Source organism: Schistosoma haematobium, chromosome 3 (genome assembly GCF_000699445.3).
Source record: "Schistosoma haematobium chromosome 3, whole genome shotgun sequence".
Taxonomy (NCBI): Eukaryota; Metazoa; Platyhelminthes; class Trematoda; order Strigeidida; family Schistosomatidae; genus Schistosoma; species Schistosoma haematobium.
Genome location: NC_067198.1, coordinates 17228934 through 17300361, shown reverse-complemented (window position 1 = coordinate 17300361; position 71428 = coordinate 17228934). Strand labels below are relative to the sequence as shown.

The 71428-nt window shown below is 35.9% G+C and overlaps 2 protein-coding genes across 2 annotated transcripts; both read left to right on the top strand.

Moving 5' to 3' along the window:
* Positions 1 to 3737: 3737 nt before the first annotated feature.
* On the top strand, positions 3738 to 13290 carry MCM6 (MCM DNA helicase complex subunit mcm6). Its single transcript, XM_051213166.1, has 15 exons — positions 3738 to 3992; positions 4027 to 4170; positions 4201 to 4317; positions 4349 to 4511; positions 4541 to 4680; positions 5426 to 5538; positions 5738 to 5883; positions 6921 to 7133; positions 7397 to 7624; positions 8336 to 8599; positions 9186 to 9320; positions 9940 to 10101; positions 11135 to 11272; positions 11356 to 11625; positions 13139 to 13290. Exons 1-15 carry the CDS (start codon positions 3901 to 3903, stop codon positions 13232 to 13234), a joined length of 2421 nt encoding a protein of 806 aa, XP_051069116.1. The 5' UTR covers positions 3738 to 3900; the 3' UTR covers positions 13235 to 13290.
* Positions 13291 to 36099: 22809 nt separating this feature from the next.
* On the top strand, positions 36100 to 69261 carry MS3_00010589 (uncharacterized protein; the record flags this gene model as incomplete). Its single annotated transcript, XM_051218977.1, has 22 exons — positions 36100 to 36171; positions 36212 to 36309; positions 36346 to 36386; positions 36422 to 36552; positions 41324 to 41485; positions 42822 to 43028; positions 44205 to 44388; positions 46085 to 46253; positions 47005 to 47300; positions 49230 to 49597; positions 50903 to 50968; positions 53735 to 53965; positions 54230 to 54649; positions 56601 to 56732; positions 58799 to 58967; positions 60630 to 60890; positions 62600 to 62735; positions 64634 to 64815; positions 66417 to 66780; positions 67382 to 67464; positions 67887 to 67972; positions 68600 to 69261. The coding sequence occupies 22 exons, from the start codon at positions 36100 to 36102 to the stop codon at positions 68870 to 68872; spliced, it is 4131 nt and encodes a 1376-aa protein (XP_051069115.1). The 3' UTR covers positions 68873 to 69261.
* Positions 69262 to 71428: the final 2167 nt, after the last annotated feature.

Here is a 71428-nt window from a genome sequence, read left to right as displayed (position 1 = left end):
CATCCTGATTTCTTCCTCCGCTGGGATCTGGTTTGTTCTCTCCCACAGTAGGTTGTTGCTAATAGTGTCCGGCCAACGGATCTGAAGTATTTTACGTGGACAACTGTTAATAAACACCTGTATTTTCTGGATGATGGCTTTCGTAGTTCTCCAGGTTTCTGCCCCATATAGTAGAACTGTCTTGACATTTGTATTGAAAATCCTGACCTTGGTGTTGGTTGACAGTTGCTTTGAGTTCCAGATGTTCCTCAGTTGTAAATATACTGCTCTTGCTTTGCTGATCCGCGCCTTCACATCTGCATCAGATCCACCCTGTTCATCAATGATACTGTCCAAATATGTAAAGGTTTTTACATCTTCCAAATCTTCTCCGTCAATTGTGATTGCATTGGTGCACTCTGTGTTGTATCGGAGAATCTTGCTTTTCCCTTTGTGTATATTGAGACCTACTGCTGCTGAGGCTGCTGCTACACTGGTCGTTTTCTCCTGCATTTGTTGTTGCGTTTGGGATAGAATGGCCAGATCGTCTGCAAAGTCTAGATCGTCCAACTGCATCCTAGATGTCCATTGTATCCCGTGCTTCCCTTCAGACGTTGACGTCTTCATGATCCAGTCGATCACCAGGAGAAAGAGAAAGGGTGAGAGTAAGCAACCTTGCTTGACACCGGTCTTTATTTCGAACGAGTCTGTCAATTGTCCTCCATGCAAAATTTTGCAGTTTAACCCATCGTAGGATATCCGTATGATATTGACTATCTTCTGAGGCACGCCTTTGTATCGAAGAAGCTTCCATAATGTTGTTCTGTCCACGCTATCAAATGCCTTTTCGTAGTCAATGAAGTTGATGTAGAGTGATGAATTCCATTCAATTAACTGTTCCACAATGATCCGTAGAGTTGCGATTTGGTCTGTACACGATCTATCCTTACGGAATCCTGCCTGTTGGTCACGAAGTTGGGCGTCTACGCAGTCCTTCATCCTGTTTAACAATACCCTGTTGAAGACTTTTCCCGGTATTGAGAGAAGAGTGATGCCCCTGTAGTTATCACACTTGCTGAGATCGCCTTTCTTCGGTATTTTGATCAGAAGTCCTTCTTTCCAATCTTTTAGTACTTGTTCCTCATCCCAAATCTTATTGAAGGGAATGTGGAGTATCCTTGCAGTCGCCGCTACTTCTGCTTTTAGTGCCTCTGCTGGGATGTTGTCTGGTCCTGCTGCTTTGCCACTCTTGATTTGTCTGATGGCCATACTGATTTCTTCAATTGTTGGTGGGCTAGCATTGATTGGGAGGTCCGTGGGTGCTGCTTCGATGTTGGGTGGGTTCAGTGGAGCTGGTCGATTCAACAGTTCTTTGAAGTGTTCCACCCACCTGTTTTGTTGCTCTTCAATGTTGGTGATTACCTCTCCTTCCTTGCTTTTCACTGGTCGTTCTGGTTTGCGGCGATTTCCAGAGAGTTTCTTTGTCGTGTCATACAGTTGTCTCATGTTTCCTTCTCTTGCAGCCTTTTCCACTGTCATTGCTAAATCTTCCACATATTTACGTTTGTCGGTTCTGATGCTCCTCTTCACTTGTTTGTTTACTTCTGTGTATTCAACTTGTGCCTTGGCTTTTCTGCTCTTGTTCCACTGGTATTGATTGCTGCCTTCTTGTTCCTCTTTTCTTGAATCTTATCCAGTGTATCAACAGTGATCCATTCCTTGTGATGGTGCTTCTTGTGACCCAGAACCTCATGACATGTTGAAGTGATTGCCTCTTTGACCCCCTTCCAGTTGCTCTCCACAGTAGTTCCTTCTCCATTGAGTAGATCATGAAAGGCCTGGAACTTGTTGCTGAGGTCTATCTTGAATTTGTTGAGTTTGTTAGTATCCTGGAGAAAGGCCGTATTGAACTTTTGTGATACTGTCTGCCCCGTTGTCCAGTGCTTCTTGAGTTTCAATTTCATCTTGGCGACCAACAAGTGATGATCTGATGCTATATCAGCTCCTCTCTTGGTTCTCACGTCCTCTGTAGTCCTCCTGAACGTTTTGTTGTTGCAAATATGGTCGATTTGGTTTTGTGTAGTGATCCGGTGAAGTCCATGTGATTTTGTGTATGCGTTTATGTGGGAATATGGTGCCGCGAATGACCAGCTTATTGAAGGTACATAGATTTGCAAATCTCTCACCATTTTTATTTCTTTCTCCCAGTCCGTATCGTCCCATGATGTCTTCATATCCAGTGTTGTCCGTTCCAACCTTGGCGTTGAAATCTCCCATCAGAATGGTCAGGTCCTTTGTTGGGCACTTCTCGACGATTGACTGCAGCCTATTGTAGAATTGATCTTTAGCGTCTTCATTGTAGTCGTTGGTAGGCGCATAACATTGGATGATGTTCATTGAAATGCCCTCTTTTTTGTTTTGAACGAGGCTTTGATTATCCTTGGTCCATGAGATTCCCATCCTATAAGTGCACTTTGCGCTTGTTTGGACAGTGTCAATGCAACTCCTTGTGTATGTGAGGCATTTTCTTCTTCATGGCCGGAGTATAACAGGAGCTCTCCTGTAGTTAGTCGTTGTTGTCCAACTTGTGTCCAATGTGTTTCACTGATCCCAAGTACCTCTAGGTTGTATCTTCTCATTTCTGCAGCAATTTGGAAGGCTCTCCCGGTGTCCCACATTATACGAACATTCCATGTACCTAAATAAATGGTTGCTCTGGTTGTCAGAAGGGGTATCGGCCTCGTAACTTCCGAAGGAATTCGGCTTTCATCATGAGGCGTCATAGTTCTTCTAAATGAAGACCTTCTGACTCCCAGGGCAGAGTTTAAAGGGTTTGAATAATTTTTTCTGGTTAGCGTTCTTTTAGCGAGTTAGTTTTCTACGGGATGGGGACGCCAACCCCATGCCCAACCCTACTCCTTTATCCGGGCTTGGGACCGGCAGTAGCCCCCGGAGGGACTCCAGGCGGAGTTACATGTGGAGTAGACTTCACTAAAATCGTTTGAAAAGGTCTCAGCTTTTGCTCGATTTGATTCAGCCGTTAAATCTGAATTATCGTGTAACATTAACGAGGGAATACCATCACTAAGATTTTCGCCATTTAACATGTGAAAACAAACGTTTCGGACAAGTACGGCTATCATATGCCGACTGTCTTTTGTAAATAGTACGGTATTTAGCTAGAGTCTTTTTACATATATTCTGGATTCTTTGGTATTCCCGTCGGCAAGAATAGGTTTCAGAAGTATTTCCTACGCTTCAACAGTTTCCGGGTTTCCTTATCAATCCATGGAGGGAATTGTGATAGCTTACGTGTTGAACATGGGATAAACGGTGATTTTGCGGACTTGAATGTAGCCTTAAACCTATTCCATTAGTCTTCGATCGATCCATCCACGTCGACTGACCAGCCAGTTGAGATAGCACAGTCTCTGATTGCTGGAATATCAGCTCGCCAGATATCTTTTTCTATATCATACGACAACTTGTACAGGGAAAAGTTGCCAGCGTGTTTGAATATAAAGGGCAGATTATTTACTTTTTTAAGTTCTGTCCACCTTATTTAGTTGCAAGTTGCTACTACCCAAGCCCCCAACTTTGGGAAAATTTTTGGGAAGCCGCTATAGTAAACTTTGGGGAAATGGCACAAAAACTTCAAAATTTCCCCAAACTTTTAGGAAGGATATTTCACTATGGGGATTTCCCCAAAGTTGGGAGCTTGGGTACGTGTAGTGTCAACACCTCTTGAAAAACTGGAAGGAAGATTAAACATTGTGAATAGTAATACAGATCGCCTGACATAAACATTCTCACGTATGAGCACTGAGGTCTAATTGTACATTAAGAAATCGGACTGGGACTTGGTTTTGTTGTACCATTTAGTGTTGAGGCTGTATTCCCCGCGTATCTTGAATCTCGGTGATGGATGTTGCTCAAACTCAAGTGCGAACTATACGAGTGGTCGATGTAGTTGCAGATGAGTGTCAGAGGCTTTTCCACCATTTTTTGGAAACGTAACTGCAATTCACACTTGACTTTTCTGTTAAGATTTAAGGAAAACGACGTTCTGAAATATGTAGAAGCTGCTAACGGGCTCAAACAACTTGAGAAAAATACACTGTCAGTGACCTTTACAGACATAATAGTATCTGATACGAGGTTATCTGGACTTATTCAGGACGAGTTTTATAGGTGAGTTTTATCGTAGCCTTATTTCAAAAGGCTGTATCCTGCGCTTTGCTCGGCCACAAAAAATTTCGTGAATGATCACGTACCAGATACGCAGAATTCAGGAAGGGACTTCTACGTCAGTTTTACAGACGTCCCTAGCTTACACAGGTATTGATGATTTCAAAATATTTTTTCTCAGGATGCGAGACCTCACAGCAAGTCAGTTAGGAAGGTTGATCAAAGTACGTGCTCAGGTCGTACGAGCACACCCTATTCACCCCGAACTTTTATTGGGTACTTTTCGATGTTCCGAATGTAAGATAGTGATAAGAAATGTGGAGCAGCCCTTCAAATATACCCAGGTACTACCACGTCTTACTAACCTCGTTAGCCAACGGTATGTTTTAATCCTCAATGCGGGAACCGACTTAAGTTTGAGTTGCTTACGAATGAGTCGAAGTTCGTCGATTTCCAGAAAGTCCGAGTTCAAGAAACTCAGTCTGAATTACCTCGAGGGAGCATTCCACGCAAGTAAGCTCATTCTACTAACTTTTGTCTTTTTTGTCTGCTTATTTACAAGTCCTAAGAAGTACAAACATTGTGGGTAATAAGAAATATGATTCGATCTGTTTATTCATGTAGTAAAGTCACAGTAAATAGGTGGTAGATGCTCTAGATCAAGCAAAGTAGTTTTCGACAACAAAGACTGCAAATGAGTTGATGTTTTGTTGGTCTGGAACGTCACGTAAATAAATAGTTGGTGTCAATTAGCAGACAGTATCAAAAGCAAGTAGTTTGGAGAGAGATGCTGTAAAATAATCCTGCGGATCAACAACAGGAAACCGTATGGATTGATCGCTACTAACCATTGATTGAGAAGTGGCTATTTGGTCTCCTAGATTGTAAGTAGTAAGTTTCACAATCCATGAAAATTTATTTTGACCAACCCAACAAACATATCTGACGAGGTATATGTGTATAAGGTGATGTTTTCTAGACATGATTTTATGGTTTTGAATTTGGCAATCAACAACCTGAAGTTTTTTACTTTCACTTGTTCATAATAGATAACTAAAAGTTTTTGGTATGCCAGGATTGCGTATAAAAGTCATGGATTCGAACTTCACTATATTTCTGTATATCTTTGAGCAGTAAAGTCAATTTTTTCCTCATTTACACAGCCCTAGGTTAAGTAGTGTAGTTCGACTCCTGATACGTCACCATTTGATTTGCCTTGGCTGCCAGTACATTTTACATGTTTTGTTAAACCTTTCAGCCTTGAAGTCATACTACGTGCAGATACAGTAGACCTTGCGCAACCTGGTGATCGGTGTGAATTTATTGGGACTCTTATCGTTATCCCTGATGTTGGACAACTAGCGACACCCGGTAAATTAAACATTTTAAGTTGTATTATTTATTTTACTCACCAAATGTTGGTAGCCATCTTAAATCCATCTGTGTCACTTGTCGCAACTGTTCCGTTTTGTTTGCGCTGATTGATTGGGTATTGTATGAGTATTGATAGTTAAAAAATTGAACAGTTTTGTTACCTAGGAAAGAAATCCTCTATTTTGGTTCTATTTAGGTGACAGGTCGTTAGAGGGTAAACCGTTACGAGGACGAGACAATCAAGAAATCGGCGGTGTAACTGGTCTAAAGGCTTTAGGAGTGCGTGAACTTTCTTATCGAACAGCGTTTTTGGCTTGTACTGTCATACCTTCAAATGGAAGAGTAAGTCTAATTTATAACTTTGGGTTGATGGCATGAACTTCATAACAAGTTTCTATAATTTTGCCATGGTACGCTCCAATATAAAGTTCTTGGTTACGGTAAATGTACGATAATGTCTTAGTAACTTATGCACTCGGTTAATTACAGTAAGGTACTCGGTTCAAATTTCACGTTCGATAACAATATTTTTTCCACCAATTTCATGAGTGGTAATTCTTTAGCCATAGCTTCAGATGTCGGCTAGTGTTGTAGTTATCGGCAGTAGTTTCCCAGATTTTAATCGAAGTGGTGGCTTAGTGGGTGAATCATTCGGCTTTCAGTCAATATTTCGCAGATCCGGATCACACTTTGCGTGTTTCGCTTTAGGCAACCGGGTAATATTACTAGTCTCCACTCAAATGTGGCTTAAGTGAGAGTACTTAGGCCTATACTTGGCAAATAATAATAACTCTAACCGAAATAAATAATCTAGCGGGGAAATTTACTAGGCCTTAGTACCTTTTATTAGTTTGTTCCATAATGCGAAATCGCCATTTAAATTTGATGGTACTTTTTCACACATTGAGTTTTGAAGCCGTACGATATTGTATTACTTAGGATCACTAACACACAATATTCGTGCTTGTTGCGCTTGTTTTAATGGACATATGATTCGGAGTCTGAAAATTTTAATTGCAAACTAGATTCCTACAGTAGACCTCATGTCACTGAATCATTTCCACTTAAAACTAAATCTTCTAAAAGGTTGTTTTATTTTAATCAGAACTTCAGGAAGTTGACCGAAATTCGATCTTTACAAAGATAAGATGAATGGTTTATGTACTTATAGACACGTATTTATTCACTTCCATTCGTTTCACTGTTTCCATTTTCTATTATTGTTTTGTAATCCCCTGAGTGTTATGCATTCTATTACTGTTCTCCACAACTTACAAGCAACTTATTTTTTTCTGATTTTAACTTTGCCTCACTTCAAATGGTTTCAAATCATCCTGTTTTTTACGTACTGTGTATAAATATTGGAATTTTGATCTTAGTACTTGCCATCAGATGAATTAGAAGAGTCAGATGCGATCTCTTACGAAGCATTGTCAAAAAGACTGACGCCATCTGAGCTCGATACAATTTGTCAAATGAGTCAGGATCGAAAACTTCTTACAAACATGTGCAGATCTCTTTTCCCGACTATTCACGGTGCTGATGAAGTTAAGAAAGGTATCCTGTTGATGCTTTGTGGTGGTGTACCCAAGGTTAGTACAATCAGTAGTTTTATACATCGTGAACTTAATTTGTGTTATTTTATTGACTCCTGGCTATATATTTTCATGTTGATATGCACAACTGAAGATATGTTGCATAGGATCTCAATTTGTCTTTCTTGCTAATATATTTAATGTTGAAAAACATAGTCGGCATCTTATTGTGAAGATTTGTTCTAGCTCTTATTTTACTTTAGTGCAACGTCGTCTCCTAATTTATTTCAGCCAAGTGTACTGTCTAATTCTTTTTATAGATTACTGAAGAGAAAACTCATCTCCGTGGAGATCTAAACGTATGTCTAGTTGGTGATCCAAGTACAGCGAAGTCTCAGTTCTTAAAACATGTTGAGAAGTTTTCTCCACGTGCCGTTTACACTAGTGGTAAAGCCAGCTCAGCAGCTGGTTTGACAGCTGCAGTAGTGAGGGATGAAGAGTCCTTCGAATTTGTCATTGAAGCTGGAGCACTAATGCTTGCAGACAATGTAAGTCACTGACTTTAAACATTTTATTTGAAGTAGTCATTTTCACAACTGTTTTTCAATGATTTTTGTTTTGTTAAACGTGTTCATAGTACATAGAAAACATATTGGTAATAAAAACATCTCGCCTTTCTAAAATAAATTTATTATGCAGTTGGAATCTTATTAGTCATTGTCAAAAATCCAAACTCATTCTTAAACAATAAGAGCTCACGGCTAGCAATTCGCCCTCTCTAAACATCTCTGAGTATATCCAATGTCGGATTGTTTCTTTAGGAACCAATTTCTATTTTCTAAATTACAATAAACGTCCCGGTGAAAAGCTCTCAATGGATTTCTTTGATATTTTTTCTACTATTCTCTTTATAATTTATTACCAACTGCAACTAGAAAACAACTCTTTTCCAAATATTATATGTATTGTGACCTCAGCACTGAGTCTTTTACACACAAATATCAGTCATTACCAAAGACTGATTACCGAAAACTACCATTATTACCAAAGGAATTACTCCGATTCTAACCATAACTTCATTCATGACCACATATTCTAATGAATATTTTAGTGATATCGCAGAACCTTTATTATGAGTTCACTAGACCATTACACTAAGTGAATCCAAACATGAATTTCTCTTTTGGTCTTGTTATCTAAATAATGTATTTAGTTTTTGTATACAATTTTTTCACTAGTTTTAAATTTCTTGCTTAAAGGGAGTTTGCTGCATAGATGAATTCGATAAGATGGATCTTAAAGACCAAGTCGCAATTCACGAGGCGATGGAACAACAAACAATTAGCATAACGAAGGCTGGTGTGAAAGCTACACTGAATGCTCGCACTTCTATTCTTGCAGCAGCTAACCCCATTGGTGGTCGCTACGACAGATCAAAATCTCTACGACATAATATTGGCTTGTCTGCTCCCATCATATCACGTTTTGACCTGTTTTTTGTGCTGATTGATGAATGCAACGACGTAAGTTCCTTAGTTTTTGTTCTACGTACCCGATTCACCTATAGGAGGCAAAGTAATCCCAATTAATAGTTGCTTCTGAACCTAGAAATTCTTTTACGGATAAAATCACACGTCAGATTATCGTGAGACCACGTATTTGTCAGATGCTTTAGGATCTTGGATGAGTTCTGTTTTGTTTTTTTGTTTATCGAAGTGATCTCACCCACAAGTTAACAATTCACAACATGACCTGAGAAGAACGATTGGGTTTCCATCTGCTTAGTAATTTTCTTACGTTCTCGTGATTGACGTAAAGTAAGTGATATCGCGTCACATTTTGTAAATGGTAATGAGCTATTTAACAACGACTTATTTACGAAAACCTGCTCCAGTAGTTCTCATAGTAATTTTGAACGACATTTCGGAGGAAATTCTAAAGACTTTAATTAATATAATACCGATCTCCTCATGCACTAATCTATTCAATACCCTAACTTCTCACAGGATACACTGAGATATATCTGACAAATTACCAAACGAACTATGCTAATTTTGTGCAATGTATTTGTTTGACTGTTACGTTCCTGCTCATTACTTTTTTTTCTAGATCGTCGATTATGCTATCGCTCGTTCAATTGTAGATTTGCATATGGGGAGACATGGCGCAGAAGATACTCACACCATCTATTCAGTTGACAACATTCGTCGCTACATCGCTTTTGCTCGTTGTTTTAAACCCAAAGTATGGAATAATTTTTTTCACATTACTTCATTATTTACTAAACTTTGCCATCAAGATAATTATTTCAATGGTGTTTATAGTTTGTTCCCTAGCTTTCTTCAAAGACCGACAGAAAGATCATAGGGATCTAATCATAATATTCAGTCTTACCGAGTATAAAGCTTGCCACAAATACACATCCTAAGTGTTTATATGTAGACAAATTATTCGGTATCAGCATCTCGAAATGAAAGTAACAAAAATACCAAAAGATTCGAAATAGTAGTGGTGTAGATGATGGTAAGGAATATTAAACAGTGAAGAACGCCTACTGGGCGCTTGAACATCCTAATAATACTTATAACCTTTACAGAGTAAGTGTAACTCACGGATGAACAGATACTTGATTACTGAGTTGCGTTTGTTTCCTGGTCAAATATTTATGTTTTTATCATAGCCAGCTTCATGTAGTATCAGTGTGTTCTGTGCTGTTTTGCAGAAGAATTATTATGGTATAAATATTAAACTATTTACTGGTCAATTTACCATATGCCGTAGGAAATATAGTTGTCTTGTTATTCATTTGAGATTACCTAGTGGTGTGGAATCATATTTTTCTAACTGCATTTTATACCATCAGATAAGCGGGGAAGCTATGGAATGCATGGTTGAAGAGTACAAAAAAATGCGTCAGAGAGATGCTTCCAGTGGGACAAAGTCTGCATGGCGCATCACTGTTAGACAGCTGGAAAGTCTTGTTCGTCTTTCAGAAGCAACAGCACGACTACACTGTGCAGATACCGTAAGATTTTTATTTCCTAAATTTTACGTATTCAACTCAAAATGACTTATCCAGTTCTTTATTGTTCGAGTTGTGGTGTATTAACGTAATGTCAACCTTAAATTTCGTTCCATGTGCACGCTCGTTTATGTGAACCCTTGATTCGAAATTTTAATCTTACCCTTAAAGGCGTAAATCAACCGATATCGCCAAATGACTGATTTTTATTGTATCGAACCTTACAGTATATTTTAGGTCACTCTTGCCGATTTACAACTAGTGACGTTACTTATGTTCCGAGTTCATCACTCCTATCAGACATTACTTGTTTAGGGCACACAGTTGTGTACGGTCCTCACATTCATGCCACATTTTAGCGCGTTCAACTGAATGTTTGTACCAACGTAATCGTCAGTGTGTTGTCTTAAGGGACTGGAAATTGTATAAGTTATGAAAAATCTGATATGTAAATACTCAATAGTCATCGTTGTCATACAAAATACTACTTGAAGTGGTCCATAATATATGGAAAGTTCTGATTGATAAGAGATTTTATTCAAAGCATCTAGTTCGGTTTACTTTCTTTTCGTGACTACTTGTGTCAATAGCAATTATTCCATGGATATAGTAGCTATGTTTGAAACAGTAGACAATCTTAAGCCGGAACTAATTTTTCAGCCCGCAAATCGGAACACTGGAGGAATGGTTATAAGTACGTTGTATTTTCTTGAATCATGCCATGTGATCGTATATTTAAAATAACAGGTTTTAACTAACAATATGTACATTACTAGGCGTTTTGGCGCAAAGCTAAACAAGGCAATTATAGTTAACTGATTTATCCACAGTAGGTTAGGGAAACTGTTATTAGATCAAGCAATAGCGCAAAATCAAGTCTATAAGAAAACATCCCAAACAGATCGTTTAATAACTCCAGGTTTCATGATCTTTCCTCGCGTCTTCCTAACACCAATGTATTAGTTGTCGCTACTAACATTTTTCTTTTATACAAGTAAACCGTACTCTATTAAGAGTCTTTTGTTCTTCATAACAGGTAACACAAGCTCATGTACGGGAAGCTTTTGCTCTCTTAAACAAATCCATAATACGAGTTGAACAGCCTGATATAAATCTAGAAGAGGAAGACCAACATCAACTGACAGATGCTTCGGAAACACCAGTTATTGATCAGGTATGTATTTTTGAAAAAAAATTGTTTTTCAAATCTTATCAAATTTCTCACTTATTTTTCCACTTTTTAATTGTTTTAACTAGCCAACTACCGAGACAAATACAACCGCTGGACATTTACGAGTAACATATGATGAGTATAGACGGATTGCTAGTCTTTTAATTTTGAGGGCCCGAAACTGGTGTGAGACCTTAGCAACAGATAGTGAATCTGATCAAACTCCTGGTGCTCCAAAAAGGAGTGAACTAGTCAACTGGTATCTAGAAGAAGTTGTTGATGAATTTGAAACCGAAGCGCAGTTAGCGGAAGTCAAGCTTCTTGTCGAACGCATAATCGATCGCCTAATAAAAAAGGTAAGCTTATAAACACATCACTTTTCGTTACATTTGGCATTTGTTTACTTTTCGAGTCATAGATTGGAAGTATTCATGGTGGTTCTTTTGAAACGAACTATGTAGGCCACTGAGAGCTACAAAGATAAAGATTTTCAGAATCTTAGGCTTCATTATTTAAAATTTCGGAACTAATTATCTCATTCCCATGATACTAACACATCCAAGCTATATAATATAAATGCACTGTTCTAGGTGGTCGCTTTTATTTTACTTGGTATTTTAGCGCTTTCGTAGTACCAGTACTTTTCAATAGAGTTGGTGAGTCTCAATCTCCCACAATTGATGTCGCTAATTTCACCGTTTATTTGATATGGTAATGTGCAACATTAATCAACGATTATTCGCTGAAGTAATGAATCAGTTACCGCGATGGGTAGTTAAGTGTATCAGGAATCCTACAACACATAGCGGAAGTAAAAGAATATTAAAAATACAAAAACACATATTCGTTATTATATTGGAAGCTCCTTTTGAGTTTATGGATTAAGAGAATGGTAAGCAGAACATTTATGGATGGTTTTGGAATCCTTGCTTATCTTACCGCTTTCGAGTACAAACAGGTTTGTTTTATTATCTGTACCGAAAGTAAAATGAATAGGAGACCTACATACTGCTATCTATGTGAAACTGTGCAAAAACAACTTACCGCTCAAAATATAGAATTTCGAAAGTTACTTTTTCTAAAACATTCAACAAGTGATATGTCGCGACTGTGTCTGACTTCTAAGAACCCTGATGAAACCAAGCATGTTGGATGAAGAGGAATAAGTCTTATTGGTTTTAGTCAAATCATTTCTGTCCTACTTTCATAGATTCGACCAGATATTGGCTTCATCGAATCCTTGCTACTTACAAAACATACAAATTATTCGAACTGTAAGATGTAATGTTTAGTAGTTGTGAGACATGAAGCACGCATCAAAATGTCTTTTTACTTATGAATAAGAAATTATGTAGCCTAGTCATGTAACATTCACCTCTGCATTTCGCCCATAGCTCGACTATCAAATAAGACTGAAACATTCACTTCAATATACGTTATTGACCAAGGCAACTACAGTATTCGTTTTGTAGTAAGTTTTGGTTGACATGGAACAAAAACAATGCAGAGCGTTAAATAGTAATAACAGTCGGTTAATTACAATTAAAAGGTTATATACTCACCAGAACACATGTGCTCTTCTGGTCACGTCTCTTCATGTAAGCAACGGGATTACGGAACTTAAGCGGAAGTGGCTAACGTACCGTGTTATTAGTTAACTTTACAATAATTTGTGCTGTTTGTATGTAGTTATGGATGTGGTTAAAAACAGTCTTATGTAAGGATATGCACTACTGGTTAATCCCACCAATGTTTTAGTGAGTTATGAGGAATTAGGTTCATTAGCAAATGTCTTTAACAATGAATCAACTGGCTTTATGCATACATTTAGTGTTAATGAAACAATGGAAACTTCCCTATTTCTTACAGGATAATATTCTCATAACTATTGGTGGTACAGGACTGGATGCATCTGCTGATACCGCTGATCCTTACATCGTCGTGCATCCTAATTACGTGGAGTAATTAGAACTGTTTTTCAGAAAGATGTATTTATAATCAAGATGTGCTTTTTATGTAATAAAATTTTTATTAATTATTATCCTTCCGTTGTCTACGTCTTGTGAATCGTACTATGGTTTCAGGAAACGTAAATATACAGGAGTAAGCACATTTATTTTGCGAATTAAGCACGCAATTTGTTCATATAAAAAAGGCCTGTACAAATTATATCCATCACCAACGCTTTTGTGTGCTAATGTAAAAAACTGCAACGGCTTAGAAATGCTGATGTGACTTACCGTTGTTTCCTCGGATGAACGTATCACCGTATTTGTTTTTCAGCTGACCATCAACGTATTCTTCGGTCTGTTCCAACACCACATTCATATAACCGTCTAGAGAAATTAGAACACCTGCAAACTATTTAAGCTGCATGGATATAAAATTACCTCTGTAATCAGCACCTGAGTTAAGCTTAACTACCACTGGTCTCCCGACTATGAGTTTCAAGAAGTCTCTTGGTGTCTGTTTATGTGCCATCCCTTCGATTTTCTAGAAAAGAACCCATCGTTAGTGATCTAAATCTGACAGATTAATATATATAACCAGTGTTTAAACCGCTGATGAGACTGTCCAGATTGTACACTTGTTCTGTCAATGTGGGTGTTAAATTTTCAACCAGTCTGGGACAAGTTGGGTATTGATCTCTCATCAAACTTACTGTTATATGTAATGGATTATTTATTTATTTCTATTCTTTGCTAGTTTTTAAATCAGAGTGAATCTGATTTCCAATGGCAAATATTTCGTTTAATTAGGTGCTGAAACAGCTAGTTTTGCTAATTTCTTTCACAATCTTATCGTTGGAGTTTGGTTGTAGCGCTTCTTGATGAAATACTACCGCTTAAAACTTGTGATCAAGTCATGAAATAGTGTGCACAGTATAAATAAACAAAAATAAGAGGACAACAAACAGACTTCCCAACTAGTGACCCAGGAATGAGATACAAGTTTGTGTGTTCGGCTTTAGGCTATACTCTTAGTGTAATACTGCTCTAGTCGGATTATGTATAATGGTGTTTGGATCCTCTAACTTGTGGCTCGAAGTCAACCGCTTTTGATAACTAAACAACTACTTTGGAAAAGAAATGGGCAGTGGCGTATTCAGCCACTTGAGATTTCTGTCAATCATGACTTTCATGGTTACACTGTATAAACGCTTCCGGAAGAGATAGTTGCGTACACGTGAATTTAAACTAAATTGGATCTAAATTAAATCAAATAACACGAGTTTGAAATTCGGGACTCAGGAGACGTGTATAGATCTCTAAACTAAACAGCTACAACTGTTGCATGAAATGAATAATGACACTTCATGAACAGGTAAACTTCGGTAGCTGGTGGTGGTTTACTAGTGGGTTGGTGTTTGTACGCTAAACCACTACTCTCCTGCGTACTTAAATGTCACTTTTTATCAAATGCCTGTCAATTCGAAATGGCCGGTGAAACGACTAGCCGTATGGAAGTTTTGAGCAGTTACGCAGCAGTCCCACATTCAACCACTATAATCTGATTGCAAGGTCTTCTTATTTTGGAAAGCTATAATGAACTTACAGATTTTGCAGACATGACCTGGGGATGAGAATGTAATTTCTACGTGCATCATAGTCTGCATTCAAAAGATCTCTATTGTATGACCGATGAGATACTAGTGTACGACTACCAAGTTCGGGATGTGCAGACACCGCAAGTCTGCTGTTTGAGTTGCTGCAAATGACGCAGGTTTAGCTCTTGACTTCGTGATTGAAAGCAAAATACATGCACTACGGATTTATTACTTTATCAACACTGAAAGGATCTTGTTATATAGCCGATATCATGTGCTAATAGGACAATGAAATAAAGTCCCAGATTTTGTCTGAAGAATTCGGGTGCCACGAATCCCAGTAAACCAATCACAGGGGAGGTCACTTTAAGGGGGGTGGTTTAACGAACTTAATATAACAATGAACCTAGGAGTCACATTTGCTTGATACATTAGGTAAGTTTATTCAGGGAGTAAACATCGTAGATGAATAATAAGATGTTAAACTAATTGAGTTGGGATTTATTTTGTAGTTTGATTCTCATCACATGTAGGAATACCTTATAAAGACATGAATCGTGGTATCAGGGTAGTTTTTAACAGCGAATTATTCATTTGGACAATACCTACTTGATTGGTCTACGCTGTTTTTAAAGACGCGCTGATCTCCTGCTAAATCAACCTATTTCAGTTCCATGTATTACTTTGAAGAAAAGAAGCGTAGTTACTCAGTTAATTACATCCTAGATTTTGGGGAAACCGACAAAGTCAAATGACCTTCACCAAGGTTAAAGGGAAATTTTGGGGTTTTGGTGCCATTTCCCTGAAGTTTATTATAGCGGCTTCCCCAAAATAGGGAGCTCGAGATAGATTGTCAAGCACAAATATTTCCGAGAAAGACGTATCGAACAAATAGAAATTTCACAGTTGTCACGCAGACATGTTAATAATCAAGGAAAAGAAATGTCTTTTTCTGCCAAGTTTAAAAAGTCTCATGCACTTCAAAAATTACCCAGGCTCCCAACTTTGGGGAAACGACATATGTAGATATATATTGTGGGAGTTGGTAATTTTTAGCTTACAATACAGCGCAAATGCAGTAAAAACGAACGATGGTGACCCCCACATATTAAGCAACTCCCATCACATTGAATTACCTGCACGACTGACCCAGAGAATGAATTTCCCACCTTAGTCGTAGGTATTAAATAGTATTGTACATAATTCAGATTCAGATTTGTGTAGTAAGGACAGAAGGCCTACGGCCTGTGTTATTCCTTTTCTAGTATGCTTCTGTGAGTGTCCAGTCTTCTCTTGAAAGAGTCAATTGAAGGTGCGGATACCACTGCTTCAGGCAGCAGGTTCCAAGTATTGATGACTCGGTGTGAAAACCTGTATGCCACGGGTATTTTGTTCGTCCTTGGCTTTTCTACTCGCCTGCTATGTCCTCTGAGGTGTCCCGATCTAGTGGGAAGGAAGAGAGAGAATAAGTTAGGTCCGAAATCATTTCTTAGTATTCTGTACATCAATATTAGATCTCCCCTTAGTCTGCGATAGGACAGAGTAAAGAGGTTCAGTTTTTCAAGCCGCTCTTTATATGATAAACCCCGGAGTTCCGGAATTGAACGCGTAGCTGCCCTCTGTACCTTTTCTAGTATGTCTGAGTCACCTTTTAAACAGAAGCTTGCAGCCTGAACACAGTTCTCTAACTTAGTTCTCACTAAGGATGTTTATACTGTGGTGAACATGGTAGTATCAAACTTAGTGAATGTCCTTTTTAAAGCCCAGAGGGTTCGAAACCCCTTAACTGCGACCTCCCAGCAATGGGCCGTCGTCTTAAGATCATTGCTCACTGTCACCCCTAGGTCCTTATGAGACCGGACTACGGGTAATGACACATCCCCTATGTTGTACGTACTAACCTTTGAATCCCCCAAGTGCATGTAGACACACTTTTCCGAGTTGATAGGCATTAGCCACTCTTTAGACCAGTTTATCACATTATTTAAGTCCGCCTGAAGAGTAAATGCGTCTTTGTCTCCAGTTATTACTCGCCAAATTTTTACATCGTCAGCGTATAATAACATTGGAGACTGTACTATACTTGTAAGATCATTAACGTACATTATAAAAAGTAAAGGACCTAGGACAGAACCTTGGGGTACTCCACTAAGTACTGGTCTCCGGATGGAGCACTTGGAATTTATTCTTACTTTTTGCCTACGACCTACTAGGGAAGCCTTAATCCATTTTAAAAGAGGTCCGGCAATACCAAGGTTTGCCAACTTCAATAGCAGTCTATTAGTTGGCACCTTGTCAAAAGCCTTACTGAAGTCTATGTAGACAACGTCCACTGAGTTTCCATTGTCTAGCGCATTAATCCAGAGCTCCCTAGCTATAAGGAGGTTCGTTGTACAGGATAGACCCTTTCTAAAACCATGTTGTGCCATGTTCAGCAAGTTATTGGTTTCCATAAATGCCGTTATGGTCCGTTTGATTATCCTTTCCAGTATTTTAATTACAACACTGGTGAGGCTTACGGGTCTGTAATTTGATGGAACTTGTCATAGACCAGTTTTATGTATGAGAGTGACGATTGCGTCCTTCCAGTCCATAGGTAACACACCTTGGTCAAGTGACATTTTGAATATCACAGTCAGTGGGGCTGCGATATATTCGGCAATATGTCTCAAGATTTTAGGGTGTAGTTCATCTGGTCCTGTTGACTTCTCCATGTTTAGGGTGCTAAGAGCCTTAAGCACATCGTTTTGGTCAAAGTCCACGGTGAGCAGCTGGTTTGTTGACTCTGTAATTGGGTCTGGTTCTTTCTCTAGAGGAGGTTCCTGAGTGAAAACTGCCCCAAAGTAGTCAGCCATAACCTCAGCTTTTTCCTGATCTTCCTCTATCATTTCAGATTCACTTCCTACTTTAATTAGGTTGGGAATCCAGTGATGAATCCTTGTTCTGTAGTTTATGTACGAGAATATCCTCTTGGGCTGCTTGAGTGCAGATTCTGCCAGCTGCATTTCATATTTTCTTTGCGCTTCCCGAATTTTAGTTATACACTCGTTTCTTATCGATCTGTAGTGTTCCATCGTACCTGCTGTGCCAAGGCGGATGGCAACATCCCAGCATTTCTTCTTTTGTCTTAGTAAGCGTCGAATATCCCGCCCTAACCAGGGATGTCCGTGCTTCTTTTTCTTTGGGACAGTCCAGGGTATATATGGTTGAGTTACCCGATTGTATAACTGCCTGAATAGAGTCCATGCCTCTTGTACTGATGCCTTTGAGTCAATTTCCCAGTTCTCAGCCGATGCTGCGGAGTTAATTGCCTGTATATCTGCCTTCCATATGTTAGGACGGGCCGGCGCAATTGTTTGAGAAGCAATTTCAGCCATGAATTTGAATAAGGTGACTGCATGGTCACTTCTCCCAAGCGGTGGGAGAAAAGCCGTTTGACCAACGTCATCACCGTGTGTGAAGACTAAATCTAAAAGAGAGGAAGAGTTTCTTAAGTCGTATCTTGTGGGATCTCTAATGTGTTGGAATAATGCTAGTTCAATCGAGGTTTCTAACAGTTTGGAGTCGAACGACGATATAGATGACTCTACTTCTAAGTTAACCCAGTTTATATATGGTGCATTAAAGTCGCCTACTACAAGGCTTTTACCGTTGTTACACCAGGACTTAAGTTTACTGAGGAGAAAATCATCTGCTACACATTCTGGACTGCGATAAACTACAACTACTTCAATATCTTGCCTTCGGCATTTCAACTTACATCTCACCAGTTCACATGTCCCTGAAACATGTGCTACTGTCTCAGCTAATCTTATGGTTAGGGTACTTTTCGTGTACACAATAACCCCGCCTCCCCTTCGGTTTAATCTATCAGCCCTACTGGTTATGAAACCGGTCAATTGGACTTCACTATCTAATACTTCTGACGTTAACCAAGTTTCTGAGACAGCGATAACGTCCGGTTTTTCTTTATCCACCACTGACTTGAGCTCCGCCATTTTATTTAGTAGGCTGCGAGCATTTGTGTAGCACACTTTTAAGTCTGTGGAGGGCTTTCCCTTGCCACCCAGAGTGGCTTGGGATCGTTTTGCTCCGAACTTTTACAATCTGAAAACCCTTAAGAACGAGGTTTCTTTCACCGTTTCGGCGACGCTCGTTTATTTCCGCTTCTGCAGCTCTTCTCTTAATACGATCAGCTAGGCTGAGGTCCTCAGGGACATATATTCCGGATCCAATCAGTTTACGTGAATTACTTAGAACCAGGTTCCTTTCTTCCACCGTGTTGAATGTAACCTTTAGGAGGCGGTTTTTCTGAGGACTTTCGGAATCCACCTTTTTTCCTATTCTATAAAGCTTACAAATACTAACTCCTGAAACTGTATCTTGGAGTAGTTTACTTAATGATGTCTTAATATGATTGAGATCATGTTCAAATCTTGCCTTTGGTTCAGTGTCTGAAGATTCTCTTATCTTATGAAAAACGACTGATCTCTCAGAGAGATCTGTCTTTTCACGCGGTGAGGATTTTTCTTCTGATAAAGTCCCTTCCAATGTCTTGCTGACCAGCTGCGTTTTGCCTACAGCCTTTTTCTTCTTATTTTTTTCTTCTTACCGAAGTCCATTTGTCACCACTCAGAACAGCCACACCTGGACTATGTGGAACAGTGACAGTTTTATCCGGATCTTCTATTTCGACTACAGGTGTATGACTGCCGATGTCAATATCAAGCGACACTTCATTTCTCGTTAATGTCAACGGAGATTTCACGTTCCCGTCAACCGGAGTCAGGTGTTTAATGGGTCCAGTAGCAGCACTTACTACACTGACACATTCTTCATCGTCAGTGCTCCTGTTATCAGTGCTTCCGCCATCGTTTTTCTTGCAGGCTAAAGCCAATAGGCCCATAGCCTCCTGTATTAGTACCTTTTTATCCGTACAGCAGAACACACAAAGCCAATGCGAGTTAGGCTTCGAGCATCTTCTGTAAGCCGTCGGACTTAGTCGTGTACACATTTTGTGATACCACTTTTTACAGTCGTCACACTGCATTCCCTCCTCAACGGAGAACAAACAATTTGGTTGCCCACATTTGTGAGTCTTACCAACCATTGTAATTCGATTTAAAAGGTTTAAAAACAAAAAATGATAACAATGTGAACACAAGTGTTAGTCAAGGACTAAAAACAGGTTCAAAATATTTGAATAAATTGTTCAAATGGTTCTGGATGAAACAGAAGAAGCTTTCACTTAACGGGCTACCTTATCTGGTGGTTATGAATTCGTGATGCCTCCAGGTAAGAACCTGGGTAATCTTAACAATATAAGAGAACGGAAAGATTAGCAAATCATAGTGAGATACTGTACTTAGTCCTTAAGAATATATCAAGTTTTCACTTAAAGAACTCCTTGTAAGTGGCTTGGACTAGCTCAATTGGCAGAGAGTACATATATTTAACTACTCTTAAGGAGTAGAAGGTGTGCCTTTAGTTCGTCCTGTTATACTGTTTCCCTAGTTTCTGAGTGCTAATCCTAAGGTTTGTGTTAGGATTAAAATTAAGTATGTGTTTAAGGAGATGTTCATTAGTGTTCAGGGTGCTATACATCATTAGAAGGTCACCTCTAAGACGCCTGAACTCTAATGGGTAAAAATTCAGTAGTTGGAGGCGCTGTTCATAAGACTTGAATTTGGATCATCGAACCGATTTCGTGGCTCGTTATCAAATGCGTTCCAGTGTGTCCTTATCCTTTTGGAGTGAGGGAAGAAAAACTATGATTCCACACTATAAATGAGATCGGACAACACCGTTGGAGATCAGGTGAAAAGTTCTTCCATCAGACTGGCCAGAAATGCACTTCAACATTGTCATTTCAAGATTTTCCAGAAAGATATTTTTGCCGCAGTTGGCGTAAGACTTCAGATCATGAGAAATCAAAACTCCCAGATCTTTTTCGACTTGAAATACCTCAAGAGAGGAGTTACCTAGTTACATTGTGCCTCGAATGAACTACGTTACACTTTGAAGTGTTGCGGAAAAGTCTGTTGTTGCCTGCTTAACTTTGAAGTCGAGTCGGATCCTCCTGAAGTGTCAAAATATCCCCATGTCTGCAAACGTCTCTCCAGAGTCTCGCATTGCCAGCAAAAGGTAATGAATTAGACGGTGCCTGCTAGAGAAAGTCGTAGTACTGAACCTTGTCGGACCCCACTTGCCTAACGTGTGGCCTGACAATAATTGAAGTTAACCCTTCTGATACACCAATTCAGTACTCAGACTCAGTCCTGAGAGTCCTGTTGAGTTGTAGGTGGATCTCTCGTAGACATAGTTGGCGTAAGCCAGTTGAACTGTCCGGAAGTACTGTTCCGCCAGAAGGTCGATGACGTCACCGTTATTGTTGGTTGGGCCATTAGGACCTAGCAACTAGAGGACTCAGGTCTTGGCTTTTCGGAGAGAGGCTGAATAACTAAATAAGCTTTTCGGATTGGAGACAAATTTATCGATTAGCTTCATTTGATACTGAAGCCTGTCTTTTCCTTTTGCATTTTCTCATTGATTCCGTGATTTTTGAATTGCCTACATGTGTTGTTGTTGCTGGTTCATTTGCATTCCTCTCAGTAAAGCCTCTCGCATCTTAGCGAACCAATGGTGCAACTCTTGATGACTGTAAGTTGCTTGTAGATTTTTGGGACCGTTTATAGAACTGTTTTGTAGCACATAAGATCATGTGCAGTAACAAGTCCCAATGAGTGTCCTCATCAATTTGAGGGTAGGCTTCTCAATCCACCTACTGTAGATTGACCTGTAAAGCTAACTCATCTAACCACTTTTAATTCCAATACTTGTTGACGTAAGGATGACTTAGCTCAGTTTTGCAGATAATATTGATGGCTTTGACGGTGTGATAACCCATGCAATAATAGGAAGGCATACATTATAAACTGGCTCAGACAACTACACCAAGACATTGAAGAAATGGGTGAACGACTACCTGAGGACTGGATATTACAGCCCAATAAGTTTAAAATCAACGCATATTAGGAATACTTCCCCAAAATAATAGGTAAACGTCAACTAGACTATAAATGCCAAAATAATAACTGCGATAGAATGTTCGCAACAGTCAAAGAAACGAATAGACATTATAGAAATGATCATCAAAATAAACCCAGTAGAGTTTTACCTTACAAATGTCCTCTAAATGACTGTAATAAAACGTACAAAACTTTGGGCTGGCTTAATAAACACATTCAGTCATGTCACCCACATCACAAATCACCAGTAAAGGAAACTAAAATCCAAACAACTAAAAATAATTCCATAAATAATGTAAATAGATGTCCATACCCTGGCTGTACTGAAAGTCTCCCAACTACGAAGGGTATAATTAATCACTGCTATGTAGTACATAGATGGTCAGCAATCACCGGACAAAAAGTGAAACCAAAGACAAAAAAACCTGCAAAAACAACTATTAAACCCCGGTAGTTGTGCTGTGCTTCGATGTAGCCTCTTCTCCAGAAGGGCCTACTAGGCTTCACCAACATGTTTGGCTGGAAGGGGCATCCAAGAGAGCCAAGATTGGGAGGTTGTCAATTATGAATTATTCACTCGTAAAAACACGGTCTAAGAGTAACAGTATCTGACTTTTTCTCTAGCCCGTTGCCAGCTTATTCGAATAATCTCAGATCTCTAATGAGGTTGAAAAACCGAGCTTCATTAGATTTGCCGTCTCCAATGTACGACGAAGTTGACTTCAGAAAGATTGAAGTTTTCTAGAACCAGGACATCAGTGCATCCGAGATGAATGGAGGGAGATAATCCCTCTAGTGTACAACTGTAGTACGCGGCGTCAGCAGTGAGCTTCCGGAAGATGACCTCAACTAGAAACCTCGAGGTGTTCGATAATCTTATTAAACGTCACACAGATCCATTATGATTGGTGAATTTTAGGGTGTGCACTTGATGTGCTACCAAACAAGATCTTAGGTACAGGGCCACTTTACCTCCGTTATTGTTTTTCTCTTGTTACGAAACAAAGACATACTATGCATTGCTAGTTCCTGATCCGTAATTAAAGAAAAAAAATCCACGTTTCAGGTATTATCATTACATAGTTCATCAACTTACCCACTTTATTCGGCAAACTCGTGGCGTTCATATATAAGCAGTCTATATTTTCAGTTTGAAACGCGGGAGCTTCCTCGTTTTGTATATCTGAATGAGCCTTAGGTGGATGGACAGGCAATCTACGTAAACCAGATTTTTCAAATTGATATCCCCTGTTCTTTCTACGTGTTTTCCATGATCTTGACAGTCTAAAAATGGAATAGTCAAGTCCGAGTGATTGGTTTTTGCAACATGTGACCTATCCGGATGCATGTGGAGTCCATTCGGTAACCGATGTCTGCTGGTACAAAATTCTTAGAGAGTGACAGCCGCCAGACAGGAGGACAAGAAGATTAATTTCATAGGCCGTGATCTTGAATCTCCGTCTTCTTTGAGTAATATCACCAATAGTTTGATTAATATGCCCTTCAAAGGTTTCTTTGTGATTTCTCACTCTGCAATATCATAGTCTGCATAGTCAGGGTTCGCTTTTTCTGGGACACCTTGCGTAATGCTATTTCTTCCATGAAAGAGCGCTTCTTGATATTCCTTGGGGATGTTCCTGGCAAAATTTCGCCCACAATATGGTGTATCAGGCGGCTTTTATACGCCCCTTTTGATTTCAGCAAGTGAGTGGCCAGTAAAAAATGTCATACATAACGTAATATTGGTGGAAGTTACTCCAAAGAGTCTTGGATGGATTTTGTGTTTGGAAGCCTTGCCTTAAGTGAGCCGTCCAACCCTAAGTGTCTCGATTTGCGGAAGTTTGACGTTATTGTTGAACTCACACCAGAGCATCCCATCACTTTTGTTCTACAAACCAGTAAGGAGGTCAGAGCTGTCCCAAAGTTTGGTAGAGTTATGATTTATTTCGGTGTTGATACTACTTTGATAATATACGTAATCCCACAATTGTAGATATGTCATGACGTTACTGCCTAATCTTTAAAAACACATTTGGGCTGTGAATAGAATAGTATATTTTATGTAAATAGCGATAAGTTGCACACAACTATCACTTCTGCGAGGCTGAGCAATGCCATCTAACTGAATGAATGTCCCCGCGTTTACCATTTTTGACCTTCATCAAGCATTGCATGTTGAATGCAAATGTTTTCAATAATTATATGCTCGGCTTCAAAGATCGTGTGGTTTGGAGTGAATTCCACTACAGGTTCATAATTGTGAGAGGAGTTCACAACGCAGAAGAAACTAATTCTAATGTAGATGGTGTCCATCCTTTTAAAAATGTTGGTTTAAATCTAACACTATGATGTCATTCTGATAACGAGTCAAATATTACAGTTCAAATCCCTGTCAGTGCAACACACACAAAAACTGCGCAACGGCTAATGAGAATATAGTCATAACATTTATGTAACGGGGAACGCACTGAACGTCGGTATATTCGAGTCTTGCAAACCATTGAATTTATGTTTAGCAACACTCGATTGTCCTGAAATTGCGGTGGAGCTGAAAACAAACCACAAACCTTGGAAATAAACGTCTGCAACATGTTACACATACATCAGGTATAAAAAGTAATTCGAATTACAAACGGCTACTTGGTCAGACACAGCCCTGGTAGCCTTCTTAGCCCGGCTTCCAGAGTGCAAACTGTGTCTATCAGATTTTATAATCACTAACAATCAGGATACATTTTTGCACTTCCTCTGGCTTTTCTGCTGGCAACGATAAATATATTACAAATGATTACAAATTTGTTGAATGTAATTCCCCTCATAACACAAGTCCTACGTTAGCTAATCCCACGAGTATTCATGGAACTACACTCGTGATCTATACTCTAACATAATTCACCATGACAACTCTCAGTCTCCTATTCTTTCATTCAATTCCTGTTCTATTTTCAATAAAGTTACTCATCTTAAAACTCTCTTATTCCTTGTAAATCCAACTATTGTACTTGATACAGAAACGTGATGTGAATTATCTATTTTTAATCACTCCTCACACGTAAGTAACTACAGTCTCACCGAGACTATAAATTATGGACGAACCAATCAGATATAAGATAGCAGGGCTCAGATTTTGGCGCGAATTTCACTCATGTCAGTTAGTGATGACAACCTTAGATCTAATTCCTAACCCCAATCACTAACTGAAATTCGTAATTCTAATTCCTCACACTGGTTTATAACTCTCATTTGGTCCTGGTTATTAGGTGTACACTCTCAAGGTCACTTTATTGTCGCCCAAAGGTCGTCCACAAATTATAGCCTCACCACGTTTTCTTTCGAATCGACAGACGTCATGGAATAAGAAGTGGTACAATTAATAGTAATATATTTCTGCATGAGCAAGTACACGCCATTTTTACAGACATGATCTACAAATTACAACATTTGTTGGCCCACAGCATGCTTCTCAACTTATTAAGTTTATAGTTGTTATAAAGTACACTCGTAGAGCGCTTGCTGTAGACCATGACTTTGAGGAGACGCGCACGTCAAGTTTGTTCCAGACGTCAGAAGTTCCATAGCTGTGCCCTCGGGGCAAGATTCTGACGGAGGAATGAGAAACAGAAGAGCACCTAGAAACTTGGATATGAACGCCAAACGCTGCTTAACATTTTGTAGCAGAACAGACAGAGGTATAATAAATTGGATTAAATTCGTATTATCTCTTGTTGTAGTAAAATGAAGTCAGAGGCTCCATATAAGAGAATGTAGTAATAAGGAACAATGACTCGTGTCGTTTAACAAGTTGGAGTAGGCTCACATGAAGGAAGGGAAGTCAAGGTCGGCACAAGGAAAGCGGTTTATTAGAAGAGAGTGTGCATATAGGTGGTGTTAAGAATACCAACAACCGTATCTTTTGTTGTCTATTTTTTTCTTTCTTTTCTTTTTTTGTCCATCCGATGCCAACTACGCAATCCTAGTGTAAAAGTCCGAGTTAGCATGTTATAGGTTGTCTTAGTAGGATAGCTAATCCCGCATAAAATTGGAAACATGAGTCTGTGTGGTGAGCGTAGGAACACAATCTATATCACAGATTGATCAACTTATTCTCAATCATAAAGAGCCCGGTACATACAAAATGTCCTGTCCCACAAACATGGGTGGATTGAAGTCATCGCCCTCACTATCATTGCTTGCTGGTCAACAACTCCACCCTCCCTTCTTTTGTGATGTTAGGCTCATTTAAGCTTATTTTTGGATACATGTTATACCTCACACAATCCTCTGTGTTTCACATCCTGTTGGAATACACTATTTCTATAAGTACCATTTTACAAGCTTATCAAGCAGTTATAAATTATGGACTGTGGGTAAGTCATCGATGCAATGCTTTAATTGACTGTAGTATAAAGTATAGGTTGCCGATCAGGGTATAGGCTATAAGAAGGGTATATTATAGGATAGTTGTTAACCAAAGCAGGCTGAAAAGTATAGAAGTATATGAGTTGTAGATAAGGTGACGAGTGGAGAAATAATATTAATTGCCAGTTAACATAGTGTACAGAAGAGTAAAACGCTAACAGATAATAAACAGGAAGAAACACACTAACTTAGTGCTGATGTTATTTTGTGTTGTCCTAACCAGCTGATGGGTAACAGGCTCCATAGATGCAAGACCACTGGCAGTAGACAGTCGATTGTGCGGTCCTCTTGACTTTTTAGGGTGGTAGTGAGTGTCCCTTGGCGACCGAGTTTAGTTGAATAGTATCGACAAATTCATTGAGTTACCTGTCTACTTCAAGTGAAGAATTAGGGTGGAAAAAGTAACTAATACAACTGCAAAGTAGGAAAAATAAGGCAAACTGAACTTGAAGTCCATTTTGGTCTAGACACACAGAGAGCCTATGATGTCTGAGTGGGGCGCAGATGTGTTTGTACGTGCAAGATAAGTGCAAGTGAGGGCTTGATCAAGCAGTTTTACAAACGTATGTAATTCATCTGTCATGCGAATTTCGGAGGGAAGACTGTTCCATATTATTGCATACTTGGTGAGGAAGAAGTTTTCCCGAATTTTTGACCTGTGTTTCTCAACCTTGACCGTAGATACTTTGTTTCGAAGTTCGTATTCATGTGAATCTCGGGCAAGAACTATCTTGCATGTTGAATAAGTAAGGTTTTTGAGTAGTTTGATGTAGTGAATCAAGAGGTTCGTTCAAAAGGCTTTTAAGAATAGATACCCCATAGCAGCACTGTTGAGGGGGAAAGAGATAAAAATGGATGAGATGGTGTATATGTTGAATTAATGGGGATTAAAGAGTTGTATGGGGTGGCTTGACTTAGATTGTATCTAGAATCAGTAGGTGGGTTCCAAAGTAGGCCAACGTTATGGCTTCCTTGTGTGTGGTGTACAATTTAAGCTCTATTATGGGTAGTTAGGGAGGTTTTATGTTTCTGTTAAGGAATGAAGGACTGCCTGATATTGTTACCAAGAGAGGTGTTTGTGTTGTGTGTAGTTGTGTGCTGGTTCATGAGTGGTTACAGTCACTTTATGTGCAGTCTTGTTATTTAGACTACTAGCAGCATCCGACGTGCCTCCGTTTTTGGGAGAGGTACTGTATGGTGTTTTAGGATTTTTGCAGTGGCGAACGTTGTAACTGCCGCGGCTATGTAGGCTGGGTTGAATAGTTTGTATTCCATTGAAGATTTGACGCTGGATAGCAGTCCTGTCATGGATGATCCTAATCTTTTTAAATGTTGGAATACGCCTCAGTAATGACTGACTATTAAGGAGGTGATTAGCTTCAGTGATACTACCAAACTAAAATAGAATGGGACAGGAGGCTTTAGTGTATGCTTTACGTAATCCACCTGCTACACACCAAGATTACGACAATCCACATTCTTGTAATAGAGCATATTTGGCAATCTTTACGCTGGCGCTATCAAGTATGTTATACACACTGAAGTCTTTTCAACACTTCAGACGATATATGGCCAATTACTTCTTCAGTGTTTTTTATAATCTCGAGACCGGGATTTTCTGGAACATTGACTAAATATTTGTACGGTAATAAGTCTTGGATAGTTTGGGTGAGGCTAAGTTCTGTTTGGCTGCTTTTAGATCTACCAGTGGTGAGATTATTGGAATTTATATCAAAGTTTTTAAGGTCGATATGGTTACACGCAAACCTGTTGTAAGTGTCTACGGGTGGTCGCTTTGTGCATATTTAGTTGGAGGATGGAGTATATGTCTGGGTTAGTAGTCAAGGTCTATATCACCGGGCTGGCTATTGCAGGCAGGCTTACATGTACTCCGTGGGCCGCTACTCAGGATGGCCGACTGTAAAATTGTTGAGTGTTTGGGTTCAGCCGCACTGTCTAAATACTGCTCACAACATGTGATGCTTTTGTTTGGACTGACAAATGATGTCGACTCTGACGGTATGTGACTGCTCTTATTTATATTTACAAGCGAGATACAAGGGAGTGATGTCATGCCCAAGTAAACGGTGCACGTTTAGTGTAGCTGAAGGAAGATAAGAGTGGGATGCAGACTAAGCAGTGTGTTTACGAGGCTTCACGTTATTCACTTTAGTGACTGATTTAGATCTTCTGCAGGTGCTATAAGCATCAGGAGAGATTAAATGTTTTTTTAGATGGCCTAGACATTATTGGAAGTAATGTAAATATAAAGTTTAATTAAGTGAACAGCGATAGTTATAACTTAGCTTATTAGACTTGTAAAATTTTATGGTAGGATCAGATCCAGTATTAGTTAAGAGCAAATATATTAATGTTAATGAGTGAAAAGAAGTAGACAGCGTGAAAACTAGCGAAATTATTGTATGACGTTGAGTCCCAAAATGAGGTGACAAATTGATAGAACCCCATTAGTGATGAATTATTTATCGCTAATAAATGTTAAATTAAAGGGAAAAACTAATATGAAAATGAAATAATACCACGTGAAAAAAGTTACAACCTTCAAAAACGCGCGGCTCGGGTTCATATGTCTGAATTTGAGAATGAATGTCTTGATACTATAAATGACTTCACTCGGCTTACCGAAATTGTGGATCACAAAATTACTTGGTGGTGGGATGCATATTCAAGTCACCACAATTGGATACTAACTTGATAAGTTGCCAATAATTTTTTTCATTGCTTCGCACCAACCGCATGTGTTTATAACCATCAGAGGTGATTTTAATCTGCAGAAAATATGAATTTCGACTTCAGTACCGGGTCTGTAGTTGTAACATTAGAACTTTGTGGATGGATCCAACAAGTCTGAAAGCCAACTAAAAGGGATAGTATACTCGATTTATTATTCACAATCAACATAGACCTTATCTCAGTGCACGTCAGCTATGAACTTTCTATGAGTGATCGCAGAGTCGTAGTGAGTATTATTCATTTTTTAAACACTATACCTTTGAACTGTAGAGCTGCAACAATGTACCAGGGCAGCTAGTTTTAATAACAATAATGATAATAATAATTTATTCTCAAATAACAGTTTGTTACATGAGGCATGCCAGTTTACAGGCAAGATCAAATTGTCACAAATGATACAATTTCCACTGTAGTAAATTACTCAGCTGGGCTGATAATTTGTAAGATATGAATGTAGACGGTCTTAGTATCACAGTTGGCGCGCTTCATGAAAATTGCGTTGCGAATGTGCAAGTGATGGTCAAGGATAGGTCCATTGAAGGTGGGAGCTTCTAGAGATCGCAACCTTTTGTCCCTTTGGAATAGCTGAGGCTTTAAGGATGGTGCAAGATGAAGTCACCCGCTCCATATCTCAAGGGGGCTGAAAGAGGGGGCAAGTAAAAAAGGACGAGAGGCAGAGTAGCCAATATTCATGAAGGAATGTTTAAGGTATGGTTACTCAGTATTATTTTCTTTATTAAGGTATTTGTTAATCAAGAGCGTTTTAATAGGCTAAAGAAGGTAAGTGTAAACAAGGTATGAGTGGACATACAACTGAAAAATGGAGTGGATTCAGAAAGGAGCTGAGAGTATGGGATTATGTGTGGTTTTAAAATACAGTGCTAAAAACAGTATTGTGATATGCAATTGGCTATCTTCTTTTTTTTAATCGAAGCTATTGGAGCCCTTTTCATTTTTTTCTTATTTTTCTTTTTTAGGTATCATAGGGTATTGAGTAGGCTTCGTATATTACCAAGTCTGAAGGTGCACTGAATCTCTTTTTTGATGCTTACCGTGGAGATCTTACTTCACCACAAATAATATTGACACTGCGCCCTCCTTCATCATTTGTGAAGTGTAGTGGTAGGGAACTACCATTATTTTACTTAAAACTGTTCAACCTATCTATCGACCACGGATCCTACCCATCTGTATGGAAAACAACTGTTATAACCCCTAGATTCAAAACGGGATCATGTGGCGATATTGCTAACTATAGGCTCATTAACTTCACGTCAGTGCAACCAACACCTATAGAAAAAACATCCGCAAAATGCTATTAACATTTCTATCCCATCTCAACACAGGTCTATGACTAAGCGCTCATAATTTACATCGCGCCTGGAATTTTTTGCTGAAATTACCCAGAGAAGAGATGTTGAGCAGTCAGTTATAATTCTGTACTTCGATTTTATCAAGGCATTCGACTGTGTCTCACACAAACTCATTGTTCTAACACCTCCCCTATTTAGTATACGTAATCCTCTTTTATCATGGCTCAATTTTTTTTTAGCAGAACATAGGCAAATCGTCCGCTTTGGATCTTGTTACTCTCGGCCTGTGAATGTAAACGGTGGGTTTATACAAGGAAGTGTGATTGGCCCATTACTGTTTCTTTTCATTAACGACGTGTGTCCACTCTTTCAATACTGTAAACCTTCAATTTTTTCCTATGACCTAAAACAGGCTTATTAACTAACTTCACCCACCAAAGAAAGCTATATTTCAGCGGTAATCCAAGAAGAAATAAAAAAGTTGTACTGATGGACTGTTTTGTGGAATCTGCATCCGAGTGTTGACAAAAGTGGATTTATTTACATTACTTGCTACCTTAACCTAAATCTGGCTATACACGAACATACACTGAAACTTCGCAACACTGTTTGTGACTTATGTTTGAGATATAGCAATAGTTTGAACTTTTCCGAGTACATTGCTCCTCAAATATCTAAGGTTAAAAGGGTCATTGGATTCATAATGACAAAATTCAACAACATCGAATTATTGTACAACAAAGTTCAACTCACCCATTCTTGAATATAGTGTTTTAGTTTGTAGTAACTGCAGGCATAATGACCTGATTAAAATTGAATGTGTTCAAAAGTTCAAAGGTTCACTGAAGTTGTTTTGGGGCATTCCAACAGGAAGAATTATCACCAAAGATTTAAACATCTCAGTTTACAACCTCTCTCGTCCAGGCTTTTAAATAAAACCTTGCCTTTATCAACTGGCTTATAAACGGTATTTCTTATTCTTCGGCATCCACCCCTTCGTACTCTGTGCTATTGTAGTGACTCACATTTATCACGAGAACACGACTGGTTTAATAAAAACAATTATTATTGTAACCAACTGTACCAGTGTTTGTTTTAACGTGCTTTTGTTTGACTGTGCTAATGACAGCTATTTTGTGCTTCCATTCTTATACTTGCACTTTTGATTGTGACTTCGCGCGATTTCGGTTACGTTCTGTAACCAAGCTTGTATCCTGGTACGATCTCGGTATCCTCTCGACGCCACGTTACAATTGGTGATCCCAAAGTTTGGAACACGCCCCAACCTCTGGTCGAATCTTCCAAAGAAGCCAATTCGGTGAGTCTATGATTTATCTATCCACGTCTGTCATATATTTTCATATTTTTTAATACATAATATACTCGGCATGACGGATAATGATAAGAATAGTATTAATATAATAGACGCACATGTATTTGTACCGAATCCTTGTCACTTTTTATTCGCGTGATGATGAATTCCACGCTTTATTCGAGAAATTTTCCCCTGTTAACTATTCTCCTCGCGGACCCAGCTGCTTGGTACGGAATGCATGCGCATGAGCATATCCGTCTACCACCCAGCACCAAATGGTTAAGTAAACGGTTTCACTGCCAACTTAAAAGTGCTCCACGAGCACACAAAAACGGCAACTGGCACGAAACCTTACCGCTCGTTCCTTTAGGGATCAGAACGAGCTTAAAGGCAGATATCCAATGTTCCGCCACTGAACTTGTATACGGCACGACATTGCGTCTGCCCGGAGAGTTCTTCACACCACGGAGCAGACCTAATTTCGGTAAATCAGACTACGTCCATCGACTGTCTGCATTTATGCGAACGCTGTCTCCGGTGTCAACTCGAATACAACGTCGACAGGTCACTCTCCCTCGAGAGTTATCTACCTGTTCACATGTTTTCATACGAGTAGATTCGGTACGCAAAACTTGGCAACAACCTTACGAAGGCCCTTTTCACGTGATCGCTCGTCACGAAAAGACCTTCAAGGTTAATCGACATGGCCGCGTCGAGATCGTCAGCATTGATCGTCTCAAACCAGCACACGTCGATGACAGTGCCCTATCTGGCAACCTGAGATTCAATGCTAGACCTATCAAACCTACTAGCGGGATCCTCAAACCATCTTCAGGTCCCACGCTAGATACATCTGAGACCTCATTCTCACGTCCCGGTCAACAGCACGCGTTATCTGCACCGTCTACGGACGAGACGACAGTCTCACGTCCAGATCAGCAGACCACGCCGCCTCTGACCTCGGATGAGATTGCAGGCTCACGAGATATGAACGAGACAGCCGTCTCACGTTCCGGTCGCCGAGTACGGTTACCCGTACGCTTCCGCGACTAGTCGCACAATCAACAACCGATACGGTGTAGGAATATTCCTATGCTACATGCATGTTACACTCTTCTCTTTTTTGATTTTCTTTTTGTTTCCTGAGCCCACGCCTTCGACCACCTCCGTTTGGTTCCGTCGACTTCAGTCAACTTTGGCGAAAGCTGGACTGGCCACCCATGCTCTTGTCAACGCACTCAGTCGATATTTTGGTTTCGAATGCTTGGCATACGCTTGGTCTCGAACTTGGTCGTTACGGTCGCTTCTGGTCTTTTGGCTCAACGTGGTTTCGTCCTACGTCTGCAGCGTTTCTGGTCCGGACCTCTTCGAACGCCCTCTCCAGATTCTGGATACAAACCACTCTCGTGTAGCATGCCAACTCAAGCAACAAATACAACACATCGCTCCTGGTACCGTTCTCCGAAAACGACCTTCGTTGGCAACTCGACGATCAACGATCGCTTTCCTGTTCGCCAATCTTTCCGTCCTACAATCGCTCGTCAGCCGATCAGTCCCACGATTCAAACCGCTATTTATCGAAAGTGTAAACCCTTTCTGGCGGGGGGCTCCTGTAGTGACTCACATTTATCACGAGAACACGACTGGTTTAATAAAAACAATTATTATTGTAACCAACTGTACCAGTGTTTGTTTTAACGTGCTTTTGTTTGACTGTGCTAATGACAGCTATTTTGTGCTTCCATTCTTATACTTGCACTTTTGATTGTGACTTCGCGCGATTTCGGTTACGTTCTGTAACCAAGCTTGTATCCTGGTACGATCTCGGCGTCCTTTCGATGCCACGAGATCGCCAGCAAATATAACTCGACTTGGTCCATTAACTGCCTTCTGATATTTGGCTTCTCGGAGATTTTATGGATCTATTTGGTTACGTCCAACCTTCGCCTTCTGATTTATTTGGCACGTGTTTCTTGGTCGCGGTGTTCATAGTTAACCTCGACTCGACGCCACGCTACAGTATCAACCCACAACCCATGCAATAAGGAAAATATTCTAGCAATTCCGAGAGCCTACACAAACTTACGCCAGAATGTTTTGGTTGAGCATACTACCTGAGAACCTCCGTTGTGGTGAGACTACAACCCTGTTCAGAATTCGCCTTGATGATTCTATTTCCAAAAATGGATTATGTCAACTATTGAATATTGTGTTTGACAATGATTCATGCGGTCAATTTTCGTCATCCATTTACTTGACTGAAGAAGAGAGTAGAACCTTTGAAACTGTGCTCGTCTATTTTATTTTGATTTCGTCCTATTCATCTTAATATCTGAAGTCCATTTATGTTCATATCTGATTATTATTGAAATTTTTATCATGATTGGTGACTCGACACACTAGATAGTCTTTTAGTCCCCTCTTCTTCTTATAAATATATCTTATTTTAAAGCATCCAAGATCCATAACTAAAAGCAAATCATCTTGTGTTTCACTTGAATAAATTGGCTCTTCAGATTCACTTTATCTTCACCACGTATATACGACACATACATGGTGACATTTGATTACCGATTGCAATTAATTGAGACTTTCATAGCATTACCACAAACCATTTCTGCAGAGACACTTACTCTACAGTCAGCTCTTACTACAATGACGATTTAGTTTCTTATGCAATTTTTTACTCCTTTCTTGTCATTCGTTCGGCGGTACACACAAATTGCTTATTCTCGTTTTGTGTTCACAACCATGCTTAATAACCTACCTATGTACTTCGCGTTTCGTTCATTTCTATTTCCTTATTTCCTTCCTTTCCTTGTTCAAGACCAACTCAGTATTCTTCTCAATAAGGAAACCTGTTTTTTAAATATGACAAGTATTGTGCTAATAATATTGAAGTGTATTTTTGTGAAAACCAGCGGCTCTGAAACGAACCACACTTTCTATGTGATAACTGATTGTACTACTTGACTGGTTAAATCAACGCGAATACAACAGGGTTGGAAAAGCAAAGAGATGGCTGAATGCTGCAAGTTTTATACGTTACAACAAAATCCAATCATTTCAGGCCATCCTTTTTTGACGACATATTCAGCTATATCACTTTCAGCCCATGCTAATTCTAATCTTTATTTCTTATCTGATTCTGAATGAGTTTTGATTAAAAAAAACACTGAATTCTCTGTCTTCCACAAAGCGTCTTTACTCCCTTATGTCTTTATTCATACCAAGCCAACAAAATCACTCTATTATGGGCTTGATGGTTGCACGAACACCTCAACGAGAACGTTTGTGCAGCTTATCAAAGGCGTTGCGTCGGTAATGTTTCGGCACGATTGGGGGATCCTCGTCTGTAAATGTGTCACAAAGTAAAGTTTCCCATCTTTTTAATACGCAATTTTAGGGTCGCTGAAGATAACTCGTGCTGAAGTTAAGTGTCTTCTTTTTGAAGCTGGGCGAGTTTAAGGAGGTCGACTCCCCGAAAGTTGTTCAAGGAAGTTGTAAGAAACTAAGCGTCTGCAACTAGATTGTTTTCCCAGAAATGTGTCGAACATCTGACGTAAACTGCGAAATGTGGTCTACTTATCGAGACTGTCGAGGGGAGCACCTGTCAAATGATGAGTCTAAAGATAAGATAAGAAGTTTGTGACTGGTGAACAGAGTGAATTCCTGTCCTTCATTAATATTGAAAGTGACATACAACACAATACATAGCTAGTTCTCTTTCTGTAGAAGAACAGTTAACTGATGGTAAAACTCTTTCTTTACCGTATCTGGGCTTCAGTTTGTCGGATCCTAGGTGAAGTCGACGAAAAAACTCTTTACATCAACTTCTTCACACTTTAATGAAACTTTCTAGTCTAGTATCACATAACCGACGTTTAGTATTTATCCGATTGATCAGTGCTACCTCAGCCCTTGCACTTAGTGCGACACCAACGACATCAACGCCGGTACGCACTGCTGAGAAGTTCCAGGTTTTTGATGGATGACTAAAATCAATCGGTTCATGATCTCAATCAAAAACTTAACAATCTCCACAACCCTGTACTGAAAAGTCACATGAATCAAAGCGCGTAAAGAAGCCACAAGCATTCGGACGTTGACAACACCTTAACCAGTAACACCTTCTTTAATAGAAGCGTATTTATCCAGTGAAGTTGGAGCTATTGACTTTGGGGATTTATCTACGGATACACACGTTAGAGATATGATCTTTAAATTAAGAAAGCGACTTTCTGTTCAGAAGTGAAGAATCTACTATGAGGAATTCGAACAGAAATATACATCCTGCGATTAAGTACGAAACTTCGCGTTATATATCGAAACTGTTTGCATCTGACCACAAAGTCGTTGTTTGTTTTATTGAGTAAGCCAGTATAATCGGTTTCTAGCTTATTGACCTTGGGAGGTTTCAAGTATTCTTCCAGGATATCACTGATTTCATCTAAATGTTAGAAAAGTCCATAGAGGGATCTCAAAGATTTGCGCGTGGTGAAGAGCATGGCAGAGATACAAAGGAAGTCGGTAACATGCTTTGTGAAATGACCACTGCCACAACAGAAAAAAATCAGTTTTATTTTGAAGCATTTCACATTCAAAGAGTGCATAAAGTTTGTTGCAGATCCACAGTATACAACTGAAACCAAACCAAGTGATCGGTTTGTTTGCTTTCAATTTTAGTTTGATGCTTGCAGTTGTTATTGCGGAGATTATAGACTTTACCATTATTTTCATGGTGAGGAATATGCTTACAAACATTACTCTGTATAGAGCAGAAACGTTCAGAAACGGGCGATAAAGAATGGTCTGAGTCTGAATGTTTAGAAGTGGTTGGTCCGTCAAATGCTTTCGGACAGATAGAGTTCATAACAGAGTCTACTTCCAACCACAAGCCCACTGAGGTATGATTTAGTTTAATAAAGTAACTCCTCAGATTTTTGTGTAAAAACAATGTGTAGCACGCATAATGTGTGCCATTTTCTTTTCTTAATAGTTCGAAAGTGCATAAAATTGATGAAATCATATGGGTTGTTTGGAACTAAAATCACTAGTAACTTTGTACAAATCATGGTGGCGTACCAGTCTTTAGTAAACAAAGTTTACGTTGAAAGAGAATTCGATGTTATAGTCTCGCGATTTCATGACGATTATACGATGAAAACCAGGTCTATGGTTCATTTCAGAATACCTCTAGTTATCCTGAGGTAATATTCATTCCTCCCAGGTTTTTCCAAACACCCCAATTTTATCATCTGTATTTGCATTAATACTTGAGAAATAAATCATATTATCGTGTCGTTCACATTATATTCATTGAAGTTTAACGGCTATATCTTTTAAATGTAAAAATTCTAATCGTCTACACAAGATATTTGATATAAATTTTATCTTGATCAAAGTCGTGTTCTCTTGCGTAAACTGAACACTTCTTACCAATCAAAATGTCAGTAGACAAGCTCTTTATATCAAAGAGCTCATTTTGAGCTTTGTAATTCACTTGGTATATCACACTAGACCAATCCGGTTTAAGCAGTAGGGGACATAATAGGTTTCTATTTGGTAACTGTACATAGTTGAGTTATGAACTTTAAAAAAGAACAGTGTAGAAAGATCATCATAATATCAATGATTGTTAATTTTTTGTGGTGTTTAAAGTTAGTTATTCAATGAGTTGTAATTTTTCTGTCTGTGGATTCAGGGTAATGATGTGGAGTTTCAATGAATTTTGTGTGATATTTATCAGTTAGTTAGTTAAATATAGTTTTCCCAAGCTATAAACTTTATAATTCGTTATTTGGCCGTAAATTTATAACAATTTTGAATACATCTTACGGCGTACTTGCACGTATTCGAAAGGTTTTTCCGAGTAATACAAATAAAGTTCCATCAACGGCATTTTAGAATTTTTGAATTATAGAGTACTGACCACGGAGTTAATGCTAACTTTCATAATTCAAATCATTGCTGGTTACTTTCTAAATCAGATATAATCGCTCAGTCTTATCCAACTATCATTACATGACTGCCAAATATCCGATGATGTTTTGTATATGGGCCTAATTATAAGCCATAAGTAGTATAAAACTATGAACTGATTAGTAAATATGTATATTCTGTTGTTAGGCTAAATTATTTTGCAGTTTACCTGTCGGATTCTCATGCATTATGATCTGAAATTAAAAGACGTATTGTTAATAGAGCCATTTTTTACAAAAAAGTCAAGATGCGGTAGCAAGTCTCTATAGGACCCTGATTGAAAACATGAACATATGCTCTTAGCTAGTTAGTTTATTTTTGAGGTAATAATCGCTTCGTGCTCCTAGTTTTCAAATGATACTTTAATATGCTGACGGGCATGAGAATTCTTAGTCAGTAACTATGTTACGAGCCGTTATAGACGAACCGCTTAGCATTGATTTGAAAAACATTTTATGGGTTAAATTTCCTATTAAATTATGCAAACATGGTTTCATAATTTTACAAGTAGACTACCAAAAACAATCCCGAGTTTTTCGTGGTAGTACATGATTTGTTTGATAGTGTTCAGTGACTAGTTGAGGATGGAAGTGATGAATGTGGTCTAACTTACTCAAACTTAGCTTTACATTCAACTTAAAAAGATGCCCTTAAACCATTTAATTGTTATCCGTACAACAATTTCAGGTAGTAAGAAATACTATGAATGATTTGATACTGAAATCACGTCATTTACATACACGTGTACTAAAACACTGTACATTACAGTGTAGATATATCTTAGTAGTCAGTATGGGGTTGTGGAGATTGTTGAGTTTGAATTGATATCATGAGTGAATCAGTTTTAGACGGTCATTAAAAACCTGGAAGCACTGGACGGTCGTTTTATCCTATTGTCGGACTCCTGAGCAGTGCACATCCACGATCTCGCTCTTGGAATTCGAACCCAGGGCCTTCAGTCTCGCGTGTGAACGCTTAATCTCTAGACGAAAGACTCGGTATCCAACGGCGCTAATGTGTAACCCAACCAATCCAGGATATCACGCGACCGTCCACCATTGTCTTCAGTGAGTAACTACCTCTCAAAGAACACACTTAAATTCTGTTGGCCACGGCTTCTCATTAGAACTCCAGCAAATTAATCTTGAAGCTAGTCACTAGTAAGCACATGACAATTATCAGTATAGGGTCGTTGAGATTATTGAGTTTAGTAACACGGTTTTTGTGGAAAAGTTCATCAAAAGTGGTATAAAGAGGTGTTTAGACAGAATCCAAGGAAATTTAGTTTATTAACTGAAGGAGGTAATCATATGGTAGCCAATTATCGCTTCACATGACTGAGATATAATTCTGTTTTAGTCAAAAATATTTTACATTTAAAAGTGTTTTAACGAATACTTGCAGTAGAGAATTTATTTATTATTTCTATAATTTGTGTAATTCATGTCTGTGATTCAGTCAGTCAGTAACAACGTAACAACGTCTATGATTAATTCTTTTTGTGTATAAGGTTTTAGGAATGGTATTCTAAGTAGGTAGATAAGTTTTACTAAAAAAACAACAAAATCACACGAGTTGGTTCAGTTGTTTTAGTGACAGTATTCAGCATAAAATTTGGTCATCTAAAATGATGTATATAGAATTAAGATATTGTGCCTATACTTGTAAGAATGATGGATGTCTGACAGTAAGAAACCTTTGTCTCATTGATTATCTATAAAATTATAAGTCATAGTATTTGAACACATTTAGAAAACCAGAAAAGGAATTCTACACTCCGTATTTAGACGTTGTAAGCTTTTTATTCCAGTACTATTTGAATCCTAGCGCTTTTCGTTCCCAAGAATCCCAAGATTTAATAATTACAAATTTACCGTTGTACCCAAATATTCACTTATGTGACAACTAAAAGTGACAAAATTGGCAGATCATATTATCTGAGTACTACCAGTGGAAATACTTGTACTTGGTCACACCTAATGATTCTTTTTCTTGTATTTTTCAAATCATAGAACATAATTCAATTATAAACTAAAACAGTAGGCTATGCATTTTACTAGGTACCCGCATTACTACCACAAATTAAAAATTTAGTGGATACAGTGTTTAAGGTATGAATGACCTCATTAATTTTATTTTTCGTTTATTTATTTATACGCTCAGAAAACCAGTCATGATAACCACTTAGTAATGACTAACAAAGAAAACGAAATTTGTCAAAAGTTATTATTTTCAAAAATCCGAGATCTATATAGTTACCAAGTCTTTTATTCTATAAACCTAGGTGTAGTTATGAAGTTAAATTTGGTCTCTTTGAAATGTTTTGCTGCGTATTGTCTTGTAGTTGCTTCTATTTTGTAACATGAAAACCTTTTCAACCAAAAAAATAAGGAAAGAGAAAAAGGATAGACTTTTGATAGGTATATTTTGACATCGAAGATTGTATTTTTTGTTGTTTATACGTGATTCTGACGACAGCATTTCCCTTGTTGTGAACAAGAACTCAGGTGGGAAAAATTAATTTACACTTAAACGCAAAATTGCACAGTGGCTTTGTCAATTGTAAAAATCATACGTTAAATACATTATTTGCACAGCTTCTTTGTGCTGTCCTTCACATACTCCACTATTCCTTTAATTATATTTTTATTTTGATCGCTTTTCGATTTTTTTCTTGTTCTCTTAATTTTATGCTCCTGCTGCCATATATTTCACTTCCAATTGGTGGTAACTACTACTTATATCTGTCAACATAGGTAGCATACACTATACTCGAGATTGATCAATGTTATTGCTTTGTAATGCTTAGACGTATCAGCCAGTCCATAGAAAACACTAGTTTATTTTATAGTATGAAGCACATGTGGGCTATCCTTTAAATTTCGACCTCATCCTTCGTAAATTACTTTTCAGTTTCAAAAGCGCATGATCTATGACGAATATTCACATAAAAATACGGCACTATAATCACTAACTGACAGTCATGTGGTCACTTGTGACTAACTTCAAAGTGAATCTCCTTAAGTTCTGGCAGAAACCAACATCTGTAGAATTAACCAAACCAACAGTGAGACTTTAATGCGCTTAAAAAATCGAATGAGACCAGTATTGTATCATCTATTGGTTAAAATTCAAAATACAACCCACTGTTTTCCCACTTAGTGCACTCAGCTGATTAGTGCATTTTACGAATTCCAAATGTCGTGAGTTCACGTTACTACAGAGTTCCAAACGTGAACAAAACAGTTGATCCAGTCCTCTCAATGTTTACCTGATTCTCGTCGGTTTGTCGTTACAACCATATAATTACTACTATTATCATTATTATTGTTGGACAGTAAAACTACACACACACACACGCACACACACACGCACACACACTTGATGTTGTTTGCTTGTATCTTCTCATTGTTATTGAGGACTGCAATTGGTCAGTCTTTTGTTGGCATATATGCATCCTATGCGGATTGCCTTGATATAGCCACAAGTCACAAGCTTTTTAAGTAAAGATGGGTGGTGACCAGCAATGGAATTCAGGACTCGCATTTTGTCCTATATGGGTTGTGAAATTAAAGACAATGAATTGCTAGAACGACAATTAAATAAATAATTGAAGCTGACTAGAATTATCAAAAAAGGTTCACGAATTTTTTGCCATTTGTTTATATATATTTTTTTATTAATTAATCGTTTTAGTTTGTACGTATCTCAGATGAAGATAAATTAGAAGATGTAATGATATTGATGAAAAATTACTGGAAAATGATGGAACCAGAAAAACCTAGTTTATGTATTTCTGTTATTGGTGGAGCAAAAAATTTTGTCCTTGAAGGACATAAAAAAGAAGTTTTTTATTCTGTTAGAAAATATTTATTTGTTTACTTTAATATGAATTGTTTACTGATATGAACAGTTTTTAATATTGGATTAATTAATTAAGGTTTAATAATGATTGATCATAATTTCAAACAATGTATAAGTAAACTATAGAAAATAACTATTTGAAGTACGTGCTGATAATGTTGTCTAGAAAGACAATGAAAGTTTCACTATCAAACCATCAAGATTAGAGGATGAAAATGCATCAGAAAATATTGACGTTTGGATAGTTGATTAATACTTTTTAAAACAAAATCTATCAATATTTGATCCACATTTTAAATGACTATAATAGAAACGAGACAAAACAGATAAATTATGATGTTAAGCTATTTAGATTTTGTTAAATTGGATTGCATAAACATTCACTCTAAATTAGTTTTTTTTTCAATATTTAAATGAATAGATAGAACAAGTGTATGCCAATATCACAATACTGAATTCCTTTTGAAGAAAAAATACGGTTTAGTTTAAGAAATGCCTGAATCACAATAAAACTAGAATTACTTAAAAAGAATGAACCATTAGGTAGAGTACAATATTGATTTCATATGGGTAAGTTTGTGTTAGTTAGCGTAGAACAAACATTTGCTAGATTAGAAAAATAAGTAGAATGTTTTATTGTTGAAAAGTTGTGGCAATAAACAGAAGATAAATCGGAATTGGAAAATGATTCACAAAAGGAAAGACAATCTTTAATTAAAATATAAAGAATGTTTTTTAAGAAAAAAACAGGGAAATATGTACAGGATGACAGTTCGGATCTAATAGTTATGACGTAACACTTTTGCTGTATTTATTTCATCAAAACAAATGAATTTAATTATGTTTCAACCATAATATTATAGATCGAATTAATTCTCTCATTGTCTATTAAATAACTAAGATACTGTACAGTGTAATTATAGGATTTTTAGTTTATGGAGAAGTTTAAATATTTAGACATACTCGTTGAGTTTTGTTTGCATATAACTTGATTCAAACAAATAAATCAGAAGTAAAACAAAAGAAACTTTAAATTTTACGGAAGAAGATAAAATTAACTCAACTTTATGCGACTAATTTATTTCAATATGAACAGGATATATACATATAGGATACATACACTAACTAAAGAAAGCGTATTTGTTATAAGTATTATTACTATACGATAAAACTGAATAAACGAATATTTAAAGAAACAAGACATTGGAAATGCAAAATTTTAAATGGATTTTTTAAATCAGATATTTACAACAACAACAAAAAACGGATCACAGTACTTTTAACAAGCCTTTTACTGAGTATCATCTTACATCTTTTCTATCTACCAAAGGGTTTAGTTCAAGCAGCACAAACAACTCGAGCTTGGATTGTAACATCAGGTTTAAATTTAGGAATTATACGAGTGGTTGGCGATGCATTGCAAGAACAATCATACAGTACGGACAAAAGAATGTTGTCTCAACAATTAAGATGTATTGGTATTGCTCCATGGGGTTATGTACTGAATCGTAATACTCTGGTCGCTAACAATTATGAAGTAGGCACCAAACAAAATTGTTGTGATTTAACGAGTGATTATTACGTCTTGTGTGCATGTGTAGTGTTGTTTTCAAACTATCAAATTTATTTCAACCAGTGAATTATTAATTTATTATTTCTTCAAAAAAACATGATCAATCCGTAAAATGCTAACCATTATGAATAGTGTATTGTCCGGCAATCGAGAGTCCTTATCGGTCCTTTTTCCCTCATAGCTCTACCCGTTGCGTCCAGAACACCAATCTTAGCATCTGCGATATGAATCATGTATTTCAAACGTATTGGGTTTATGTACAAACCAAACGGACCACATCGTACCACAAAATAGAAAACAACATTTGTACAAGATTTAGCCAAAAGTGGCTGTGACTGTGGGGGACAGTAATCAATAGACTGACATAATTCAAGAACGGTAAATCGCATAATAATAATTCATAGGTCAAAATAAAGCTTATGATAAGAGAAACACGAATGCGAATAGTTTAGTTAATAATTACACAATAAAAATATATGTATAGTATTAGTCCAGAAATAGATTCCGACAGTTACCGTTCATTATTCTCATCGGGATATAACACACTAACTTGCATTATTAAGTTCTTTGGTGACATTTATTACAATGGTAATGGGCTAGTAATTCTGTTAAGACTGATCAATCAATATTATTTAATGTGCTCATTTTGCAAATCTGTGTATTTATTTGAATTATTATAGATTACAGTCTACATTTTTGTGCATCTCTACTGAGATTTATATATTTGACCACATAAGCAGGTAGTGTACTGTATTTTAATGATTTAAAATGTCGCAATTTTTATGAAGGTAGTCACATAAAACAAGAAATTGTGATCGAAACAAGGTAACTTAGATTATAATTATTCAACCGATTATATTAAAACAAAAACAAGCCATAAGAACTGAAAATGAACAGTTTGTATTTTACTGTTCTGAACTAGTGGTTCATCAATATATTTTGTGAATTATGGGTAGAATGAAAAAAACTAATATTCAGCCTGGAAGAGTTATTAGCTTCCAAAATTGGTAATAAGTACAGCGAAATTGAAGCGTAGATAATAAACAGTTCATGCAAAAATTTCACAGGTTTCTTTGCTCCTTTCTTATTAACACACTTCTTATGATGAATGGAAACTTTCTTTCATTGCATAAACTTTAGGATCATTTTCATCCGATACCTTATACAGTGTCCACTGTTATTGAAACAGGACAACCTGTTTCCTTAAATCAAAATCATACCCATTATATTTTTGTGGATGAAGGTAAACGTTTAAGATATGGTGGGTGTGAATCAGCTCGATTTCGTGCAAGGCTGGAAAAACAAATAGCTCTTCCAGAAGAAGGTTTGTAAATTTTACATTATTTTGTTTCGTTTCTTTTTCTCAATACTTTATATGTGAGACTATTTTAATTAAAATCAGTAACGAATAGTTCTATTATATTAAGTGATTTATTAGAAAATCCATCAGTAGGTGGTAATATCAATCATTTAAATAAAACGTTACGAACAAGGGTAGCGTAATAATTATTTAGTTTTAATTAAAACAGTTTTAGTAGGCTATACAATTATAATTTGGTGCCTCAATATAGTTTTAGTGAATATATCATCACCTATTGAAATCAGAAATAATACGATTTTTATTTTTATTTTGCCACTGGGTATGTATTGTAGAAACAGTATAATGAACTATCAGTACTCTGAAAATTGATCAACTTAATTCATTATCTAAAAGTACTTAATAACTCACCAATCTAACGCCTGGTGTTCTGATCACCACAGTTACGCTTATAAAGTTTGATGATAACATCGACACTTGTATGTACATCCAGGTGACTAATTGTGAATATATCAGACCAAATGAATTAAATATCAGCGCAGTTAACTTCTAACATTTTTCTTACCTAATTTTGTGTGATTTGCAAATTCTTCCTAAATTTTATTTGTTGAGGTTTTCAAAATACTGACATAAAAATATTAAATAATTTTGGTGTTTCTTGAAAGTTCTTCATATTACAAAATGGAATACAGAATTATTTACCGTTTAATAAACGAATGGGTTTAGAAAACAGACTAATCAGAAACTTGCTAAGGCAGTTGCAAGATTTTATTTGAAAGGTTAAGATCTCTTCTGGAACGATAACCGCTTGCATACTTACTGCCAATTCCACTTCCCGCATGATCTTTGCCCCCTGATTGATTGTCATGTTTTTTTAGTTCGCTAATTTGCTACATGCTCGGAGGTCATTTTCTGCTACTATTGTAACAACTTTGTACCAACTTCATTTGAGTTGCTTGTTCTACTACAAATATCAAGTTATTTGCAGCTTCGTCTTCTTCCTGTTTTAGCCGTCGAGGATTGATGTATTGAGTATAATTGACCGTTGTCAGTTCCGAAGAGAACCGATCGTATTAGAGAAGATCAATCGTTTTTGTTCATAAACCCGTAACATCGTAGGCGGTAGTGAACCCCAATAATAAGACACAATAAGATTAAAGTATACATATTAAATCATTTGACAGAAACTGATAGAAGACATGTTGAATGGAGACGGTATGGTTTAAAAGGTAACAAAAAACATGGTTTCACAGTAACAGAATTAGTACAGCGAATGTTAAAATAATAAACTGTCAAGACATGTTTTGGTTGTAGAGGTACTAAGAATGAATGATTAATAAAGTGAGTATTCTTTCAAATCAATTAAAACTTTAACAAGTATGTAATTTTTTAAAATTTTCTTGCATGTAAAGTGTATCTATTTATATTGACTTTGAGACTCAGACAGTTGTCATTTAAGTAACACTGATATAATGTACAAAGGGAAGTCTTGTGTTAAAAAACCATAGTTTTTCTTCAGTATATCACGCATACGAGTGGTTGGGGTAGTTCGATTTTTAAAAGCAGTGTATAGGTTTTTTTTTAGTTCAAAATTTACCATTGTATTTAAATTAACTGTAAATATTGACCGATGTAAAATTAATGTATATCGGGATACTGATTATTTATCTATATATTCATCTGTATTGCTGTTAATTTTCAGCTGGTGGTTTTGGCATTCCGGTTGTCCTAGTAATTGTAGAAGGTGGTCATGATGTGTTTATTGATGCACGAAATAGTATTAAAGAACGTGTACCGGTTGTAATATGTTCTGGTACTGGGAGAGCAGCTGACATATTAGATATGGCATTTAATTTTCGACTTAAACATCAGTAAGATTTTTTTCCTTAAATCCTGTTTTTCTTGTGAAAATAAGAGAGCAATTTCGTTATGATCAACAACTGAAAGGAATTATCGTATTGCAACTAACGTTGAGGGATAAAATTCACTCTTTCCTATGGTTGACAGAAAACAAACATCTACTATGAATATGTAGATCAAATTGCTCAGATAGATAAAACGTTTAAATATCATCCGTGATTGACTCGTTGCTTGTTTGATCCTCATCAACTAGATTCACGAATATTGTAGAAGATATTAGTGTTTTTTTATTAATCCCCTCGCCCAGAATAAATTGCTTTCACACTAAATGCTTGTCCAAATCGTCTTGCAGCGACAGGTTGTACTCAGGATACTGTACCTTAAAAGTAGATTAGGTACACTAATTATGATTGAAACTTAATCATGTAACTGATTGATTGTGAACAAGATTTCGACTGCAAAGTTTACAAATTTCGGAACTGGAAAACTGTAAAGTCACTATAAGTCTTTCATTGAAGTGATTTGAGATCAACAGAAGTGCCACATATGACCAATCCACCAAATATTAAGAAAAATATTAATCAATAACATAATCTGAGATCGAAACTTGATTGTAATCCGAGTGGAATTATGGATACTAAGTATGTATTATCTAGATGCATAAATGAACTTGTATAACATCGTGTTATCATACAATTAATTAATTATTTTTTATTCTTTATTTAATTCTCATTAATTTATGAATTTAATTTAATAATTTAGTCAATTTACATCATTTACCGAAAGAGAATGTTCAATATTAAGTCAAAAGTTGAAAATTGTTTCTGGTAAAAATAAAATTGAAGCTGCATTGAAAATGATTCAATTTATTGTACAAGATACAAAATTAATTACAACTTTTGATATGAATAAATCAGATGATTTAGATTTAGCTATTCTATTTGCATTAATTAAAACTTCTTCAGAATTAGATAAACAATTAAGATTAGCATTAACATGGGATAGAAGTGATATTGCTGAAGCAAAAATATTTCGTCAAGGAAAACAAGTTAAACCAGGTTAGTGAAGAGTTATTATCATTATTATTTGGCGTATTTATCACACACGTATGTCAGTAGTATGCCGTATTTGAAAGGATTTAGTATTGATCACTAAGTTTTAAACGTGATAAGCCAATCAAGATATCAATTCAACATAGTGTAAATGGCTTAGCTTTGGTTCTGCCATAAGTAATTCATATGAAATTCTTGTAGGGAAATATTTCTTTAGAAATTTAAACTGATCAAAGTTTTTATTGACTGATCTCCGTTACGGATTATAATTATCTTTCCTTGATGCATTTTTCATATAGAGTGCTTAATTGAAATAGATTTCAGAATATTAAGCAGAAAATCTTTTTGCTAACTAAATACTAAGCTTCAATAGATTTTTTGGGAGACGTTTTAAAATTTAGAGATCCAGGCGTATTAAAATGAAATGATAGCAGTCATGACAATAATGATACATTCAGTAGTGATAATATTGGAAACGATTTACTGGATTTACACTATTTTCACGAATCATCAAGAACAACCCTCTGAATCGTTCTGTATACAAATATTTCTGTTAATTCAATTGAAACAGCCTAATAAATAATTAAAAAGCCATACTAAAATAGACAGCAAACTGTAAATAAAATCATTGGTCTGAAATGATTGGATTGTGCTGTAACAAATAAAACTTGCAACATACAGCCATCTAGTTGCTGTTTCAACTCTGTTGCATTCGCTTTAATTTAAACAGTCAAATGGTATAATCAGTTATCACATAGAAAGTGTGCTTGGTTTCGGAGTTGCCAAATCCAAGTGATAAAACGTTGCTTAATTAGAAAGTATCCATTAATTAATGCCATTGATCCTATCTTAATTTAATTAATTGACTTCGTGTGACTGAAAAATACTGAAGTGATCACGAATGTTTTCAGATCTGTTTGTCCCATAAGCTTACGACATGATTGAGAAATACTAAGTTTTGTATATTTAACGAATCGATGTAAAGCGTCACGATTAAGAAAATTTGATAGAATAGTGTTTTTGTTTTGACTTACTTGAGCTGGTGGTCCCGTTACATTAGCAAGTTGAAAACGATTTACTTGATATGATTACTAATTATGGTCAAAAGATTGTGGGGTTGAAATTATCTAATGTCAAGTATTTACTTTCAGTTTGTTGGGTGATTTTAACGTTTATAGATTTTATTTATCTATACGGTTAAAACTTAGCACTACTGAAATACACACTATTTTAATAGATCTATCTTTTCAGTAATCTGTTGTTGCTTGTTTTACAAATACTCTTACTATCACTACACTATAATACTATCACCAACCGATTAAAATGAGTTCTAGAATCCTTATCATTATTTACCAATATTGTTATGTTACTGTTAAATTGAAATACTTATAAGCTATATATCTTTATTAGTAAATTTTGATCACCGTACCAGTCTAGTTTACTTGAACATCACTGTTTAATTCAATTGCACTGAAATGATATTTTCTATCATCATTTGAATGGGATTCTATCTGGTTTCATCATCGGGTTGTTAAAGTTGCTATGCTTAAACATGTTTGTATCAACAGCTCCCAACATCAATACAGATCCAAACTATTTGAATTACTTTTTGAATTTAAGGATTGGAATTAAGTCATAAAGTTATTTCTCAGTTTGATCGTTTGCGCGTTACTTCATGAGTGACTGCCACTAAGTTAACTGATTTCGCAAAGATTTTGCAATAATCAAAACTCTCTTTACATTTCAGTCGTCAACTCTGCTGGAGTCGAGTTCTGTTATTCAGGTGCACAATTTTGCCTGATGTCCTTATTGTTTACAATGACAAAGTATGCACTTTTTAATCTTGATAATAACTCTATATACTCCATAAGTTTATAACATTATAATCAATCTGTTTCATAATATTTTTTCATATACTTAATACTACTTTATCAGAAATTTTAGAACCAATTATGATGGAAGCTCTACTAAGAAATAAAACTGATTTTGTAAGAATTTTATTACAAAATGGTGTTGTAATGCGTCAGTTCCTGACATTTGAACGTTTACATCGTCTATACAATGAATCAACGCAGTCAAATGATTTAATACGATGTTTAAAAAATTATAAACTGCTGACTAGTGAACATTTAACAGTATCGAGTACTAAACTCCATTTACCAGTTATGATGAATAATGAAATGACTGGTGAAACAGAACAATCATTCACACCTCCAAGTAGAATATATTTGTCTACTATATGTAAATTGTTACGTCGTACGCTTGGAAGGTATACCAATAAAATATATGATATGGACACAGAGGTATGTATATGTGAAAAATGTATATTGAGCAGAGTATAATTTAATCTGTTTGGTTATAAAGATAGTAAATAATTAAAATAATACTACTCCCTATGAATAATGATCCGCATCAGCTACTTTGGTCTATGTTTCATCAGGCTGTACTGAACAAAACCTATGCCACAGCGTGAATATGAAAAGCGATCACATTTTATTGCACATAATTTTTTTTATTTGACTGGTTTTGCTAATCACTTCCTTATACTTAGGTCTATTTTATGAGGATTTCGATGCCTGAATTATTTAAGACTTGGTAACTTGTTCAGTCAGTTGTTTAATCGATAGACATTGGTTAATACAAAGCTCGAAATACCAGTGAATACCTTTTGACATTTGAACTGTTGACAGCTAGATTTTTGAATGGACGGAAACACCAGAACCGATATTTGTTCACATACAGCTGACGATTTCCAGGTAGCGTGGAAATCCCATCTTGAGTTCTATTCCTTTTTAACAGCATGTTTCTAGGACGACCCTAAGTTATCTAGCTGTTGTCAGTAAATTTTAATTTCTCTCCTGTTGCGGCTAAACCGAATACATTTTTTCTTATTTATATTTTATCGCAACGTTCGCTGTTTTCCAATCGGTTACGTTTAATTCTTATTTAATTTGTTCTGTATACAGAGTCATTCTACTATAACTTAGTCTTCGTTGAATATCAGGTTTTTTCTGCACTTCTATCTCCTTCCTGATTCCATCGTTTAGGGATACTTATTGAAGCGTTGGTAGAGTCATTGATCGTACTGTGGAGTTCTCATTGCTCAGCGGTCGTATCAGACAAATCTCAGTCGTTCACAATCAGTAAACTACCTTAAGCTAACTGAATCATTTATCAAGACTTAAGAAACACATTTTGAATTTTATATTGTTACGACAATCCAAGCAGAAAATGAAAGTTCACCAGTTACTAATGACTTGTAGTGGATGAAGCATTACTAACAATATACATCAATAAGTTCTTTAGTACTAACTACCGTAACCGATAAGATAATTTGAACTTAATTGTAAGTTAAGCAGATACAAGAGACTCGTATGCAATAAGCGTCAATGATTATATTTCATTGCATTATTTCAGCGGCTTAGTAGTGATAGAAGCGTAAAAGTTGTAGCCAAGATTTGTCTCTAATACTTAAAATAACAAAAAACATGTCTTTTTAAATAAATTGGAAAAAAATTCTCATAAACTTCCATTGCTAAAATGTGTTTCAAACTGTTTAAGCAGCATATTAAACGAGACAACGTCGTATTATTTATTCTTTTATTCAGCTATTACATGGTCTAAGGGCTGACTGGAATCGAGTAAGTAAGCTAACGTTTGTTTCGCCATTTCAGGTGAGTTTAAGTTTGCTAATGAAGCAAACAACTTTTATCTTGATTTCATGACTTATAGGTTAAAATAAAGCTTAGAAATAGAATGAAAAAATGCATTGGTCACAGTATCTATAAGTTATACAACAGAAATATATTTTTTGATTGAGATCATGAACCGATTGATATTAGACCACCTTTGGAAACCTGGAAGCACTGGCCGTTTCGTCCTATTGTGGAACTCTTCAGCAGTGCGCATCCACGATCCCGCTCGTGGGATCCGAACCCAGGGCCTTCGGTCTTGCGTGCGAACGCTTAACCTACTGGATCACTGAGCCGGCATCCAATGGTGATAGTGTCTAACATCAACCAATCCACGAAATTGCGTGACCAACTTCCATTGTACTGAGGTAGATACCTGTCTCTATCCGACATGTATTAGCTCCACTGATCACGGCTTCTCACTAGAACTCCGAGAATTCCCTCACGAAGCTAGTCACTAGTGAGCACATGTTGATTACTAGTATAGGGGTTGTGGAGATCTCAATCAAAAACTTAATAATCTCCATAACCCCTATACTAGTAAAAATATAGTAGTATGAAGAGTCGGGAAGTGTCAAGCACCATCATACACCTAACAGCACCCGAGATCGTCTCGTTCACGACTGACTTTTGTTCTTAAACGGGATTTCACAATAATGTGTACTCGTTATTTTAACGAAGATTACAAACATAAACTTCAGATGTCACAATGATCCGTCAGGTCTGAGGGTAGTGGGCAATAATTTTAAATCAGAAGATTTTGATCAAGGATTCAATTTTATACATAATCATGAGCCCTGAATAAGGAAGAATGAGTTGTTCAGCGGTTCTTGATTTCCACTGTAATATTTACTTTCAGTCAGTAACAGACAATAACTGAATATAGATTTAATAAACAAATAATAACATCCATAAAAAGTTATTCACAAACCCACCAAACATAATTCCTATTGGTCGGAAATCACGAGAATACTCCTAATGACAAGGAACTAGAAGCAACACTTAGGAAAACAAGTGATATAAAATTAGAAAAACGGTATCATTATGTCTACTTCCAATGATAATTTCAAAGTTTATTACTGAGAAGGGTGTCCAAATGTGTATTATATACACTGAATATAAGACCTACTTACGAGATCAACACAACTACAATGTGGGCCACATCCAGTCTGTATCCAGTACACCGGACATGCATATGACTTGAGAAAGCAGATTACCACAGAACATTAAACTTTCACTGTTTGATCTATCAATATTTGGTGAATAGATATTCACAATAAGGAACTTACTTACTTGGTAACGTCTGTTACCCCTCATAGAGAAGTAAAGGCAGCTCAATAGTATCCTCCATCCAGCTCTGTTCTGGGCAATCCTTTCCAGTTCTTTCCAATTGCTATTCATTCCCTTCATGTCTTTTTCCAATTCTCAGCACAGTGTGTTCTTCGGACTTCCTCATTTCCGTTTTCTTTCATGATTCCAAGTTAGCGCTTGCCTCGTGATGCAGTTTGATAATCTCCTCAATGTTTATCCTATCCAATTTCAATGTCTTTTCCTCATTTCTCTCCTACATTAGGCTGATGATGATGGTATTCGGCCAAAGGACATTGGGTATCTTGCGTAGACAACTGTTTATAAATACATGTACATTTTCGATGACGGTTGAAAACCTTCCCTGGTACTGACAGTAATGTGATGCTTGTGTAGTTCTCTCATTTGCTCAGATCTCGTTTCTTTGGTATCTTGATGAGTTATCCTTCTTTCCAGTCTGTCAGTGGCACTTGTTCTTCCTCCCAAATCTTCCTGAATAGAACGTGATGCAGGCTTGTAGTTGCTTCCATGTCTGACTTCAGTGCCTCGGGTGTTATATTGTCAGGTCCTGCTGCACTCCCACTCTCGATTTGTCCGATGACCGGCCATCCTGATTTCTTCCACCGTTGGTGGGCGACGTCTATAGGAATGTCTGTATATACCGCCTCGATATCCTGTGGATTCAATGAAGCTGGTCCATCCGAGAGTTCCTCTAAGTGTTCCACCCATCTGTTCCTCTATTCTTGAACTTCAGTGATTGGTTTGCCCTGTTCGTCCTTGACTGGTTTCTCTAGTTTGCTATGTTTCCCTGCCAGTTTCTTCATCGTGTCACATAGTTTGTTCATATTTCCTTTCCTTGCGGCTTTTCCACTGTCATTGGTAACTCTCCCATGTATTTCTGCTTGTCGGCTCTAATGCTTCCATTCACTAGCTTGTTAGCTTCTTTGTATTCAGCTTGTACTTGACTTTCTCTGTCCTTGTTCGGCTGTTGTTAATTGCTGTTTTCTTGTTCTTCCTTTATTGAATCTTCTCTAGGTTTTTTTACAGAGATCCATTCCTTATGATGATGCTTGTTGCAGCCCAGCACCTACTGACACGTTGAAGTTAGTGCTTCTTTAATCCTTTTCCAGTTGTCCTCTATAGTAGTTTCTTCTTCTCCAAGTGGGTCTTGTAATGCTTGGAATCTGTTGTTGAGATTTATCTTGAACTGATTGAGTTTGTCAGTATGTCCAAGAAAGGTTGTATTGAACCTTTGTGATGATGTTAGCCCAGTTGTCTAGTGACGGTAAAGAACACCACGTAATTAATAGAATGAACGTTAGAAACCCTTTCATCTAAATTAAATACAGATTGTAGATTGGTTTGTGATTTAGAGCTGACTTCTGGGAGGCGATGCTTATTTAAATAACCTTGTTGCAAATGTTTTCTCTTTCACTTAAGGAATTATTTTTGTGGGCTATACTTTATCAACGTCATAAAATGGCTTTATATTTTTGGGAACGAAGTGAAGATTCATTGACACTAGCTTTGATTGCTTGTTGTCTGTATACAGATATGATTAAACTATTACCAACTTATGATACAGAAGGCAAAACGAAGTATGAAACTTATGTGGAAGAATTTGAAAGTTTAGCGATTGGTGTATTAGAGGAGTGCAATGGAATTGACCCGGTTAGTTTATTTTAATGGTGAAAATAGATAGATTTATGAATTGTTGTTAATATTGCCATTGAATTTGACAACGTCACGAAAACCTTTTCTTTAAAATGTATTGTTAATTGTCAGTCGTAAAGATCTAACTACAAAAACGTTAACCAGTCGTAGTCAGTTGAAGTATGCTTATTTGTTTAGATTGATTTGTTTTGCTACTTATTATCAGTAAGTAGTCAAAGTGTCCCAATAAATAACTATATAATTTTGCTATTCAAATACCAGGAATTCACATTGTATTTGGTTGAAGGTGAATCATCATTATGGGGTGGTTTCAATTGTCTTCAACTTGCCGCTCAATCTGTTCGACGTAAATTTATTAGTTCTCAAGCCTGTCAAAACTCTTTGGATTTCGCATGGTGTCATGGTATGCGTGCCAATATGTTGATAACGTCTGCCATCTTGATTTTACCATTTTTATTGTACTTCGATCATATTTTGTCATGGGAAGATAAACGTCCACATGTCAGTGTAAATTATAATCATCGAAGTGTAACTAGATCTACTAAAAATGCAGGTGATGTGCTGGATCAAGAGAGTATTTCTCATCAACATTCCAAACATTCAGCACCTGTTCAAAGAAATTTTAAAGAAAAAATTAAAATCTTTTATACTGCACCAAAAACCAAATTTTGTCTTTACACGGTGGGTGTTTGGTGTTTATTGATCTAAAGCATCAGAATGTAATTTGAAATATTCGAAGACATTTTGATAAGTTTTTGTACATTTACTCTTTTGCAATCCTGTTTAAATACTTTGACTAAATATGACAAAAACTCGTTACTTTGTGGCAAGCCCATTTGGCCACTGTATCATCTGTCTATTCACCGTAACTCAGACTCTTAATTCACTATGTTAATTTCGGTGTGTATGATCGAATGCATGTCTGTACATTAACTCTTAAGCTATCCTCCTATTGGTTTCAATGTGCAGATAATCGATAATTTATCCACACCCGATTAACTCGCAAAAATATATATGGGTTTTAAACAGACACACTCTCACTCACTCTGTTTCATCGTGTGCTTGCTCAACGTACGCTTGTGGATTTTTATTAATCATTAACAATAAACTATCTCTATAACTGGTGTTCAGGCTTCTCAATAATCTCGAGTAAATTCGCAATTCTACTAGGAGATTAAGCCTACCTAAAATACTCAGTTACGGGATATTATTTATTGGAGTCAGATATTGAGGACATTAGCCTCCACAACTTTCTATTTTGTATCTTTCTTTTCTTATCTGTTAATGATCCTAAATTTTGATGCTATTAAATACTTTGATCTACTAAGCTACCAAAGCCACGAACCGCATGATATTCTGAACTTAACCAAATGGAATCTTTTCTGCATTCTTAAATACTAACCCATAACTCATTTCTTCACCAATGAATTACTCTCGCTAAAGATTTAGGTATTGACAAACATGCTAAGATAGTTAAGTTTCACAGTGTAAAATTTTAGTCTCTAGGCATTTTTGTACTAATAGTTTCGTCATATAAGTTCATGTACATAAGGTCACACTGATGCAAAAGTTGAACCTTAACAAGTTTAGAAAATGATCAATGTTAAACTTCTGATTCTACTGATTTCATAGTCTGATACCGTACAGTCGAACAGATTGTCCTTTCTTTTACATAGATGAAATATTTTAATTGTTCCACTTATTGTCATTTACACATGTAACATAGAAATGTGTGTATAATAGTATGTATGCGTCTATATGCCTACTCGTATCTTTCATATCTATAATGTTGAGTCAAGTTTTACTTAAATAGAGCAGGTACTTTTACTTTTTCCAAATCTGTCATCGTCTTTCTTGATAAAAGAATGTCTGAAATAAATTCTGACTTGATTCGTATTCGGCTTTTTATTATTGCCGTCACGCAGGCGGAGTTGGTCTGAGTAAAGCATAACAAAATCGAACGAAGAAATTATGTTGATGGTTTATTCCTCGTTCGTTTCTTCACCATTCGTTATGGAGTTAAGTCGTTTCCATGAAATTGTAAATAATATCTATTCTTCCTTAATTTGAAATTATAGTAACTTGTGTGTTATTTATATAATGGTCAACTATTAACCTAGATAATTATATCGCCTTGAAGTTTTTTTGCCTATGTAACAGTCATCTTGGGTGAGAATTGATTATCTTAAATCAAATTTATATAATTAGTTTATCAAAGTACTTCAGCGTTTGGAAACCGTTGAATAGAAAAAATATATCATAAGTTATATGAATTGTTTCATGATGGCCTGAGATATAACGAAATTGTTTCGTAATTTAGTTTCACCGGTTATCAGACTGGTTGATGTTGATTAATATTGATTAAACACATAGACCAATACATCTCACCACAGTAGTAAGAGGATAAACCAAAATATCCATAGCAGTGGTAAGTCGTCCCTAGAGTAGAATGGAATAACTATTATTTCGTCATGATTTTCAACGATTCACCAGTTGATAACAACCTGAAAATTTTGTTAAGTTGGAAAATGGTTAGATATTGTAATTTTTTAAGAATACGTCTGATTATCTTTCGGAAAAATCTTATTTATTCTAACTACTGTTTCATTTTATACCTTTTTTCAAATTATAGATGGTCTATGTGATATTTCTGCTATTCTTTTCGTACACTTTATTATTCAGTACTATACCGGATCAAATCACTATACATGAAGGTTTTATAATGGCCTATTTTATAGCTATGATAATAGATATAATTAGACAGGTAAATGTAACCAAACAAAGATACTAATTTACTCGTTAATTCTCATTATTTTAAAGACGTATAAATTGTTCGCAGTTACATTTTCTTACAAGGATAATCATAAAGCATATAACATGTAGTCCTGATACCAATGAATATTCTTCATTGTGATTTATTTAGTATGATCTGAGACCGAAAATCACTGGAGAGCTAATAATGAAGGTATTTATATGTACATATATTTGGATAAACAGACATAATATAATGCAGAATGAATCATTTATAAGCGTACTGAAATTCTCTATAAGATTTATTTGTTTAATGCCAAATTATGTCCGATGGAAATACTGATCTATAATTAACATACGTACATGGAACGTCCAGACAATATGTGACACCGGGAGGACCAGTCAAACACAATTTAGCAGTACTCGAAATCAGCGAAACCCATCAGACCCAAGCTGGACAGCAAAGGCTAGATACAGAAGAAATGCTGCTGTACTCCAAATACGAAGGGGGAAATGCTCCACACACTCAGGAAGTCACTCTAATGCTGTCTAAAGAAACACGTAAAGCACTTAAAGGATGGGAATGTCAAGGATCTAGGATCATCAAAGCATCCTTCAAAACAAATTGAGAAGGAATTACAATGAATGCTATCCAATTTTACGCACACATCAATGATAACAATGACGACGACAAAGATCAGTTCTATGAGAGGCTACAATCGATCATAGCGAAGTGCCCAGGAAAGGAACTGATAATCCTAATGGGAGATCTAAATGTCAAAGTCGGAATGGACAACAATGGTTATGAAGATATCATGGGACGACGAGAAACGAAAATGGGGAGAGATTTGCAAATCTATCGAGACTCTAGAGAAGATTCAATAAAGGAAGAACAAGAAAACAGCAATTAACAATAGCCGAACAAGGACAGAGAAAGTCAAGTACAAGCTGAATACAAAGAAGCTAACAAGCTAGTGAATGGAAGCATTAGAGCCGACAAGCAGAAATACATGGGAGAGTTACCAATGACAGTGGAAAAGCCGCAAGGAAAGGAAATATGAACAAACTATGTGACACGATGAAGAAACTGGCAGGGAAACATAGCAAACTAGAGAAACCAGTCAAGGACGAACAGGGCAAACCAATCACTGAAGTTCAAGAATAGAGGAACAGATGGGTGGAACACTTAGAGGAACTCTCGGATGGACCAGCTTCATTGAATCCACAGGATATCGAGGCGGTATATACAGACATTCCTATAGACGTCGCCCACCAACGGTGGAAGAAATCAGGATGGCCGGTCATCGGACAAATCGAGAGTGGGAGTGCAGCAGGACCTGACAATATAACACCCGAGGCACTGAAGTCAGACATGGAAGCAACTACAAGCCTGCATCACGTTCTATTCAGGAAGATTTGGGAGGAAGAACAAGTGCCACTGACAGACTGGAAAGAAGGATAACTCATCAAGATACCAAAGAAACGAGATCTGAGCAAATGAGAGAACTACACAAGCATCACATTACTGTCAGTACCAGGGAAGGTTTTCAACCGTCATCGAAAATGTACATGTATTTATAAACAGTTGTCTACGCAAGATACCCAATGTCCTTTGGCCGAATACCATCATCATCAGCCTAATGTAGGAGAGAAATGAGGAAAAGACATTGAAATTGGATAGGATAAACATTGAGGAGATTATCAAACTGCATCACGAGGCAAGCGCTAACTTGGAATCATGAAAGAAAACGGAAATGAGGAAGTCCGAAGAACACACTGTGCTGAGAATTGGAAAAAGACATGAAGGGAATGAATAGCAATTGGAAAGAACTGGAAAGGATTGCCCAGAACAGAGCTGGATGGAGGATACTATTGAGCTGCCTTTACTTCTCTTTTAGGGGTAACATTCGTAAGTATGCAAGGAAATGCGAGTATCCATTTTCACATGAACCAATAACACGACCAGGTTGTGAGTTTGTTACTTTAAAAAATATCGACTATTGCTCTAAACTCTGTATGGCTATTTCGTTGGTTTATTTAAACTTCACTGGATGTATAATCATATTTTTCTCATTGTAGATATTTTTATCACCTGGTGATGGGCCTAAAAAGATAGCAACTTGGTGGGATCAATACGAATGGGGTCGGTCGGAACTCTTCGTTATTTTGCTAGCGCTTTTAAGCATGTTTCTACGTATTGGATTGGATACAACATTTATTTATTCTAAAACATTTTACGTGTTAACATGTAAGTTTCTTTTTTAAATGAACCATTACTTCATTAAACATATATTGTTAACAAGTATGATATTAGTAAGTATTGTGTTAATCCCTAGTCACTGGACAATGATCAATTATTTATAAACCAATGTTAAATAATAATTAACGAACTTTGATTATATTTGTTGTATAAATGTTATTCACCATTTGAACCATAAATTTCCACTCTAAATGTTAAGTAATTTTTCTATAGAAGAATTTCATGTTAGATACTACATTAAAAAGGATGAAATGTTGTACAATATTATTTCACAGTAAAATTAAATAAATATGTTTTTAAAAAATACTAATTAAATTAAAGTTAACTTATGATCTATATCAATAATAGAACTCCAGGAAATACCTCTTGAAGCCAGTCACTAGTGAGCATATGTTGATTAATATCAGAAGCAGTGGCCAACGGAGTTCAACCGGGTCTGTTGTTGTTATAACCTGTCGTTTGAATGCTTATTGTCTTGGCTCTTTTGATGCTAATTTTTGTATTTGGTCGTCGCCGATTGTTATGTCGGAAACGCTTATCACTTATACTCGGAACGAGGGACCTCCACAATTCCCACGACTCGAAAGTAAGAACACAAAGACTGGTATAAGTGATGATTTATTAACCCCAAAACACGACGACGACGATTCTAGTAGAAAATACAGTCATTTATATATTGATTGTACATCAATTTTGATTTATAATTAGGAAGAAATTAAATATATGCAAAATACTTAGAGTTATAACAAGTCACATACAAGAATATCACATATTATACAGAATAAAATATCATACGAGAAAAGAAAACAAATACTACATTGAATAACCATTACTTTGAATCAAAAACGGAAATAATCTTGAACAAAACTTATAATGAGTAAATCAATCGAAAATTGACTTTTCTTTCCGTCACATCAGTTGTGTAATAGTAACTCACTGAAGTCAATGGTGGATGTGTCACTCAATTTTGTGGATTAGTTGAAGTTAGACATTAACACCATTGGATGCCGGTCAGCTCAGTGGTCTAGAGGTTAAGCGTTCACGCACGATACCGACAGGTCTTGGATTCGGATCTCGCGAGGCGGGATCGTGGATGCGCGCTGCTGAAGAGTCCCACAATAAAACGGAACGTCCGTCCAGTGCCTCCAGGTTTTCCATGGTGGTCTAGCTTAAATTGACTCATGATCTCAACTATTAAAATTACTATAATATTCACAAAACCCCTTCTGAAAATAATTAATCAATCAAATTAATTGTTTCCTTATATTTGTTCTAATTTTGTACAAACTAAACTTAATGATGTTAAGTTAGGCACCATTTTTCAGGTACTTTTCTGTTATAATAATGTTTATAATGAACATCCATATGTTTGTATGTATCATTTCTTCAGGTTTGACTTGACGTTCAAATAAATTAAGTAATAAGTAGATTGATTCTCAAAATAGAATTAATGTTACATTTGTATTATCTGAATTCAATAAAACCCAATAGGATATTAGAAATATATAATTATTAGTTGTGTTTTTAATTTGATAATTTTCATCCATATTTTTGTTGAAATAACTTTATGATAAAATTTGCAATTTATCTAACTCATTTATAATTCATTCATTTCATTAATATTTATTTTCTTATTATAAATACAATCAGTAATTACATGCTACATTCGCTTATATGGTTTATATTCTTATCATCCGAATTTGGGTCCGAAACTAGTCATGATAAGGAGTATGCTTGAAGAATTGATTTCATTTATATTCATATTGATTGTTGTCTTCTTAGCTTATGGAATTTCTTTACATGTCTTACTCTATCCTTATCGTCATGAATTTTCATGGAGCGATGTTCGTGATGTTCTGTATTATCCATATTGGAATTTATACGGTGAATTATCATTAGATTATACTTTTGGTAAGTTTCTAAACCATTTTGCATTGATGTAAGTAATTTATCAAATACAAATTTGTACATTCGGCTTTCAAGTGAATTTCAGGCATGAGAGTTTATTAATACTACTTTACTGTTCTAACAGGAATAAGTTGAAGAGGGTTCGAACTTGCAATTTATTGGTTGAAGATTGAATGTACTTACCATTAAGCCATCAGTCTGTTAAATATGTAATCTTATTGAATTATAAAATAATATGTCAGCAGACAATGTTAAAATTATTCAAAATGATTTTTAGATAAATCATGGAGATAAGGCGTATAACTTAATTATTGATTAATATGTCATGATTCGACACAGAATTATTACGTCTCAACATGATATAATAAAATATTTATTATAATAAAAATGGAAGAAACGATACTTTTAATCATGGAGGCTAATTTCAAATTACAATAAATAACTTGTAAAATACTGAATCACTGATCAATGAAACTAATATGTTTGGAAACTCACAATTAAGGATATAAGTAAAGGTAATAACTAACCAACGATCTTTCGCTCTTTTCTTCGTGAAAAACAGTAAACTTAACAATTTCTAGTTTAACTCATAAGAATTCAGACAATTTATTAAGAATAAATATATAATAAATTCAATAAGAAAGATTAGTTCAGCGAAGAGTTCTCTTTTCGGCGAATTCATTTTCAAAGCTGTGCAGTCGTTTTCAAACTGAAGTTGCCGAAAAGAGAACTCTTCGCTGAACTAATCTTTCTTATTTAATGTCTTAATGGGTGTATTCCGTTTATATATTAAATTACCATAATGTATCAAAAATTTCGTGAATGATGAAGGTCAAAAGTGTGATTTCGAACCTAAAATGGAGTAAAAACTTTGACACCAAAGGAACATGATGTATTGCAAAGTTAAGAGTTGGATTTTGGTCTTGACTTTAGATAAACTAATATTAGTGATATGGAGAGTAATAGCTTCATCAACTAGAGTGCGAATGACATATGAAACTGTCTTTTTTCCAATCGTCTGTAACATGTATTCACGTTTTAAGAAGAATTATGGATGCTTCATTATGTAATATTGCAAATTTGTTCACACAGTGAGTTATTGAGTAATTATTTTTTAATACAATTCACTTCAATTTATTCGAATCTGACAGTTAATATAACTGCAAATAAATCATATAAAATGTGATGTATTCTTACATCATTTTGATTTATTATGAGAGTCAAATAAATCCTTATCACCAATCTTCGACTTATTTCTCTTGTGTTCAAGTGCCTAGTAGGTTCAGCAACTAAGCTGTTTGTTTTATGATATCGGTATTCTTTAAAACGGAGCGATAATTCATAAACACTTTGATGGTTTGACTTAAAATAGAGGATACCCTGTTATTTCAAATGGAAGTTGCAGATTTACTTACAAATATCTTACATTTGCTACAGTTCTGTCTAATGGATTCCTGAAAAATAGGTAAATCCTATTTATTATATTTGACAGAAATATTGTCTATTTTCAACTTCTTATGAATAAATAAGAGGATTTTGTAGTTTGTCGACCTATTTGATGTCTAGTGTTTTTTCAAACGAGTGTATTCTTGTAGGTATTACCTTTAAATGTGTACTTAACTAATCTACTGAGACTTGGAAACATAAATGTATGCTTTCAGTATTCATTTCTTTGAATTAAACTGATAACTGTTGATTTCGGTTTTCACTAGCTAAGAATGATACTTGTGGAACCAATGCAGATGGAATAAATTGTCCGAAATATCACTTCTTGTGTCCTCTGTTTCTGGCTATGTATCTAATGATTGCTGGGACTCTGCTCATTAATCTGTTAATCGCTATTTTCAGGTATTGTTTATTTATTATAAATAATCAATGTCTAAGATTATTTAACACACAGTTAATTCCATATGGTGCAAAAAAGTATTAAATATTTTAATGAATGTTTAGATTCAAGCAATCAGTTATTTTGAACTCTGTTTTTCTAACTAAAATGTCAACTTTTCTATGAATGAAAATAAAATGAGTTGTGAACTTTTCATTTCACCAATGATTTATAAACAATGAGCTATAGATTGAACTCTTACATTTTTTTGGTAAAATAAAATGACGTAGGTTCTGATTTTCAGTTTGATTCTTGTTTGACTTGTATAAATTAGGAATGGAAATGATTCTAATAAGCGATGATCGAGAAAATTGATATACAACACAGTTCAAGAAAAAATCATTTTGATGATGATAATGGAAAAATCAGAAAATCATTAAGAAAATAGAGCTGAAAATTGTGTGATAACGAAAAGTAGACAAGATAATAAGATGTTAAATGATTAATGTACGATAAAGAGTTGATGTCAGTAAGATGTAAATAAAACTACAAGTGGTTTCAGCTCAAAAGGTGGCGAAGTGAGAGATACCTTATCAAGACATCAAAGAAGGGAGATATTGGTCAGTATGAAAACTGCTTAAGAATCAAATTTCTGTAAGTACTAGGAAAAGGTTTCAACAGTGTAGCTGAACCACATGTAAGATTCAGGAGACGCTCAACTTGGTGAACAGAAAACTGCGTTCCATAAGGACAGATCGTATACCGATCAAATTACGACACCATGAGTCATTATTAAACAATCAATTGGATGAAACTCATCATTGTGCACTAACTTCCTTGTTTATGAGGTAACATCCGAGTGTGGACAGGAAAAATATATAGAACACTACGCAGTACCTGTGAATATTTCCGCCATCATAAGAAACTTCTAAGAGGAGCTAAGTCGCAAATCTTTTCTAGAGGGCAGCTCACAAATGCATTCTGGTCGAGGACTGGTACTAGGCAAGACTACCTACTCTCTCTGTTTATTTTTTTAGCATCTGAATAGATTATGAAGATCTTAACATTTCAGAGGAAGTGTGTAATTTAGTGGACGTCTTGGACACAACTAGATGAATTAAAATTTGCAGACGACCTAGTCCTTCAAACTCATGCGCAGCAAATGGGCGACTTCATTGGTAAATAGAGAGGGTCTGATGAAGCAAGAACAGCATTACTACAATTGAGCAACGTGTGGAACTCAGAAGAAATGTTATCCATGATGTAAGTCAGAAGTTTCTACGGCTCTGCAACTTAGAGAACCACTATCAACAATAAAGTACAGGTACTCATAAATGATTGTCTACGCAAGATATGGAAGATCCGTCGGTCATAGATCATCAGCAATAACTTAATATAGCATAATTCAAACCAGCAGTGGAAGAAACTAAGAAAAGACTAAAGTTTTTATAGAACACACTATGTGGACACAATCAAACTGCGTCACAAGGCAAGCCCTAAGAATCCTCGAGGTTGGAGGATAAGAGATGGGTTGAAGAAAACATGGCGTTAGGAGTCCCAGGCAGACATCAAGACTGTAGATACCACTTGTCAACAGCTGAAAAAATGTCCGTGTTAACGGCGCTTGGGGATCGTCTATGGCTTTAGAGGAATAATAAACTTAAATAAGTTTGACATAAAGAGTCAAGCTACTAAACATCATTACAAATAATTCTTTTATTCTGTAAACTGCCGTTTACAATGCTAAATATAATGTGAAGAATCAGAATACTGACTTACACAGTCTTGATATCTGTCCCTTGTTTATTTGAAATTAGATAATATAACACCCTAACTGTCAAATGTTATTCAATCGTCAGATTTCATCATATGACGTTTATTTGTGTTTTTCACTACATTCCATCATTTTTTTATGTAACAGTAACGTTTTTAACGAAATTGAATTTCATTCGATTGAATTATGGAAGTATAATATGTTCTTTATGGTTGTTGAATTTAATAAGAAACCGATTGTCCCAGTACCATTATCAGCAGTTCAAGCTTTAATAGAACTTATTCTATATTGTACCAAAATGTCAAAAGTAAGCAAAAAGAATGTAAAAAGTAAGTAGCTAATTTACAAAAATTACGTGAACTTATGGTTATATCATTGTATTGGTGTAAATGTTAATTATTCCATTATAATGCTAGAAATTTCTCTACTGTGAATTGGAGCAACATATGTAAGGGGATCCTAATGCATTTAAGGTACTCGAAGAGTTCTTGAAGTTTCATGGCCATTTCACAAAAGCGAAAACGTCTTCAGAATTCATTTCATTATCATTGAAAGCAGTACCCTATGAGTAATAAAACATTTAAAAGTTCCATTTGTTCAAGTTGTGGTTGTTTAACTCAAGTTTTAATATAGAATTAATTTGAAGTGGATACAGAAAGGCAGAATCAAAGTTAGACGAGAATAAAATACTAACAAAGCTTTAGTTTGATATTTCATTGATAAGATTATACAGAATTATACATTTTTATTGAGTTTCATGGAGATGGTAGGAATCTGGAGACAGAATAAATAAGATAGTGTATTTTATTTGCTTGAAAAGAGAGTAAATATCATTTCAACTCTTCAATAAGAGAGTCAAAAGCAGTAAACTTCTTTGCCTGGAACAAGAGGTCTTGTCATCATACTTACTTCATAGAATAAAGGAAGTTTTTAGTCCCGAACCAAATTAAGTATCCGGTCACTTTTTATAAATGGTTTATATGTGCAGCAAGTTTAACTTATCCACTTTGTACAAGCGATTACTAGTTCATAAACAGATTTATCTTAAGGTTAGTATATAACAAAAAGATAGAAGAAATAGGCACACGCGAGATAACCGTATGCTTTTCACACTACACAGCGATGACGGATAACAAAACGTAGAAACAACTGTAGTATGCTATGCGGATACAATTAAATCTGTGGTCGGAAAATCAGATTAAGCAATTAATGTATTAATGTGAGGTACATGAAAATTGTTTATAAGTATGACATGAAATGTCAATCTTGTCTGAAAACTAAACATTCTTTCTGAATATATTTCTTTTAAAACACTTAGATTACTGCTTTTAGTTAGTCTCAGTCCGTTTTCTCTACTCTTTCTAGATGTTAGTTCATAATTCAAAGTATGTTGTTATAAGTATAAATGTTAAACATAAAGCATAGATTATGTATCATGTACATTATGTATAAACTGTATAGGACTGGTTTCAACTCCACTTTGTACAATCCGCAAATGATTAACAAACGATGAACTGTGAACCATCTCTATGAACTGACCACTGAAAAATTTCAGAGCTACACTAAATATTTGGTTAAAACTATCACATAAACTTAAAAAATAATGAAAGACTGTAGTTAATCTATGACCACCAGTCAAACAAATCGCAACAACTTGGGTTGTAAACATCGTGCTCGAAAAGGTGATGGATTTGACACATGTAATTCATAATTACAGTGGCAAAACTTAATTTTAAAGAGTCGGATAAAATGAAGGTTACTTTACCATTTAACTTTGTCTTCTCTATTGTTATATGATTTTGTGTGATATTTCTCTTAATAATCCAGTTTGTGTAAAGTTAATTATTAGGATTACGAGTTTTAACGGAATCGATAAACCACTTAAACAGGTTTACGGATGTTTTGAGAATTTCTTATTTATCTTGATTAGGTCCTCGTTCAAGTACATCAGGGAATTTGAAATTTATTGTTAAAAGTGAAACAGAAGATGAAAGAGATGACGGAGCGAAACTATTTAAATTTACAGAACGTGGTAACCGACGTCCTAGTTTAGGGCCTACTGTATCTTTTTCTCAGTTGTCACCAAATCATGCAGATATTGGTTTAATGGAGTCAGTTATACCCGAATCTTTACAGCATAATTGTAAAGAACAAGAAGCTGAAGACAATGATGATGAAGATGATTTACGCAGAGTCAGAGTCTTTGAAGCGAACTGTAAACGGAATATCTTGAAAAAAATGAAGCTCGATCGTGAGAAAACAATTGAGGCTGGAATACGTCAACTTAAAGCTCGGTAAGCTTTCATGAAAGAATAATTTTATTTTCATTCCAGCTACCTGGATTTGGTGTACTTTAATGTACCAGTTGAGCCATATTGGCTAAAATGTCTGTTGCTCTAATTCATATGATTCAAAGATTTTATTTTTGGGAATATTGAAGGTTAATTAATATCCAACGAAATATACATTATTATGGGGTACCATATCAAAATGAAGTCATACTGTTGACTGAACTAAGGTTTAAAAGCAATAGGATATACTCCTTCAACAGACTATACATTTAGCTATACTGTTATTTCGGTTTTTAATCATGAGTTACAAAGGGCTGGTAAATAGTGAAAAATTGATTCCGTTTAGATGAAGTGATATAAAGATAGCTTAGATAACTTGTGATAAGATACAACTTATTCACGGTAATAAATCAAAATTAGAAATTTGCAAAGAAAACAAGTTATTGTAAGGCCTACATCCATGAAATCAGTGAAGAATAAGTCACCTCCAAAATGCATATACCAATTCAAATTGTTAAATTCATCTTTGTTTTCGATCCAGATGTTTATGTTACGATGGTCATAACAATTGTATGTTTCATTTTATTTTTATTGAATAATTTAGCCTTGAAGAGATGTTTAGCAGTTTAATGAGTGTTGGTGAAAAAGTTGAATCAGTGTCAAGAGACATTGAATTTTTCAGTTCAGGTAATTTTTTTAATGGTAATATTTTAGAATTATCTTACTGTAAAATCGATGCACTTTGTTTGTAGACTGTAATTATTTGAGTTGTTATGTAAGGGTTTGAGAATAGATGGCTTTCGAAGAATTCACTGGATTGAAAGTTAAATAATTATTCATAAAATAAGATTTACTAAGCTACTTTACTGACAAGAATGAATGCTACATGAAATAGTTTTGTGACGATCACATTTATTTAATTCAGACACAGTTTAAGTAACTTGAGAACAATTTGTGTTAATCATATTTTCTGCGAACAACCGATAGCGAGAAATGTGCTTAAAAGCATTTCTCCACATAGGTAAATAGAATGAGCATCTGATCAACAAAGTTTACTTGTTTTCAATCAATTCTGATTATTCGATTTCTTACTAAACAACTTTTTCCAGCTAGTGAAATCAAAAGTACAGAAAAGTCAACTGAATCTACCAATATAAATGTACAGGTTGTAACAGAACCTCAGAAATTACACACTGTGAGTTTGTAGCAAGTTTCAACTAAGTGATTTTTGCCGATATGCAATTGTTATTTATACATTTTATTGCTTCCTGATAAAGTTTAAGAATATAAATCTACCTATTTTATGGTCTTAACGGTTATTTTTGTTTTAAACAAACAAATAATGGAATTATAATGTTTTCCTGTATTTATGAATCACTATTTACTGAAACCATTGTTTTCGGAGTGGATCTTCAATAATTGATCAAATATTGGAAGAAGAATTCAGTATTCTGATTACTAGTGATCAGCTTCAAGATTAACGTTTGAATGATTTTCCTAATGTTATGTGTTAAAAAGAAATCATAAATTATGTATGTGATGTATAAAAATCAACTTCGGAGTGATTGTTAATAAAGGGTTGTAGAAATAGTTGAATTCCATTAAAATCTTGAATTGGTTCATGATTTCTGTGATATGGGAAATATTATTGTACATTTAAAATAACTTAAAAACATGGTTATTATTGTTTAGCTGAATGTACTTTCATCTGTTGATGACTGATTGAAATAATGGCTGGATAAGTTTATTATATTTGTTTGTTAATTAAATTTATTGCATATTCTTTTGTCAAACTGACACATCATTTCTTGTTTTTTTTCAGGAAGCACCAGTTATATCAATTAACGATCAGATTTCAACTGTTTTACAACAACATCCAGTAGAAACAAGTAAATTAAATCCTGTTGAATATCCTGAAGTTGGTAGTAGTGAATCAGAAATGGAACTTATTTTTGATGTATCAGAGCCACCAGAAGTTCTTCCAGTTTCTAGTCAATTAAGAAAATCAAGTCGAATCAGTCCTTCATCAAATATTTTACTGAACGTAGAAAATAATATGAATGACAACTACATATTTTATGATAAGTTGTCTTAATCTGGATATTAACTGCAGATCTGTATTAAGTGTAAGGAGCACCACTCATACAGGTAAATGTGCAATGTTTGCAATCCTATTATTGATATCACCTACTAAGGGTTAATTCGTTTTTCGTGTTATGGTTGAGATTGCCGCAATCGTATTATTACGATCAGTGTTACGTCACAACTATTTTCACTTCCAACTGTTTCTGAGTTAGGAAACTGTTTTGCTTACAGTACCAAGGACTTTATCATGTGTTAAATAAATATTCAGTTGTTAGCATCGAGATAAATTATCATTATTGCTTTTCTGAATGCTACCTTCAAATTCACTGTAATTGTATACTTACATTAAAGTTTGTTTTAACTTGAAAGATTTTTAAAAATAAAGAATATTTCACTGAACAATTGTTTTCAATAACTAACTTCATCATGAGGCTCTACCGTTATAAGTCCAAAATTATTCTGGTATTTTGCAAAGGTTAAAATAAGACGTGCGCTAATGAATTTGACAATGTTATATGCATTTCTTACGACATAAATAGGTACTTCGAAATTGTTTTGTATATAAATTACAAAGTTCATTATTTAATAGAGGTCAGAATGTTTTGTAGTAAAGTTTCGAGTTACTATTGATACAACAGTAATATAATAGATCGTGTAAATGAAATGCATAGTAGGAGCATTTCGTCTTGTTAATCGAGGTAATAATATTAATAATAATGATAATAATAACTTTGTTTGGATATAATACGTAATAAGAGAGTTGTTGTCAAAGTAATTTGATCAAAAAAAGAATTCGTGTGACTTGAGAAAAATGAATGTGTAAATTAAAAAAAGATATCAGCACAAAAGGGAATTGGGGGGGAAGATTTCTATAATATCTAGTTTAGGCAGTTACTGATTCATTTGTGGATCAAGTTAAACATAGATGCTGGATAAACCTCTTCTGGATACGTAAGTTCAATTTTCTGGAGTTGATCCAGATATCTTCAGCTATATAGAGGAGCCGTAATCTAGTTCCCTTAGGTAGATTGTTTGGGACTTGATATAAAACAGAGAAAGCTTCGCCTATTTTAATATGATGTTCACTACCTACCAGGTGAGAGAGATTGATGTTGATAATAAAGCTAATGACTCCTTTTCCTAATCATGCTGGTACATGTTCACGAACATACAAGGATAAGGCCCTTAGGGTACGGCCTATGTAACTAGCTTCACAGGAACAGGTGGATTGATATATACGTATGAAAGAGCCCATCATATCTAATGTCTCGTTGATTTGTTGTACATGTTCTGGTTTGGTTAAGAAGATTATGTATAACTTGGCGACATGAAATGTTCTTTCAACAGATCCATTGAGTCGACGTATTAAAATGTCACCCGCTATATCCCTTGGAAATCGAGTTTTAGGTAGTGGGTTTCTTACTGATCATGTCAGAGTTTGATCATTTTTTACTTTCAGACAGAAATTTACCAACGAAATCATCATTATTACCGTTAGTTGATCTTCTACATATTTTCTACACTTCAATCTTTATGTATTATTCGAAAATTATTGTGACTGATATCAAATTTATTGGTTGTGAATAAATTTCTATTCACTACCCCAATTGAGATCATACCTTATTGAACCTGTTTATACACAATGAAATCTGTGAAATAACACTGAAGTAAAAAATCTTCCATAACCATCAACTGAAAAGGAAAATGTTTGGAGACATATATCACGTTATTTCAAAGTAAAAAATCTGGAGGCTAAAACAGCTCTTATTTTACACTTGTTCATTAATTAAAAAAAACGCTATTCATAGGTATCAAAGTTAAAGAAAAGCATCAGTATGGGGGTTGTGGAGATTGTTAAGTTTTTGGTTGAGATCATGAATTAATTGATGTTAGACCATACTAGGACGAAACGGCCGTCCAGTGCTTCCAGGTTTCCAACGGTGGTCTAACATCAATTAATTCATGATCTCAACCAAAAACTTAAAGAAAAGCCTTTGAATTTCAAAACAAGTGAAAGAATTAATCATCATTAAATTAGTTGTATGCCCAATAAAACTGTTTTGTAACTGTTTGTTAGCGGGACATAGATTGGCTAATTTTTATCAAATCAGCGCTAGTCGATACTTGGAGAACACTCTAGAATCTTCTTATGTAAAAACTAGGGATATACTAACGTTTCTCTTTTTGTGTTTCCTACTTTCATTTAACCTTTTTATTTGGAATATAATCTCTTTACTGTTCAACTGTGTTCTGATTTGGGGACTTGTCTAGTGTATTTGCGTCCAAGAGAATACCAAGCAATAGGGATAGCTGGGTTGTAATAAGAAAGAATTATAGCACTATGAAAGTGTCCGGAATATTCAAACTTTTAATTTAAATGAATAAAATACTTCAGTAAATTGAATGTTTTACGAAGTCAGTGAAATTAGCTTTAACAAGCTAATATAATAGAATATAAAAGAATAACTAGATTTTTCGATAATGCAATGAGAAGACGTAGTTTATCAGAATTATGTGATATATTTGCGCAATACATTTCGAACAATCTGATCACACATATACTTGT

What these genes read in the sequence shown, in the direction of transcription:
- MCM6 (XM_051213166.1), top strand. Translation starts at nt 3,901, where the DNA reads ATGGATGTTGCTCAAACTCAAGTGCGAACTATACGAGTGGTCGATGTA. An exon ending in TTCCACCATTTTTTGGAAAC is followed by an intron (nt 3,993 to 4,026) that starts GTAACTGCAATT and finishes TTTTCTGTTAAG; the next exon opens with ATTTAAGGAAAACGACGTTC. An exon ending in TCATACCTTCAAATGGAAGA is followed by an intron (nt 5,884 to 6,920) that starts GTAAGTCTAATT and finishes TTTTGATCTTAG; the next exon opens with TACTTGCCATCAGATGAATT.